This window comes from Ictidomys tridecemlineatus, chromosome 14 (genome assembly GCF_052094955.1).
Source record: "Ictidomys tridecemlineatus isolate mIctTri1 chromosome 14, mIctTri1.hap1, whole genome shotgun sequence".
Lineage (NCBI taxonomy): Eukaryota > Metazoa > Chordata > Mammalia > Rodentia > Sciuridae > Ictidomys > Ictidomys tridecemlineatus.
Window position 1 is genome coordinate 11,336,522 of NC_135490.1, and position 65,625 is coordinate 11,402,146.

The following is a 65,625-nucleotide window of genomic DNA, read 5'->3' on the forward strand; positions in this document are numbered from 1 at the left end:
CCCATGTAAATCAGAAACCTAGAAGACAAGCCACCTCTCCCTCCTCATCCCTGCCCCTCATCCAATCAGGAAAGATCCGCCTGGAACCATCTTCTTCTATGTGTCTACCTCCCCTGGTCTCTGGAAGGTTTGGTATCTTCTAACCAGGACAGCACATTACCTTTCCTCTAATCCACCCTTTAAAATTGAGTTCCTTTCCCCCTTAAACCTCAAAAGTTTGACCACGTTGCTCTTATTTAAGTCATTTAGTAAGTCCTCTGCCTTTACTACAACCTCAGCGTAGAACAGCCACACAGCCCACCTTCAATCTGCTTTCACGCCCTCTGTGGTCCCAAACCACCCACCACAAGCGAGTCTCCAGATTCCTGAACGTTCAGATCCACTCCCTCTCTGGGAATGCCGAGTCTTGGCTTAGGGACCTTTGGCACTTGTGGAGACCCTGATAAGAATCTGCCCATGTGAAGCCTTCTCCATCCCAATTAGCAGTGTATGCCTCCTTTCCTGTCCCCTGGGCCGTTGCACCCGCCTCTGGGCCATTTCCTTCTCTGGGCCGTTCCTCACTGTAAGCACGAATGGCCCCGGAGCAGACAAGTGGACCAGCAAGTTTCCCTTTATCCCACTGGGAAGTCCATCAGTCTCAGGCACTGGGGGGCTCACTTTCTGGGTAGAAAGATGGAGGCCTGTAACAGAGAGCTCTGAGTTTTACAGGTTACAATGAGAGTGACTTAATCATTGGGGACTGAAACAGAGTGGTTGGCTTGGGCAGTCAGGAAAAAAGTTGTAAAAAGTCTGAAACTTACTGTTACTAGAAAGAGAGAAAAGCTCAGAACTCAGCTGGCACCTGCTGCTCATCTTCCTCCTCTGGGACCCCTTGGCACCCAGAGCTTCACTATTCGCTTTTCTCCTTCCAGGACTCATCGGCAATGGGAAAGGGTGAAAGTCCGGGGCCCAGGGTTTCCGTATCCAGCTCCTCCCTTCAGGACCCACTGTGGCTGGGAAGGGTGGAGATTTGCTTCTGGAGGAGATGTCGGGGATGGAACCAGGAGGGCATGAAAGTTTGCTCCCCTCCCCTCCCACCCATTGTTACTGGGACAGGTTTTACTGGGAGAGGATTAGTGATTGTCGTCCTCCTCCCTCTTCCTCCCCGTCAGACGGTGTTGGGGATTGTCATTTCATCCTGGGGGATGTCATTTTCCATATCCTTCACTCCCATCACTTTGTGTCCCTCTCTTTAGAAGCCTGATTTGCTTTCCCAGGAGGCTTGGGTTTCTAGGGTGGAGCTTTATGCACCTGTATATATTCTCCTGTCCCTAGAACAATACCCACATACAACAAGGATTCCGTCTTAAGTGAATTAGTACACAGAACCTAAATGGTGTCAGTGCATTCTTCTCATTATTTTTTTTTCATACCATTTTGTTCTCCTCTAAAATCTACAAGTCTTCTTGGCTTTTGTCCCTACTTTTGTTTGTTTCTTTTTAGAACAGACCCCAGAGCTGCTCGTGGAGCAGTTATCACTGGCTGTTCTGTGACACGGGAGATGCTGTTATCTGATTCTGCCCTTGTGCTTCTGAGCCTCCGTGTTCTCCTGCTTGAAGACTCAAGTGAACTCCGGGGCAGCAGCTGGTTGGGCCTGCACCTGATAATTCATTTCTGAAGGTGGGATATCGAGTGTCCCAGTGTCCAGCTGGTGATATTTTCAGCACCGAAACCTGTCAAACCACCAGGGCAGCTTTAACGAGATGGAAGAAATTGATTTATTTCTCTTCTGAATTGCGTGGCGGCGCCTGGATGTTAAGTCATAAGATTTTGCTCAGTGGGTTGCTTATGAGATTATCCCTCCCTCCTCTCAGCCCACCCCAAACTGGAGCAGGTAATGCTATCTTGAACCCGCTATGTCCTTCTGCAGAGAGAACATCAGAGACACTTCAGAGAAAATCAAATTAGTCCAGGGCCACTTTCTCACTTTTCTGATGAACCTGCAGAGTCGGGACTCTGGGAAAAGAGAGAACAACCTGGAAGCTCAGGTTGTTACTCAAATTGTTATTCCCCATTCTTGGCTTATTGACACAAACTTTAGCAACAAGAGGCCAACGCTGATTATGTGGGATAAAATAGTGGAAATAAGGATGAGCATTGTTTTTAACACTTGGAGACGTGTCTCAGACCATTCATATTTTTCCAAAATGTGAGCAGTGATTTCTCTCTTGAGTCCAATTAAGAATGACAATTGACCTTTTAAATTCTTCTCCCCTCTAGTCATGGCTTTGATGAACCTGGAGAAGACGGGAAAATAGAATTGATAACTTGCTGCTTTGAGGGGAAAGCATGGACTAGGGTCAGAGAGGGCCACTAAGTGTTCTCTGCTGGCCAGCTAGTTTTAAGATCAAGGCTGCCTTTTCCCATATGCACTCAGGTCTCGCAGGTGTTCCCTGTGACTCGGCAGTTACATGGGTCAGCTCAAAACTGGAGAGGGAAATGGTTAAAATCAGGGCCTTGGTCTGGGGTCCATTCAGATTTCTACTACTCCTTTTACCTGCTGTGTGTTTGAGAACCTCTTATCCCCAGTCTCCTCCTCTCTAGAATAATCCTTGCTACAGAGCTCTGCATATTTCACAGATGTGAAATGACTCAGTGGGTCCCAGGGCCACCAATGTGCTATAAAGATGCTCTCCTTTTCCCTAGGTGTCCAAAGTGACCACTCGTAGGCTCCACCTTTTATTTTGTGAAAGCAAGGAAGAAGGTTCTATCAGAGGGCCCTCCTTACTGGCACCTGACGTCCCCTGATCCACTGGCTGCTGAGCATCAATTTTCTGTTGCCTTCCTGTCGCCGCACAGTGGAGCAGAGACAGGTCTGCCCAGGCACAGAGCAGAATCAAGGCACCACCCAGGGCGATGCCTGTCCATTGGAAAAGCATCCTTCAGAACCTGAGGCCTCTGTAAAACAAGATTTCAGGATGGCAAAGTGCCTGCCAGGGAGTGAGTGGATTTTGAGTGTCTCACGTCCCTTCACAAATGCACTCCATCTTCTACAACAGCACCTCAGTTGGGGTTGGCACCTTGGTTGTGGTGACAGCTGTCTGTCTTTGCTTTCTCTTCCTTGCTCTGTGAACCCATATAGCACTGTGACTATGGCTGCGAGAGCTGAGAAGCTTGGTAGATGGAAAGTGGGGGAGAGATACATTAATCTCACTTGCACACGTCTAAATGAGGTGGTGACGGTGGCAGTGGGGGTGGTTGTTTTTGTGAGTTCTTCTTCCCTATCAACACCGACAGCACATAATAATAATTAAAGGCACGACCTTTGCAGGCAGACTTCCTGGTTTGAGATTCTGACTACAAGGCTTAATCAGTTCTCTCTCTCTCTCTCTCTCGCTCTCTCTCTCTCTCTCTCGCTCTCTCTCGCTCTCTCTCTCTCTCTCTCTCTCTCTCTCTCTCTCTCGGCAAATCATTGACCTTTATTTTCTCAAGCTGCAAAATGAGAATAATACTAGTAGTTAGTACATAGATCTGTTTTTCAGTTAAATGAAATGATACAAAGGAAGAGTTTAGAGTGTATGCTCAGTAAGTTGTGTTTGTCCTTGGGTGGCTACAGCAAGTCGTGGTGCCCTCTCTTCTGCATTCACTTATGTGAGATTCCCAACGGCTCTGATACAGTATCTGTCCAGATGGCTTTCCTATAATCCTCAAGAAGACCCCCTTTCTATACCTTTAGGCCCTGGAAACCCCAGAGGTTTAAAGTTATATATATATATCTTTTCTTAGCAATCAATATCCATTACATGTAGCTCATGATTACAGCTTTTCCTGGAGAAAGATGTTAATGGAGTCTGTCAAGCCCACAAGACAGCCACTTCCTTAGACAAAGGCCCTTGAGTTTTCTAAAAGCTGGCCTTCAGTTAGAAAGTGATCGGGAAGCTTCCAATAAGCCTGGGGAATCTCATCACTATTTCTCATTCAATGGCAATGATTGGTAGGTGGGCATCGATGGTCATCCAGGGTCCACCACAAAGTCAGATAATTCACTGCTGCCTTTCCCTGACATTTACTACCCATTACACGTTGCTGGGGAGGGATCTCAGGTTTCCACACATGGCAGCAGTAGGCCATGTCAATTTGCTGGCCTTTGAAGAAAATAAATTAACAAATGATACAGTTAAAACAAAGCAAAACCAAACCAACCAACAAACAACCAAAAAACCAACAAACAAAAACAAGAGCTCCAATTTGGTTTCAAGAGATTAGGTTATTTGGGTCTGTTGGCTTTCCAAAATTAAGAGGATTGGACTCGGGAGCCCAGAGTAAAGGGCATTTGCTTCTCCCATTTAAAATCTCTATTCAAAGGTGTCAGGGCAGCTAATGCCCCCCCACCCCCTTTCATTTAAGCATGTGGTCCCCTGGTGTTTATTTGACCCACACTCCTGGCAGAGAAGGAAGTGGTTTCTAGTCGAATCCACCCATATTTTCATCCTTAATAATCAATAATGCAGTTTAGCAAATTTCTTAGTAAGTTTATTTAAAGTCAAGGTGGTGAAGGCCCAGCGATGTCTGGAAAAGGGAGAGAATCATTGAGCATTTTTGCAGTTAACGTGAAATTTAGTTAGCTGTGTGGCCACCTAGTGGTGGGTCTGTGAACTTCGTTGATGGGCGGTCAGGGACACAGACATTTGCACGGTATTAAGGAAATGAATACCTTTCTTTGGAATGTAACTTTTCCAAATTTAGCATAGCCAATTCGAGTTTTTGAATTCTATAATCATTGTCAAGACAGATGCCTTGAGAAGAAGGTAGAGTGGCTGTCTGAGATGATTGAGATGAGAGAATGCAGGATGCTGAACTGTGAAGGCCGGTGATCACCACAGGGAGGTGAAGGTCTTCGTTTCTTTTTGGATCACCAGCGCTGCGTTCCTGGCAGAACTTATGTCAAAATATAGTAGAGATTGTGTCCAGGTCAGCAGAACAGCATTTAATCATTTACCAAAAATGGATTCTGATTTTTCTTTTTTTTAAATGATTTGCCTTGACTTATACTGCAAAATCTATTGCCCCCCAGGTCCCCCTATAGGAATCCCCTTCCTGCAGTGTGTAGCCACTGATATGCCTGCTCAGATTTTGATTCTCATGTTCATATTTTATCTTCTTTTCTACGAATTGCCCTTGGACCTGCTCTGTATAGTGGTAAGTGATTTGGGTAGACGTTTTGCTTAAACCCCAGGAGTGTGTGGAACTTCAGCCTTTGGGATGGTGTAGCTGGTTTTCAGGTCTCTCATGGATTTTATCCTGTGTGCTCCTCTCTTGGGTCCCCAGCCCCATGCACATGCCACCCAGGAGTACGTGGAGAGCTGGGAGCTTTGATTTAGGACACTGTCTCTCAATTCCATCTCTGGCCATCCACTCCTCACCTTAGGGTTTACAAACTCAAGCTAGCAGAGGTGAATCTTTGTCCCCCTCCCCCTTTTTTTGTAATAGGGATGATTGAACCCAGGGGTGCTTTATCCTGTACTACACCCCCAGTCCTGTTTGTTTGTTTTGAGATACAGTCTCATTAAGTCGCCCAGGGGCTCACTAAATTTTTGAGGCTGGTCTTGAACTTTCAATCCTCCTGCTTCAGCCTCCTAAATCATTGGGATTACTGTGTGCCACCACACCCAATTCCATTTGTTTCTTATAAGCTTTGTCACTTTTGCTTATAAAATATTTGGTTTCCTCCTCCTCAACTCAAATCTGTCCCACCGAAGAACATTGAAAAAAAAAAAAGATGTAGTGCTAAAAAAGATTATTAGTTAAAAGATGCTGGAGAGGCCAACAGGTTAAAACCTGCTGGGCCCCAAGTTTAAGCTTTCTTCATTTCTTCCTGATCATTCTGCCTCTGCTCCGGACACAGAAGCCATGACTCACTACAGCCCCAAACCCAGCATCCCAGAAGAGAACCAGCTTGGTTTAGCCAGGTTCCAGCAGCAGAAAGGATTCTAAGTCCATGAGTGGGGCAGGGCAGCAAAAATTCCACGAGGGCAGGTGTGAGGCTTAGCGTCTTAGGCCACAGGTCAAGTGGATTAGTCCATGCAGAGCAGTATTCCTATCAGCAACTCTGGGTTCAAGGGAGAGAACTGAATTCCCCAGAGGCGACAAGAGCCAGAGAGCGTCAGATCATTTATGCATCTGGAGAGCAGGCCTGGGCTGCAGGGCTCTCCTCCTGGGGCTGGATGTAGGAACGCAGCTGTAGTATGTAGGTGACATCCAGTAGAGCCCCCTGGGGCTGGTGTGGAGGTTATGGAGATCTTCAGCCCTTGACTATGGTCAAGGATCTGGTCAGCAGAATAACTTAATTCCAAGTCTTTACACACCCCCCTACCAAAGGATGGAGCAGGGACCCCTGATGCATATTCCTATGACGTCATGACTGGCTCCACCACCAGGGGCAGGACTTCTCTGTCTTAGCTGGACAACTAGTAAGGAGAAGCTGGAAGAACTGCTCCCTAATCTCTCCAAAGTCCTGGAAGGAGAGGACTCCTCAGAAATCAAGCAGGTAGCAGAGGCAGCATTTGAAAGGAGCCTGGTCAAGCCCTGAGACCTGGCTGAGCAGGATGGCAAAGCTCGGGAACATGACCTAAAATCAAAAAGGGGCTGCCCTGTCAGCAGGCCCCTTATCTGAAGAAAAGGGAAGCAGACTAGACATCTAGAGAGAGTCTCTAGTCAGGAAACAGCGGGGCAGGATGACTCACAGGGTACCAGACATTATTAGAGAAACAAGAAGACATTTGAGGGGAAATGGAATCAGAATTTAGTAATTAGTTGAATGTGGAGCCCGAGTTAGAAGAGTAGACAACAGTCACTAAATTTCCTAGAAGACATAAGGGAATAGTAAAAAAAAAAAAAAAAAAATATTGGGAGGGTGGCCCTTTCATGGAGGGCGGAAGATATTCCCCAAATTACAGCCCTTCTGCCTTGGTGATATTCAGGAGAAGGTGAAGACATGGCTGTCCCTTAAATGTGACGTCAGAGGATCACTGTGGGCTTTAATGAGGCTGCTATGCATCTGATACAGAGTTCCCCCCCCAAAAAAAAAATTTATATAAAATATTTAAATTGGCATCTTGCTCTCAGAACACATTCATGGAAATTCCTTTTTGAAGTGGAGGTTCTGATGAGGACAATAAAAGCTCACGGAAAGCTGACAGGGACCAAGTGCTGAGTCACTGTGGTTCCTGATGGAGAAATAAGCCAGTCCGCTCAGCAAGAGACAGCCGGCAGCATCCTCACCCACGGCCTTGTTTCACTGAGTCAGAAAAGTTTCACTTCGCACTTGAGATCTTTATTTTAGCAAATGAACAAAACAACTGCCATAGGTCAAACAGCTCACAAAGAGAAAGTTGAGAACAGAGGAGAACCCAATTCGAGGCATGCACCCTGGAACACTGACTGGCATCTGCAGGTCAGGTACAGAAACTGCACCCTGGGTGCTCCTGTGTCATCCCAAGGACCTGAAGGCCCCTCCCGGGGGGTCTGGGCATGTCCTCCCAGCTGGCCGGAGCTCATTTTCTGAAATGCTGTTTCCTCTCAATTTGTCCATCAGCCTCTTAAGGAATTCTAGAAAGGCACATCTACAAACTTAGAACTGCCAGGAGCCTTCTGTGTCCTTGGTTGCCAGCCCTGTGATTTTGAGGATTATCCTACAGTCAAGGTAACTATTCTTCTGCCTCCTTCACTTAATAAACTATTGGAACCAGCCACCCTGCTGTGCCCTCCTAGGCATTTCCCCAGGCCACAGTTTCATTTAGATCAGATTTAGTGATAAGGATGTCAGGACACCAGTTCCAATTAAAGTACTTTTATGCCCCCAAAGAACTAACCACTTATGAGCAATTTTGCTTCTTAGACTCAGGATTGTAATTTAGCATCCTCCAAATTTTGGCTTTTTAAAAAAGTAACCAGACTGACATTTTGCAGGCTAATGCTGGAGCATAGAGACTCTCCTTTTCATATTAAGCTAAAGAGCATTCAAAAAGCCATAGACATTTTTTTTTTCTGTAGCATATGCCTATGCTGTACGTTGTGAATTCTACGAGTAAATTTTAACAGAAAGAAATTCTCTTAAAACGTTTTCTGGGTTGACAAAGAACATTTGAAAAAAGTACTGAAATACTTTTAACAAATACGGAGCGATGGTGGTGAAGATCTTAGATTCCGGATCCTCCGCCCAGGCTGGCACAGCCATTCTGGATGTCAAGTTTCAAGGTCTAAACAGAAACAGATGGTCAGAGATAAGTTGCTTTCCAGGAGATCCACAGACACGTACTTCAGTTAGTCATTTCTATCTACTAACTAGGAGAGCCTTCCTGGGTTCTGTTGTACTACATTGATTCACACTTTTTTCAATCTCCTCAGCCATGGCTAACTGTTCACTTGTAAAATGAACAAGCCAATCGAGAAAAGAAAGAAAACAATGTGTTCTCCAGTGCAAGATGTCAAACAGTTTGCTTGCCCTAAGGACCATGTCCACTCTTCTCTCTAGGCTACAGACCTGTCATTGTGGAGTGAAATGATCATTAGAAAATGTTCTGCTGTATCTCTCTCAGCAGGGACAGGGTCTCTGTATTGGGCGGAATTCCTTCTAAGAACACTGTGTGGAGGAAAACAGTTCTCAAACAAGAGTCATTTCCTCTCTCTTTGACCAAAATCATACTTTTTTTCACAATTTTTTCCTAAACAGTAGTAATTCAAATGTGCAATCACCCTTCACCTACAGCCAATATTTTATTTAGTAAGAAAAAAAAAACAACTTTAGTCAAGCAATCATCAGAACAACAAGCCTTTTCTCTTATTATTCCTTAATGGACTTGGAGAACCTGTAGGTATGTACACTCTGGCCCACAAGAGTCTGAGAGAGAAACATTGTTGTTGTTATTTGTAATATGTGTCAAGACCCTGGCACTCTTGAATTTTAGCTTGCTCCTGTGGTCAAGTTTAATAGCCTTGGACAAAATATGTGTGGCAGAATTCTACATTAGAAATTTCAGCATACTGATGAAAAGAACCATCCTGTTCTTTTGGTAAGTTCAGAGGGCATCCCTAATCCAAAGTAGATAAAAAGCACAAAAGAATCCCAGCATTTGAAAAATAAAAGGGGAGGTGCTCCATTAAAGGAACCTACCACTTTGGCACTTTGATTGGAATCTGCAACTCCTTTGGGATCTTTATTTGTAGATTTCTGCAATCAATAAATTACGTTGTATCAGGAACTGCACCAGATATGAGCACACAGGCACACACACATATGAGCATATACACAAACGTACAGAACACTTCCTCTTGCTCCATGAAAAATCTAAGACTGTTTGTAAATTGCTATGGAATGGAGAGGGAGTGGATAGTACTAGTTAGATAAAGTCTTATTGGAACCATTAGTCCTTGTAAAAACTTGCAGCTTTTTCCTAGAATATGTTAGGTAAGAGATTTTCCCCCATGTGAGTGGATAGGCAGAATTAATATTGTCAAAGTGGCCGCACTACCAAAAGTGCTACCCAGATTAATGCATTTCCTACTAAAATTCCAGTGACATTCTTCATAGAAATAAAAAAAAGCAATCATGAAATAAATTTGGAAAAAATAAGAGGCCCAGAATATCTGTTTTTCTCTTTAGTGAGAAAAGTAAGGCAAGAGGCATCATAATACCAGATCTTAAATTATTCTATAGAGCTACGGTAACCAAAATGAAATGGTATTGGCATAAAAACAGCCATGTAGACCAATGGAACAGAATAGAAGACACAGAGATAAATCCACATAAATACAGTTATCTCATACTAGACAAAGGCACCATAAACACACATTAGAGAAAATATAGCCTCTTCAACAAATGGTGCCGGGAAAACTAGAAATCCATATGTAGCAATTGAACCCCTAACTCTCACCCTGCACAAAACTCAAAGTGGATCAAGATGTAAGCCTTAGCCAGAAACCCCGTGCCTACTGGAAGAAAATTTAGGCCCAACTTTCCATCATGTTGGTTTAGGAACCAACTATTCAGGAAGTAAAATCAAGTATCAATAAATGGGATGGAATCAAACTAAAAATCTTCATAGTAAGAAAACAAAACAAGGGGCTGGGGATGTGGCTCAAGCGGTAGCGCGCTCGCCTAGCATGCGAGCGGCCCGGGTTCGATCCTCAGCAGCACCACATACCAACAAAGATGTTGTGTCCACCAAGAACTAAGAAAAAATAAATAAATGTTAAAAATTCTCTCTCTCTCTCTGTCCCCCTCTCTCTCACTCTCTCTTAAAAAAAAAAAAAAAGAAAACAAAACAATTAAAAACATGAACAGAAAGCCTATAGAACAGGAGAAAATCTTTGCCACCTGCACTTTAGACAGAGCGTTAATCTCCAGGATATATAAAAATCTCAAGAAACTTAACTCTAGAAACCAAATATCTCAGTCAATAAATGGGTAAAAGAACTGAATAGACACTTCAAAGAAGAGAAATATGATTGGCCAACAAATATATTAAAAATGTTCAACATTCTAGCAATTAAAGAAACACAAATTAAAACTATACTGAGATTTCATCTCACTCCAGTCAGAATGACAATTTTCAAGAATACAAGTAATGTTACATGTTGGCGAGGATGTGGGAAAAAGGTCCACTGATACATTGCTGGTGGGATTGCAGATTGTGCAAGCACTCTGGAAAGCAGTATGGATATTCCTTAGAAAACTAGCAATGGAACTACCATTTGAATCAGTTACCCCACTCCTAAGGACTTAAAATATCCAGAGGACTTAAAATCTGCATACTACAGTGATGCAGCCCTATCAATGTTTATGGCAGCTCAATTCACAATGACCAATCTAGGAGCCTCCACAGATGAAAGGGTAAAGAAAATGAGGTGCATATACACAATGGAATGTTACTCAGCCGTAGAGAAGAACTAAATTGTGGCATTCCCTGATAAATGGATGAAACTGGAGACTATCATGCTAAGTGAAAAAAGCCAATCTTCCCCAAAACAAAGGCCAAATGTTCTCTCTGATATGCAGATGCTCACAATAAGGGGCAGGGAGGGAAGAATAGGAGCTCACTGGATTAAACAAAAGGGAATAAAGGGAAAAGGAGAGAGTATGGGAATGGGGAATCGAGTAGAATGAATCAGACATCACTTTCCCATGTTCATATAGGAATACACACAGTGTCACTCCACATCATGTACAACCACAGCAATGGGAAGTTACACTCCATGTATATATGATATTATCAACATACATGGAGTATACATGTCACACTGTCATGTATAACTAGAAAGAACTAATAAAAATAAAGGAGATTCTCAAACTTTTTTTTTTTTTAAGTTAGAGCCTTCTAACTTAACTTTTGTCACTAGAATCCTAGTCAAACCTTCTTCAAAGACAGGCCTGCTCTGGCTCCACGGGTATTTGGACATCTACAAGGGTATTTGCCCTTTGGCTCCAGAAATACTGTCTAGCCCCCTCTGAGACCCTTTGGCATGGTCTGAGGATCCTGTGAAACCATAGACTGAAAAGTATCCCTAAAGAGACCTCAAGGACCATTGCTCAGTTTGAAATATAGATTTGAGAGTCTTGATGTGTTCAGGCCCAGTTCTGAGAGTTGTTCAGCTAACAATAACAACTTTGCATGCACAAGTTAGCTGTTTGGGTGATTCTCTGAGATTTTTTTTTTCCTAATTTTTAATTTTTTTACCACTTTGGTTAAAGAAGCTTTCTAAAGCCCTCCAGCTGGCCAAGGCCTCATTGAAAACCCTCACTGTGTTTTGTCTCAGGACTAGGGGGAGGTGAGAAAGGCATTCCTCTCTCAGGAGCAGAATTTAAGGGATAAAAACAAAATCAATAATCCCAATAAACAATATGTTAATATGGTAAAAATTAATTGACAAGAATTCATGATGATCTCAATGCCAACATGTTAAACAGAGGCAGGGCTGCCCAGGATTTACCAGCTCCCCTCCTCGCCCTCATCCCCACGCAGCTGAGGAGTCTGCCTCTACACCAGACTGACCTGTTCCACCCTGAATCAGAAAGCCGTGAGACTGGCCTTTTCAAAGATCCAACAGACGATTACCTGGCATCCAAATGATTAGTGAAAGGGACACAGGCTGCCACAACCAGCAGAAAGGGCAGGGACATACCAGGGTGATGTAATGGGGACTTGAGAAAGTGGATGGGAGGCTCTCCAAGGTTTCTGCAGTTCTCCGCTAGAGAAAAGAGAGACCATTTCCCTGCAATTAGTACTCACGAAAGCAGGACTGTTTCCCAAGCCCACGGCCATCCCTGGGATAAATCCCGAGTAAATGTAGGAACACTGAAAGTCAGGGAAACACTATTCTTCCCTGGATGGCTGTCATGCATCCAAGGGCCCAAGACCTGTTACAAAGCCAAGACACACATTAGACTGACTTTCCTTACATGCTGTGTACGGCACCAGGTGGGTCTGCCAGTCTCTAATCTTAGTAGGTCTGCATCCTGAGGCTCCACAGCCAGATACATTCCTTAGCACCTGACGGTCTTTTGGAATCTCCAGAACTTCCTATTAAAAAAGATGGGTGATGGGCTTGGTGGTGTATGCCTATACAGCAACTTGGGAGGCTGAGGAAGGAGGATCACAGGTTCAAAGCCAGCTTCAGCAACCTAGAGAGACCCTGTCTCAAAATTTAAAAAATAATAATAATAAGAGCTTGGAATGCAGCTCTGTGGGTTAAGTGCTCTTGGCTTCAATACCCAGTACCAAAAACATAAAAAAAATAAAATAAAATACAGCGGGGCTTGACTGAGGCCACTCTCTGCAAAGAGCTTTCTGTTAAGTCCCCAGGAGACATTAAAACAACCAGAAGGTGTGGCCCAGGAGAAACAAAACCTGGGAGAGGCACTGGATGCCAGAGGGGAAAATCAAGCCTCAGTAATGTAACAAGGAAGTCATACCAAAGATCCCTCCCCCAAGCACAATTTTGCAGAGGACTGGCCTTTAACGGTGAGCTAAGGTGTCAAACAAGATGAGTTAAATCATCATCATTCAAATAATTTTGTCAAGTACAAATGAACGCCATGAATGTGAGATCTGATGGCCCAAACTCTGGTAAAACCTGTCTATCATCAGTACATCCTTAGTAGTAAATTGAATTTATCCTGATTTTCAACAAATATTTATCAAACTTCTCTTCTTAATGCCTTTCATTTAACCCCAAAACTCTTTAAGGAATTTTTAGTCTTAAAATGTAACAAATATGCCCCCAGATTCTGCTTTGCTTGAATCTCAGGCTGGCTTCTATAGCTATGCATCACGGGGTCACCTGTTCAGGTACCCCAGATTCTGCTTTGCTTGAATCTCAGGCTGGCTTCTATAACTATGCATCACGGATTCCCTTCTCTGGGAGCGTGCCTAACTTACATATGAATTTAAGGAAGCCATAATTAGCAAAGTAATGGTATCAGCGTGTGAGGCATAGAATAATTAATATAATTAACACCCAACACTGTGACATACAGTTTCTCATTTAAACATTTCAACCTGGGGGCAACATATGAGATTGATATTAGCTTCATATAGTTTCAGAACAGAAACTTTCAACATAGGCTTACATTTTTTTTCTAATGTATTTTCTGTACATAACAGAAGAAAACTAAGATTTTTTTGTTATTGTTGTTACCATGATAAAACATACACGTGCATAAAGATGATAGCAAACCTTCATATAACAAAGAAAGCTGTCCCTCTCTGAACACTCCAGGGAAGTTCGACAGAAGCATTTCTGCCAAAATGTGATTTGTGTGCTCACAGGGGTTAAGAGAAGCGTGTTCTTCAATAAAGATACAGGGCTTATAGGTGCCTTGCATCTGGACAAAGCTTCCAAAGCATCTGGATCTGTGTATACAGAGCAACAGCAACCAGGACTGGACAGCAGTTCTAAAGTACTGGTGTGGTATTCTCACTGGCATTTACATGCAGCAACAGTTGGTTGATACTCAGCCCCAAGGTTTGAGGCTTTTCTTCTTTTAAGATGCTTTTCACTGTTTCATCAGTGTGATTTTTGGAAGGATGTTCCTTTTTACATCAGTTACTGTTGTTTTCAAAAAAGGAATGACCACATAGCTTCTTAATCTGTCCACATGATGCTTTCAGTGAGCTAAACACACTGGAAAACACAGCTGTTATGGGCGTGAAACAAGCCGCTACTTGCAGGAACTTCTGCGGGATTTGACAGCTTCTTTCTCAGGTTTTATGCATTGCTAAGGCTGGCATTTTAACAAATGTTCTGCTTTTGTATAAGTATACACAAACAAATGCACAAATACTAAGTGTAAAGGTAGATGAATTTGCACAAATGAACCATCTCTGTGACCAGCCCCACATAGCTCGAAAATTAGAAAATTAAAATCCCCCCCTGCAGATCCTCTCTCCCCTATCGTAACCGCTATGCTGACTTCTAATACCACAGGTTTGCTTTGCCAGTTTTTGAGCTTGATATCATCTGTCATCTAACAGTTTGCTTTTGGATTTGGATTCTTTAGCTTCAGAATCTGGTTGAGAGATTTATTCAAGTGTTACACATCAGTCAATCAACTACTATCCTTTTCCTGAAGTGGCCCATTGATGCATGTATTGCAATTTTGGATTCCTTTTACTGTTGCTAGACCTTTGGGATGTCTTCTCTTTTAATCTTTTGAAAACTATGCTGTTAGAAGATTGCTGTAAATGCTCTCTGAGGTATAAATTTCTGTTGGGTGAATTCATGTCAGAAATTACTGGATCTCAGGCTATGTTTACTGATTTTCATATACTGTTATTCTGTTAATTCATTAATTAGTTTTACAAAAATATGCTGTTGATATTTTTATTGGGCTGTTTTCAAACTATAGATCAATATGGGACAACTGACAGCCCCACAACAGTGAGTGTTCTGATCCATGATCATGTATTTCTGTTTATTTTGGCACTAAATTATTTTTTTTGTTAATATTTTATAGCTTTTCTTGCACATCATTTGTTCATTTTAACTTTATTTTTTTGTATTTTTACACTATTTTGTTATTTCACTTTGTTTTTGGAATTGTTTCTTGCTCATCTATGGAATCACAATAATTTTTTGTACACTAATTGTGGATCTTGAAATCTTACTAAATTCACTGTTATTGAGATTCCACAAATTTTTTCTGTAGAGGACCATGTCTTCTATTTTATTGCAGATTCAATTTTCTTTATTAGATGTAAGAATATTTAGATTATCTCTTTCTTCATAAGGTTTGATAATTTGTATCTTTCAGAACATTTTAAAGTTTCATTACGTCTGCAAATATACTAAAATAATGCTTTTTCATCATCTTTTATAATTATTAATTTAATACATATAGAACCTCCTGATTCTGATTCCTGATATTGATAATCGGTGCTGATTTTTCTTTTTTTTTTTAAACAGTGTGGCAGGAGGTTTATAAAATTATTAATCTTCCCAAAAACAACTCTTAGGGGGCTGGGGTTTTGGCTCAGTGGCAAAACGCTTGCCTACCACATGTGAGGCACTGGGTTCTATCCTCAGCACCACATAAAAATAAATAAATAAAATAAAGGTATTGTGCTCATCTACAACTGAAAAAACATTTTTAAAAAACTCTTGGTTTAATTGATTTTCTTTGTTATTTTTCTGTTTTCTATTTCATTGGTGACTTATCTGAAGTCCTTGTTCTCTACATTTGATGGGCTTATTTGCTTTCCTATTTCCAGTTTCTTAAAATAAAGGCTTAGGTCATTAATCTGACATCTTTCTTCTTTTATAACATAAGCCTTTAGAGCTATAAATTTTCTTCTAATGACTAATTTCAGTGTTCCCCACATATTTTGATATGTGTTTAATATTCATCTAATTTAATATATTTTCTAATTATCTTTTGGTTGATGCATGACCTCTTTAGGGTTTCTTATCTAATTTCTAATTAGGAAATTTTTCAATACTTTCTGTAAGTGATTTCTAATATTTTATTTGAGGACATCTTTTGCATGACTTTGATTCTTCTGTTTATTGAGATTTGTTTTTTGACTTAGAATATAGTTTATGTTCATGGTTAAAACACAAAATAAACATTATATTTAGTCTGCTTATTCTGCTTGGAAATGGTGTCTTGATTATTGCTGTCTACACATGCAGACAGACAGACAGACAGACAGCCTCACTGTATGGACCTTGTTACATGGCTTCCTTGCCTGCCTTGCCTCACTTAGCTTAGGGTCAGCTCCACTTCTCAGTTCATTAACTACTACGGCAGGTGAAAGTGCCTTACATGCAGGGGGTGGATGTCCGGCAGGGCTGACTCGGTCCTCATCTGCTGCTCATCACCGAAGTATCCTTTGTTCTCCACTCCCCGAGTATCTCCAGGTGGGCTGTCAGGAGGGAAATCGAACATTGGCACAGCCATGGGATAAGACTGCTGTAAATATTAAATCATCTAGAAAAAAAATTTAAATGCTATGCTCGGATTGCCCTGTAAAACAATTAAATCACAATATATTGGGAAGGAATCAACATCAGTCATTTTTCCAAGACTCCTAGATGATTTCAGTGTGCAGCAAAACTTAGGGACCACTGGGATAAACATATGGACATGAGATAGCATGTAAAAGTTTCATTTCCTACTAATCTTAAATGTTTTCTTTTTTTTTTTTAAAGAGAGAGTGAGAGAGGAGAGAGAGGGAGAGAGAGAGAGAGAGAGAGAGAGAGAGAGAGAGAGAGAGAGAGAGAGAGAGAGAGAATTTTTTTTTTTAATATTTATTTCTTAGTTCTTGGTGGACACAACATCTTTGTTGGTATGTGGTGCTGAGGATCAAACCCGGGCCGCACGCATGCCAGAGGAGCGCACCACCACCTGAGCCACATTCCCAGCCCCTTAAATGTTTTCAGTAAGAGACAGTTTCCTCCACTGAGTATCTCATGAGACCACAAGGCTTATGTATTCTTGTTAACGGTCCCTTTCTCACAAAAATTGTAGACGTACCTCTGAACTTGCTTCGACTTAATACATTTTTGGTAACGAATAAATAACATGACAATTCCAGCACCAATAATCACCAGGACAAGCACAATGACCATGATCGTGATATCTGCAACGTCAAGAAACATGGGTTTTGATCAGGGCGTTGACCTTAGGGCGAGGAAGTATTAACATTTAATGGAGCAGTTAGAAACCCAACTTCTTCCTTCCTGAGGTACTTTATAATTCCCCTTCCCCCAGGTACTTATACAGAATAAGAAGCCAAAACATTACACAAATAATCATCTGTATTGCCAATTGACACTAACCTAAGATTTCACTACATTTAAGAGAACCACAATGGTAAGAAGAGTTTTGGTCTTTAGTTATTAATTGACCATAGAAAAGGCTTTGTTGTGTTGGGGTTTTCAGAAGAACTGAGTCAGATTAGCTAGAAGAGGACTTATTAATTCTAAAGGGTGACTGTAATAAATTCCATTTGGGTTCCCAAGCATACAAATTAAAAAAAATATACAAATCCAGTAGAAGCTAATAAATATATAGCAAATATGGAAAATAAGGAAACGGCTTTTTCACCACGCAGCTTTTGGTCTATGTAAGAGATTATATTCTAGGATGCTCACTGGTAATGTTTAAGGTTTCTTCCCAGTCGGTGAGAATCTGTCCTTCCTCACACTGGCACTCAAGTTCATTGCTATCCACCTGGAAAATCACAATTTTACCAAATGACTGGCATAAGTTATGTTTTGAACCTCATTTTGGTTCATACTAATTCTGCACCAAACACACTCATGCACACACACTTATTGATCTATGAATTAAACTGAATACCAAAATCAATGTTGCACAAAAGTAAGCAAATATAATACAACTAGCAAACACCTTTGTAGAACATCTTTGCACAAAAGAATTATATCAACATATTCAGACATGTGAACAGGACAGCATGCCATGTCTTTCCAGAAAGCATTCATATCTTTAAAAAATAGTCTCTGCTAGAGCAGATACTAAACTTAGAAATAATGAGATCATACTGACATGGGGAAAAAGTGGTAGCAGAAGGTTAAGGCCATTAAAGAGCACCACGTAATGGTAAAAGAGACCCAGGAGTCATACATTCGGAGTTAAATCTAGGCTTTTCATCTTTCCCTAAAACACATCAGTGTGCCTAGTTCCACTTATAACAAAGGGCATAGGAACACTACTCATCTCCTAAGTTTATTTAAATGTTATTAAACATTTAAGTGGATATACATGTGTATACACATACACACACACCTAACACACCAAGAGGAGCAACTCTAGTCATATGGCAGAGCATGTTCAGCCTGGTCAGAGAATACCTGGTCACTGCTTACCAAGTGGCTGCATGACAGTTCATATATATGTGTGTGTGTGTGTGTGTGTGTGTGTGTGTGTGTGTGTATATATATATATATATATATATATATATATATATATATATCTCCACATAAAATATACAATACTTTAAAGTATGGGATGCATATTCAAATAAATGTTAATAAGTGATTTAATTAACTGGGTTTAGGAAAGCAGTGTCACATAACATGCTAGAATTAAACAGAGTTGAATTTTAAAATAATTTTTGGCTGTTTTTCTCAAAAGCTTTAGGTTAATCCTGAAAATAGAGTCATTTAATTATGTGACATTGTGATAGGTCAGATTTTAAACCTCAGGTTTAAACTTCATATGTATATAAGTTACTGGATTTCTAGATTACCCATCTGATAATAATGCATTTACTCATAATACTAGCAATATCTGTATGTAATAATACCTGGTTTGGCTCTTTGTATTAATTATAATCCATTAAAAAAAGGGATCCCAAATATGTATTTGATTAAAAAAAATAGCACACTCACACACAAGCTCAAGAACAAGGCTTATGTAAATAACTGGCTGATAAGACATTAGCTTAAGAAACAATCTGCTCTTACCGAATTTTCTTCGCATTGAGAGGGGCAGTTGGTTGAATTGTAGGCCTTTTCAGTGTTCACACATTCTCCGTTGCTGCATACCTGGACGTGAAGTAGCAAACACAAATCAGAATGACTTATAATATATGCGACATTGGAACCTCCCATGATCACATGGGAGATTATACATCCCACTATTTGTGATTTGGTTACAATTGGTATGATTGTCTTCTGTTGTGAAATTTCACATGTAGAATCTTTGGTGGATGGAACAATTCTGTATCAATGATTGATGAAAGCATTAGAGATGCAAGTATTGTTATATATAAGCTCATTAATTATTAAAATGTTTACATCCTTATTCCTTGAATGTTAATTTGCCAAAAAATACCACAACTATACTTACAATGATTTCTTATATTTCCATTGAGTTTCTTCTGATTTCTTCTGTAAGGATCTAAACTTGTTAAACCATGTTTATTGGTGGGGCATTTTATCAGTCTCAGTTAATCTTATGTTGAATAGTTTGAATAAATTGAGATTCTAGATTTCTAAAAATAATTATATGGACTGCATATTTTAACTCATACTAAATATGTTAAGTATAAATAACTAGGATTTTCTCAATTGAATAGACTTTTTTGCTTGTAACTATTTTTTAAATATCCTATTTCTCTATTTTTAACTTTTTAATTTAAATTTATTTCCCAGCTTGCTAAAATGGTTTCCTTTTTTTTCCCCTCAGAAACATCAGTGATGTCTGTATGATGTCTATGTTTTCTTACTCATGATGGTGCCTCTCCTGCTGCTAGGAATGCAGTCCCGCAGCCTCTTGGTTGGCCACTTGGTATTCTCTAACCACACTGCACAGTTCTTGCCATATGACCCCACAGTTGCTCTCCTTGGTGTTTACCCTGGAGACATGAAGGCCTGCACCACGCAGAGGTCTGTGCACGGACAGTCACAGCAGCTTTGTTCCTAAGGGCCCAGACCTGGGGAGAGCCAGGGTGTTCTTGAGCAGGGGTCAATGAGTAGACTGTGGGACTTCCAAACAGAGGTGTGTTATGTGGGCCTGGCAAGCTAAGGGACAAGACAGGACCACGAGAGGACACGGAGGAAACTTGACTGATTATTACTAAGTGGGAGAAGGGGCTACATACTGCATGATACCAGCTGTGTGGCATTACGGAAAGACAAAACCGTGGGAACAAGAAAAGAGATCCGGGGTTTCCAGATGCAGGGAGACAGGGAGTTGTGAACAGGCAGAGCACGAGGGATTTAATGTCGTCACTAATTCACTGAAATCCATAGAATGTACAGCATTTTCACCTTCGTTAGAGTGAACTCTAGTAAGCATACGGGGTGATAATTATGTGTTTATCTGGATTTCTCACTTGTAACAAATGTACCTCTCTGGTGGGAGAAGGGCAATCTCTGGACCCTTTGCTTATTTCGACTATTAGCATAAAACTTCTATAAAAGGAAACTATTAACATTTAGCTTTTTAAGAACTTCTTTTCAATATATAGCTCTTTCACAGTGGGGGGTGGTGAGGGGGGCAGCTATCATCTATCATCTCTGCCTTCTCAGATGGGCTTCCTCTGTCCAAGCTTTGGAATTCTTCTGTGTCTCCCGCCACTTCTTCTCGTGGCCTGTCTGTCTACCTGCATGATATAGCCTGGGGACCGAGTGCTTAAAACACAGGCAGAGCTTTCTTAAGTACTTCAAGCCCAACTGAAGATACTGAGATCTGTGCCGTTTTGATTTTGTCCTTTCTGTGGGTCTAATACGGAGACGACTCTGAAGACAGTTTTGCCTTAGCTCATCTGTGCCAGAGAATGGACTACTTAAGTTCCTCCTTCTTTTTTTCTCTCTCTTCCCTCTTTTCTTTTTGTTTCCTTTTCTATGCTCCTGGTACTGTCCTGTAATGAAGAAAAAGACCCTGGGAACATTCCGTGTTTTCCCATCTTCCTGCACCAAATTAAAATTTGCCAGTAAAAATAAATACAAAGAGAATGCAAAGGTTTTTTTCTGCATTTGAAGTTCACTGGGCTTAAAAGCTGTATTCCAGTGTTGGGGGGGGCGGGAATAATAGGAAAAGCTCTTTGATGTCACTGGGATGTCACCATAGACTGGCATTTGCTAGGCCATGAATCTGCCATGGTGAGCTGGTGAAGAACTATCAAGAGCGGGACTGGTGATTTGTCCTCACCTTCTCCTGAAGGGACAGGACTCTGGTGGCATGGACACAGTGCACTTGCAGGATTGAGTGTCCCTATGTCAGTCCCTGCTGCCCTTGGTAAAAGGATGCCAGATATTGGCTTCACACCTCAGCGGATTTTGCACATTTGAAGTGAACTGAAAATTGACATTTTCTTTGACTTGATGCTTCTTATGCACTTTATCTCATTGACTTTCTTAACTTTTCTGGTTTTGGGGTTTGATACACCTACCTTAATTTTCACCATTTTGATATTTATTGAATTGCTTTAGCAGGAAACAGGTCAGCTAAAACACGTGGACTGGGTCAGTCACCATTAAATCATTGCATTTTTGTGCTCTCTTTCTTTCCATCCTGAATTTTTACTGTCCAATTTTTATTTCTCCTTTACCTTTTGCAAATGCCACTGTAGCATTTGTGGGCAATGGTGTCAAGGGGGACAGGAAGCAGGCCCTGGAGAGAAACTATTTAATTTCAAATAGTTGATTTTTTTTTTTTTATAAAAAAGTATTCTGTGCTTTCCACATATTCTGGATGAGCTGGCTGTTGTTTACAGCACAGATTCTAGCATTTTCACCATGGTATGATAAACTCTTTCCGATTTGGCCTCATTTTATTTGTTCAGCTGTTTCTTTGGCCATTGTACCGGAAGCTCAAGCCACGTTGAAATGATCAATTATCTGAATATGCTGTGCACCTTCAACTTTGCATATTATGTGGGCATTTCTTCCTAAAGACTTTTCTGCATTCCCATGTTTATTACAGAATTATTTATAATAGTCAAGGGCTGTGGCAGGCCTCAAGTGGCTGTAGTTAGGCTCCCTCACCAAGACTTCCAGTGGGCTATGTTATGTTTTTTTGTGTGTAGCCAGGGCTGAGAACCAGCCATGTTATGTTTAGTTGAGGCCAGAAACATTGATTCAGTGTGTAGACTCAAGGTCATGAACATTATTAACCTGAGAGCATGCAGCCCCTTATGTAACCTGTTGGCAGTGTGCCTTCTTCATTTGGCCTGCAGAGAAAAGAGGCCATCAGGAAAGACTCCAGGGTCAATGGGATAATGGGACTAAAATGGAACTGGCTGGGGGCTGAAGGTGAGGCTGGAGGCTGGAGGCTGTGGCTACCAACGAATAAAGCATATCTACTATCCTAACTATGTCTTGCATCTTCTTGCACTTGCCATACCATGAATCTCTTTTCTGGGTCAGAGCCCACGCATGACACCAAGATATGGACTCAAGCTACGTGTCCATCAACAGATAAATGGATAAAAAAATGTTTTATGTATACACCAATGGAATATTACTTGGCCATAAGAAAGAATGAAATCCTGTCATCTATGTCAGCACAGATAAACTGGGAGATATTATATTAAATGAAACAAACCAGGTAGAGAAAGAGATTAAATTCTGCATGATCTCATTCCTATGTGGAAGACAAAAAATGTTGATCTCATGTTAAAAATGTTAGTTATGAAAGTAACAAGGAGAATTGTGGTCACCATAGGCTGGGGAGGGAGGGAAGAGGAAGGGGACAGGAAGAGTTTGGCTGATGGGTACAAGTTTACAGTTAGGAGTAATAAGCTCTTGTGTTCTATGGTACAGTATGGTGACAACAGTTCACAGCAATTTACTGTATATTTCAAAACAGAACAAAGATTTTGGATGTCTCTAACACAAAGAAATCACATTTGAAGGGACAGATAACAAACTACTGAGTTTTGATCATCACATGTTGCACCCACGTATCAAAATGTGATGTTGCATCCAACAGACAAGTACAATTATTAAGTATCAATTCAAAATAATGTCAAAGGTGAAAAGTTAAATAATAAATACATAATAAATAAATAAAATGTCCCATTTTCTCTGAGTTAAAAAATGTTCATCCCAACCTATTCAACACATGAATGGATAAAGAAAATGTGAGATATATATGTATATATATATAAAATTAAATAGTACTCAGCCATAAAGAAGAATGAAATTATGGCATTTGCTGGTCAATGGATGGAACTGGAGACTCTCATGCTAAGTGAAATGAGCCAACATCCCCCCAAATCAAAGGCTAATGCTAACATACAAATAAGGTTGGGGGAAGGAAGAATAGAAGTTCATTGGATTAGACAAAGGGAAATGAAGGGAATGGAGGGAGGATGGGAATAGGAAAGACATTAGCATGAACTGGACATCACTTTCCTATGTTCATATATGAATATACCACCAGTCAAACTCCACATCATGTACAACCACAAGAATGGGAAATTATACTCCATATATGTATAATATGTCAAAATACATTCTACTCTCATATATAACTAAAAAGAATAAATTTAAAAAATTCTTTTAAATGTTCATCAAGCCAAAGCTGAAATTCAAGATGCCACATGTGTTCTATGAGCAACCAGCTACTTCTTTTTAGATCCAAGTACATACTGCTGATCCCAATACTAGGAAAGCACTTTTGTTAAATCGAAATGATCTGTTTAAGTGAATGTATAAAATTTTCAAATACACACATCTTTAAACCATCTGTGCCCAGCATAGTTACTGACAACCTAGGCTTCACCAGTAAGCGTGGTTGGACAGATCAAGTAAATGAATGTATGCCTATTTATGGTTACATTAATTAGAAAAATCTTATGTCTAACTTCATTAGATGTCTGCTGAAATATACTAATTAAGCATATTTATAACAATGTCATACCATTTAGTATAACTAAAATTAAATAAAAGAGTATTACTGTATTATTGCTATTCTGTTCCTCAATAATAAAGACAAATTGCCTGCTTTCCCATATATAAGGCTCTCCGGAACCAATTACAGGTCCCAGTGATGCTTTTGAGCAGTTAATCAAAGATGCTTTCATAAACAAAGGGTTTTAATCTTACCATTCCTTCTCCACATTTTGTTCCTGTATTCACCAGGCCAATATCCTCAGAATTGTGGTATAGAAAGATGGTTTTACATTTGACAGTAATGTTCTGCTTTGCAGCCTTAATGTGATAGATCTTGTCTTCTCCAAGAAGAGATGACTTCTGTCCCCCGGTACAGTATATCTTCCCACATCTGACATCTCTGAAGAGAAGGGGTGGGGGGTTATTCTCAAACTTGGGAGCAAAAACAGAGCTTCAGAGATTAGGCTGTCAGCCAAGTGGCCCGGTCACTGTAGGCACACCAGCAGGGCAGAGGGACCAAGACAGGCTGAGAAAACCATTAGACAGCTAAGCCCTGACCCTGGGAACTGAAATGAGTAGAAACAGTGTCAAAAAGCATTTTTAATATTCCTCTGTGATCCTCAGAAATCAGCACTCATTCAAGTTTACAGAAGACTATTCCTTAGTAGTGATTTGAATTAGCATGACTCTAAGGAGCAGAAAGAGGTTTCCTTCTTATTCTTTCTTGCATTGAACACATCAGCCATGAGACTGCAAGGGAGGGGAAGGGAAAGGGGGCAGGTCTGTCCACATAAAAGTAAAATTACAGGGCTGGGGATGTGGCTCAAGCGGTAGCGCGCTTGCCTGGCATGCGTGCGGCCCGGGTTCGATCCTCAGCACCACATACAAAGATATTGTGTCTGCCGAGAACTAAAAAATAAATATTGAAAATTCTCATTCTCTCTCTCTCTCTCTCTCTCTCTCTCTCTCTCTCTCCTCTCTCACTCTCTCTTTAAAAAAAAAGTAAAATTACAAAGGCATGACTATTGGTGAATCCTAAAACCTTAGTTTCTAATGCAACTGTGCTTTCAGTATCATGTCTTATAGTGTCGTGATGCAGGTGGATCATTCCAAATTCTCCCACTCTCCTAATTTCAACTTCCTTCTCCTTGCCTTCACTTCCTTCCTCCTCCCCCCCTTTTTTTTGAATTATGCCCTCTCTCGTCCGGTTTGCCCCATTCCCTTTCTGGGGGCAGCATGCTTTGGTTCCCTTTCCTTCCCCGGCATCTTAATCTCCCTCCGGCCCCTGTTTGTCTTTCCTCTGTGTAATCCATGACTGTCAGGCAGTAGACGGGGTATGTGAATACCAGCCCACACCAGCAACAGTGCACACTCTCTCTTCCACCCGCTCTCTTCCTGATCTCTGAGCACAGGAGATTGACAGCTGTCAGAACAGCAGCCTTCTGAGTTTTCAAAACACTGTTATGAAACACTGCTGCTCCCACCACCACCACCACCGCCACCACCACAGGACACTTACTTCTCTTTACAGGGAACAAATGTGTTGTCCTTGCTTTTGCAATAACCAAATTTATTTCCTTTCTTATTCATCTTGTAGCAGATACTGTGGCTCTCTTTTGCTCCTGGGATACAAAATGATAGGATGAAAGTAAAATTACAAAGGCATGAATATTAGTGAATCATGAAACTGTATTTTCTAATGCAACTGCACTTTCTGTATCATGTCCTATAGTGTCATGGTGTGGGAGAATGAAATAAATAAGTCATTCAAAAACTGTTCTACTGAGTCAGGAGAATATTCTAGGAAGAGGACAGAGATACAAACAGTGACAAACGTGCACCAGCTCAATACTGAGCAGGTCCATTAATACTGGAGGTAAGGTCAGCTAATAATGGAGGTAATAGCTAAAGAGATGCTAGGCGGTATTATCTCCAATCTTGCCCCCAAGACCTACAGGATAGTAACAGGGAGGTGACAAGGCTGTTCTCCTTGTCAGCCTTCACCGTGACCATCTCTTACCATCACTGAACAATTCCAAGCACTGATTGTTGCGAGTGGGACATTCCCCCATGAAGCAGTAGCCTTCGGAATTCTTGCAAGGAAAACCATTGACTTGGAATTGGTCCTTCGGACACTCGGGTGAGTGGCCAGTACATACTTCTGGGTAATCACATTCATCTTTTGCCGGTCTGCATGTGGACCCCGCCTTTTTTAGCTGTTGAAGAAAAACAGAGACTCTCATGTGCAAAAATGCCTTTAAGCGTGGAACCTAACTTCCCTCTTCATCTCACAGAGCATTATTGTAATTTATAAAGGCCTCGATTTTTATGTAATTTAAGCATCACATTATAGTGATTTTGAAATCTGATGTTAGACTCCCCCTGGGTACAGTTGGAATGGACATAAAATAGAGAAACTGGCAGGAGTTCTCTTGTCATTTCTTCCTCTCTTGCTCCAGTAGACCAACTCAGACCCCTGCATAGGAATTGAAATAGTCTGGCTCTTGCAGCTGGAGGACAGCACATCCCGATTCTCTCATTCAGCTGTTCAATCTGCATTTATTTACGCTGATTCTGAAGCCCCTTGCAGGTGGGAGAAAGGCAATTTTCTTTTCATTGTGACAAATTTCTTTTCAATGGAGTTGAAAATTGTCAATAAATCCTTAGGCAGAACCATGTGGATCTCTGGTCCTCTTCCCTAAGACTTTTTCTAACCACTAGCCACTACTGCTTTGCAATCCAAGGATAATCCCTTCCTTTTATAGTTCCCTGCTGTTGGAATACCAGTTTCCCTCCCAGCTGAGGTTAAAGAGCTTGACAATGATTTACAGAGGAGTAAGAACAGGGTTGGGCAGGTGATTTCACTCCTAAAACACCCGTGTCTGCTTACTCGCTTGTCCCTTCCCAGACCCTAGCACTCCAAGATGCTCCCACGTCTGGGCCTTCCTGAACAAGCCCTGGGGGGAATTAGCAAGGCCCAGTCTACAAACAGGTGATGGGGACAGTCATTCCTGGCTGGAGAGCTCTTTGGTCCTACATAGACTTAAAGTGAAAACAGAAACAAACACTGTCTCTCCCGGCACAGGCTTTTACCTGACAGGATTCACAGCAGGGTCCTTCTGAACACGTGAATCCTGACTTCAGTGTACACTTGTGTGCATCACAGCAAGGATTAGTGCACTCCTGGCAAAAACCAAAGTGAAATGTCAGAGGCTGGTTGTGATCCGGTTCCTGGGTGAAAAGAGCATTGGTTGTGCTTCTGTGTGACTCTGTGTGCACCGCCCAGATGTGTCATCCTTAGTCACGTGTGGCACATGAAGAAAGGTTTGGAGCTGCTGCTTGGACTTCATCACACCTCCTTTCCTCCTAGCTGTTATGAACTCTCAGAGTCCCAAGTCTGAGACCTGCCATTCTCCCAGGGACCCTCTTCCTCAAAGGGCCCTATCATTGCCTTATGCTAGATTTGATGTGAGTAGTATAATTTCTAAAGCTCTGATCTTACCTTTTTCTCAAGATGCCAAGTATTTCAGTTCATGCTGACCTACCTTCCTTCCTTCCTTTCTTCCTTCCTTCCTTTCTTTTTTTTTTTTTTTTAACACATCACTATGTAACAACAGCAGGATGATCACCTGGACCCTGTCTGATCAGACCAAATGCAAAGGAAATTGTCTGCATCTAATCAGGTGAAGTGCTTCATGTGTAGGGTGAAGCTGAAAACCCATCCAAAGAATGTGCATGGGCAAGAGGATCCGTTTCCAAAATTAAGAGCCTCTTCACCTTTAATGTGAGCCATTATAAGATTAGTTCATGTCTCTAGACAGGTCACCATCTCCACTCTGATTAAGGGGTCTGTTGCTGCGGTTCTTGAGCATAGACAGCGTAAAAGTAGTCCTCAGTCCAGCTCAAGGGCAGAAGCTTGCAGCTCAGTAAGTTTGCAGAGCTCAGCCCCTCTGCAGACCTGCTAAACCAGACTCCACACCTTAACAACACCCCAAAGTGGTTTATATGCACTTGATAATTTGAGTCTAGGACAAGCACTTATTAGATGTGCTTCTGAAGAAAATAGTTTCTATTTTATCTATCTTGGGAAAAAGCAGATTAAGAATTACTTTAAAATTTGCTCAAAGGCTTTTTCTAAATGCTCCAGACTGAAATAAACATGAAAGGTTTGAAGTTTTCTGCTCTATTAAGAAAGTGTCCTAATAAGGGGAGCTGTCCAGCTGTGATACAGATGAACCTCCCAAGGCCCTGAATAAAACCCGATTGACTCTGTGAGATCTTGTAGGACTTTATGTCCTACTGTGCATGCGAGGTCAGACCTGATGATACACCTTCAGGTCCTTCTCACAGACAAGCCAATTAACACATAAAGCAGACAAGTGTAATGCTGTGTACTCCAGCAAGACCACTATGCACGATGCATGATCTGCCAAGTACCCTTGAGATGAGACGCCCCAACATCTTGTATCCAAATGAAAAATGGAAAAGGCAGAGTCCAGAGCTGGACAAGGAAGATGATGGTTGATGTGATTGGGCTACACCCCTATCTAGATTCTAGCTGAGCATAAACTTGGTAATTTCAGGTCATCATCAATTGCCAATTACCTCAAAAGGGCCACAATCACACTCTTCTCCCTCATCCACCTTCTTGTTTCCACAAGCTGGAAAATCATTTGACGGGCCAGGAAATGGAATATTGAGCATGCACGTTGGGTTATGATCCTTCAGGAATTGCTGATACTCGTTCTGGTTGCATTTACTGAATTTTAGTGCAGGAATGCTAGAAATAGGGTAGGGTAAAAATAAAGATTTGTCATATCATTGTGGCACAGCACCTGTGAAAGTTTTACGGAGAATTTAGAACAAATACATATAAATGTTAAGTTTGAGAGCAGAGCAGGAATTGGGATCATTATTACCAAAAATGCTTTCTTGAAGCATTGCTAACACATGTTATTTCAAGAAAGTACTTGGCTATATATTCCCTCCAAAGCAAATCCTACCTGAAGCTACCGTTTGGACTGGTTGTATGTGATGCTCCCATAGTCCCTCTAATGTGTCCTTGAAACAATCTTATAATAACTGTATATTCATGTTAACATCCCTGAAAGACTAGAAACTTCTCAAGGCTACATCACATTCATTAAAAAGAAAATAACCACTAGTTAATACAGAGCCTGGTGCAGAGTAGTTTCCTCTAAATGTTTGTTGAAACAAACTATTTAAAAATATCATACACATCCTTTGGAGTCTAACACACTCTCTTCAAAACTGAAATTCACCTCCATTCTATCTTCCTTTTTTCTGATTTCCTTGACAGTAATATTGACACAATGATTGAACACAGAAGGATTTCTAGAATCTTGATTACATGAGACGGGGATGTCAGGACCCTGCAAATATTGCTAAATGTCCAGATAATTATGTAAAATTAGATGCTCAGTTACTGAATTCTTGCACCATGCCTGCCACTGTGCTTGGGTGCTTTAGCCATTTCACATCATTTAACCAATGCATGGAGTGGCTGGTCATTTTAATGCTTTTTTATTGAACACCGTGCATTACTATGAAGGGGCTCTAGAACACCTAACCACAAAGTGATTCAAGAATAATGAGGGGACGCTGGACATTCTTTCTGTGACTATTTAAGGTGATCTTAACATGTGTGTGGGACTTCTCCAGACAACAGTAATGAAACAATGACCAAACCAGTCAAAACCTCTGACTTCACAGAGTTTGGATTTAGTTCAGGAGTAACCTAGAAAATGAGCTAAATATGCAAGGGGTAGAATGCCTTAGACAGTGGTAAGTACCAAGGAAAAAACTAAATAAAACAATAAGGAAGAGGGTGTAAATGCAAGACCATGAAAGTGATGGAGAAGGACTAAAAGTTGAAGCAGATGGCCAGGAAGGGCTTTTCTGCGAATGACACCTGAGGAAAGATGTAAAGGAGGAAACTCTAGTTTTTAGCAGGGAAAGCAAACCAAGGTGTGTGGAACTATTTCTCCACTAAGACCTTGGTAGAGATTGGTACTAGTTGACCATGACATATGTTTGCAATGTGCAATAAAATGTCACATTTTTTTTTCTGGTGTATCACTAGAAAGAGTCTCAGTTGATTAGATTTAACTCCAAAAGGGAAATTCTTCCCTGTGCATGATTTTGAAAGATCTCCCAGAAAATTACACCAAAAAGCCTATATATATATATATATATATATATATATATATATATATATTTTCCTAAAGTGATGGAATTAACCCCAAACTACTCTCAAAATATTTAAATGTGTTCTCTACATTATTTGAGCCTCACCTTCCACTAGTATCCATCACACATTTTCCCAAGGAACAGGTGCACGGGAACTCATCATGTTGCAAGCCAAGGTTATGCCCCAACTGATGGGCTATTCTGCTGGCAATTGTGTTTATGTCAGGTAAGAGATCCTGATGGGGGGAAAAAACGTTCATTAGAAATTTCCAACAGAAAGCACCCTGAATAGTACGTAGCACTTTGAAATGGTTGTTGGAAAAACCTGATTTCTAGCTACTAGTTAATGAGCATGTCTTTGAGAGATCTTGGACTTAATTACTTCCCTCCCCTCTGCCCCAGTTTCTTTAATTATATGAAAAAAAAAGTTGGGAAAATGAGTTTTTAAGTATCTCTAGCTCTAAATTTTGGCATTCTTTTTTTTATATGTGTGTGTGTGTGGGGGGGAGGCACAGTAATATTCACTAATGGATTTACACGCCGCTATTCTGACAAAGAGCTAGAAACTATTGACTCATATCATTATGGCCTAATGCTTGTGTCCCTCCAAAATCCATACTTTAAAAAGACCGCACCCCAGAGGCTGGAGGCGACTAGGTCATACAGCAGAGTCCTCGGGAATGAGATCAGTGCCCTTATAAAAGAGGCTCAGGAGAGTCCTCTTGTCCTTTCCACCATGTGACAACACAGAGAGAAAGTGCCAATTCTGAGGCAGAAAGTGGACCCTCCCTGGATACCATATCTGCTGGTGCCTTGATCTTGGGTGTCTCATCTTCCAGAAACGTGAGAAATACATTTCCATGTTTATTAGCCAGCCTGTTTGTGGGGTTTGCCATCTCCAGCAGCCTGTATGGATTACAACAAGTGTCCTATACAATAAGCTAAATGTTACTGCTCATCTGCTCTATACCAGATTTTTAAAAAGGATACAAATAAAAACAAATGTGATGTTCTTGCTTTTAATTGGTAGTCTTTCATTGTTCAATAACTGCTATGCAACATTGCAGATGGAGATTGTGTTACAAGGAAAACCTGAAGGTCAGAAATAGACTCCACGTGGCAGAACTGTCCGTCACCGAGGCTCATAGTTCTAGTTCATGTTTTAATCCCTGTATTAGTGAAAAAATTATCTTTCCAAGAGAGCTAGGCTATTATTTTATGATAAAGCTAATGGAGCACCTTAAATTTGCTCATTTTATTCATATGGAATTTTAAATGTTCCCGGATTTGTAAAAATGTAGTTGAAAGAGTAACATTCTCCGTCAGAGCCTCATGTAATACTCACAGGAATGAAATACCAAAGGCAAATCTACAGGCATCACAATTAATATGTAGTTACGAATTACAATATAAATCCATTATATAGTCTTTTTAATAAGTACTAGCTTCAAAGTTTGAGGTCTAAAGACCATCATGGGCACAGCAATAAGGAGGTAAAGGAATGCAGGAAATAAAATAAAACCTCATGTTTGTGATGTAATCTCTCAGAAAAAAGTCACGTGAACAGCACTAACTAGACTCTGTGAGACTTGGGAAAAGATCAGATAAATGAGGGAGACACCCTTCAGAGGTCTTGTGCCTGCTGAACATGCAAGGCAAGACTGTCATCGTATGACATTAAGTGCTCCATGTGCTTCCTTGTCATGCAGGATCAACTATCCTCACTTGCTGAATCAGCCATCCAGTTTTGTGAACGTTTCCTGTCTTTGTAAATAATGGTATTTAACATGCGGACGAGCTTTACTAATCCCTGTATGTTAACCTGCACATGATGGTCCTTTGAACTCCCAACTCCACTTCATTATTACCCTTATCATTCATTAATAGGTTTTTTTTAATAAAACATTTCTTTTCTCATTTAATAAAGAAGTATGAGTCTCATCATGTCAAGTCTTGGTGGGAATATATGACAAATGCACACGTGGTCTCTTTCAAGGGGACACAGAACATTACAGAAATGTAATCTGAACATTTTGATTAGGTAACATAACATAGATAAAACACAGCCCACCTTCACGATACTGCAGGAATAGTAGGGCTGGCACATGCCCTCTGGATAAGAAATTCCTTGCTCGTGTGCATACAGCCACTTCCCACTGCAAACAGAAGACAAAAAAATTCTTCAATCTAAATTTGTAATTAAAACAGAGCAGATTGCACTGAACCAGCACAATGTCCAGGCCTTTACACATGAATGAGCCCTCTTATTTCTGTAGTTCTGGCATTGAGATTGACCTTAGTTGATACTGAGCTCATTTGAAGCATACGGTATATGAGAGGCATTGAAAAAGCCAATTTTAGGTTGAAATTGTTATTTTAAAAAAATAGGTTATTTTCAATAAAAAAGACAATAAGGTCAGAGTCTTTCTTGATTCTAGTCTACTGTGCATTCAGTTATGGACAAAACCACTTAAATTACAAAACATAAAAATAAATTAATGAGTTAAATTTAAAACAGTTCATGGAGAGAAATCTAATGTGGTGAACTCACGTAGCACCTTGGACAATTAGCTGTGATTGAAAAATCTTAAAACTTTCAATCAACCATGAAACTCAGAAAGGATTTGGTAGATATAATCAAACATTTAGAAGAGCAGTCATGTAAAAAGAGGTCTATTCCTAGCTGGGCACAGTGGCGCATGCCTGTAATCCCAGCAGCTTGGGAGGCTGAGGAAGGAGGATCAAGAGTTCAAAGCCAGCCTCAGCCACAGCAAGGTGCTAAGCAACTCATGGAAACCCTGTCTCTAAATAAAATACAAAATAGAAATAGGGTGGCTCAGTGGCTGAGTGTCCCTGAGTTCAATCCCTGGTTATCCCTGTCACCCCCCCCCCCAAAAAAAAGTGTTCTATTCCTGAATTGCTTAATAAATAATGTCAGATGTGTATATTATATGAATTCTGCCTCAATTTTATTTAGGAACAGTTTTTAAAGTGGGAAAATTTTAAAGAGAGCTACCATGGGTTGGAAGACAACACTTAGATTATCACAGGATCAAATCCAAGGAATGTGGCCAGGTGAGGTGACCCCCTGGGGACTTTAATTCTTTTTGGTCAAGTAGATGCACCGTTTCTTTCTGTCCTAATGAAATGCTTCTGCACCTCCATTCCAAGTATCAGTACTTGGGCATCTTGGAGGACCTTAGAATTCTGGCTTTCCTGAACTCTGGAGATCTTGGGAGAATTCCATGAATGAGATGAAGCACCAGAGAAGGACCCTATAGAGACTGACCTCTCTCATGGTCCCTGAGAGAAAAGTGACACTGTGACAATGCCACACAGGCTGTCTGGCCACCTCTAAATCTAGGCGAAGGTAGAAGGGAAGACACACGAGAAACTCAACATGCTAAGTCCCCCTTCTACACACTTCCTGTTGATATGAGAAGCTACTGGAGAAACAAGAAATTCTGTGAAAGTAAAAGTTTACTTACTTATCACCATTTAAATATTTCTGGACTTATTTATTAATTATTTTTAAATACATGTACAAACAGGGAGCTAAGGGACTTCTCTTGCCCACTATGAAGTTTATGGTGATATTTTACTATTCTTCAACTTTCATAATTTGGGGCACAATAGTGCATGAATATTCAAGCCCAAGCCAGGCACAGCTATGCCCCTGGATCTATATGCTATAGACCATCCAAGTATGAACACCGAGCATGATATGACCTTGGAGGTCTGACTCATGCCCATCAATCTACCAAAGAACTAGACCTGACCCCTCCTTGTAGGCTCTAGAAGCTTTGTGTTTCTGAATTCAGCCTGCAAGCTAATATCTGAATAACACTAGAAAGAAGATCAGCAGGCTGTTTGCAGAACGTTAGAGAAATACTGACTTTACAGTTAGATAAAGTAAGGTAAAATGGGTACTGTTTGAACATTGTAACTGGAGGGCCATCCAAAGATATGCTGAAAGATGCCATCACTTCAAATCATTTTTCTCACAATTTAACATTTCTTAGTATATCAGCACTATGCTAAACATAAGGTTGCATTAAGTTCCATTTCATAACTCCTTATCATTTCCCTCTGGGACAAGTATCATACTAGATATTTTGAATAACAGTAATGACAAAATATTCCCATCATAAAGGGAATTTATGACTGAGTAGTCTAGAGGAATGCAAACTTCAACTTAGATATATTGAAGCTGTGGCTGGTTTAACATATCAGATTATTTGTCTGTCAATTTATATAGTACAGAAGATGGTCTTGCCGAATGGCCACTGGCTGGATGCCCGCCCTTTGATGAGAAGTGTCCAGAGACCAAGGAGTTTTCCAGAAGGGTATGTTTTGATGTAATACTGGGTTTTCAAAGCATGAGAGGGTGAGAAGGAGTTGGTGCTGGATTTTTGTAAATAATATACACAGATTCTCAAAGCAATTTGCTCACCTAATGATATTTTCAACTCTTTCCAGGAAATATATCAGATTTTTCTTCTGTAGTATTGATCAATATCAAAAATAAGGATTATTAAAGAATCTGCTTAGAAATTTTCTATATAGCAAGAAATGGTATTTTTCCCTTCATCTTACCCAAAGTCAATTAATCTAAAAGATTTCTTTGTTGATTATTTTTTCTTAAATGATCTACCTAAGGTAGGTAGGAAAAGAAGGGTCACATACCTTAGTAACAGAACATGATCAAAATTCTCCCTTTTTCTAAGGATTGTTTCTTGCCAAACGGAAAAACGCGTTAAGGTAGTTTCAATGTTTGAATCTATTTCTATTTTGTCTCCAGCTGTCCACATTTCAATGCCAGCCAACGTTACATGAATATTCAAGGTTTTATAAATCTGTTCAAAGAAGAAATCATTTTTCACATATTCAAATTGCTACAAGAATCCTTCATCAACTGTATTCCTTTATACTTTTAAAAAAAAGCAATGTAAACTTGTCAGATACCTAAGAAAATAAGACAACTCTTATTTTACAAATTGATACATTGAAACAGAATGAATATTTGATTGTTCAAGATACTGGGGAAATTTCCATTCTCAACAAGGAATCTTGACCAACAAGGTCTGATTTTCCTTGAAGTATCATAAGCCTCACAGGCACCGTTCTCCAAATGCATCTAGAAGAAGGAGGTTATTAAAGTTCTAAGGTATACATCCCCTGAAAACGTATGGTCAGTACAAGTGGCACAGGGCGGTATGAGCACTCTTTGCTTCTCTCTGTACTTTAGGCCCAGGATTGGCTCTGCAGCAGGTCTGAATGTCGGCACTGGTATTCAGAAACTTAGCTGGGACATGCTTGATCTTCATGCTTGATTTTTATAACTACCTCTTCTTTTGTCTGAGAAATCTTATTGGGGATTTCTCAAAGCATGCAGAGATAGTCTCAGACCCTGAGCCCTCACGCCCCTCTTCCAAACTGCTTTGTAAACACCTAGCTGACAGATGTCTCATGGCAGGACAAAAGTCGACACAGAGAGGCAATAATTATGGAGATTTTTCAGAAAAAGGAACATGCGTTCTATCAGCCTGATCTTCCAGGACCACCAGTTCACTCTTGAAGGAGAGAATGAGAGATGAACGAGGAACAGTAAATAAAAAACCGAAATAGAAAGGTCCCTCATGCAGTGTTACTGGAACTAGTCATTAAAACACTTCAGAGTCATATCATGACGGTGACAATAGCCCTGCAGGATTTTCTGCTTTTCTTAACCTGTAGGATATGAATACGCTGAATTTCACGTCTCCATGATGACCTATAATAACCATGAGAACCAGGCTTCTTTTAAACTCACATGAGCTTAGACATCTAGTCAGGACCTCAAATTTGACACTCGTGCCTGTGACCCCCCAATTTTCCTCTTGACTGTGGGATGAATGTTTTGACCTGGGTCCTGCAGAGGGAGAATCTTCTACTCTGAGCTTTGTGGAGGGTTTCCCTTCCCAGGGGTGCTTAATGTCATAAAACCGCATGCAAGGACAGGTGGAAAACACTTGTGCATCCTGTTGGGTGAGGACAGAACCTACACAAGAAAAGCCTGTTTTCTCTCTTAGATGTTTGGGTGGGTTTGAAATAATATCTGGAAGGTTCTAGAAAGTTGAATTTCTCTTCATGATCTAGAAAGAACCTTGGAACTTCTAAAAGAGGTGAAGGCATGGAGAAAGATAAAATGAGAGAGATCCTATGAGATAATGTAATTATCAGAAGTGAAATGGTGGAAGCTGGGCGGGGTGATGTAACCCCAGTAACCTCCTGTAACTCCAGTGGCTCAGGAGGCTGAAGCAAGAGGATCCCAAGTTCAAAGCCAGCCTCAGTAATTTAGTGAGTCCCTAAGCAACTTAGCAAGATCCTGTCACAAAATAAAAAATAAAAAGGGCTGGGGATGTGGCTTGGTGGTTAATTGCCCCTGGGTTCAATCCCCCGGTACACCCTCCCCCCCCCAAAAAAAGAAGTGATATGATAGGAAAGCTCAAGGGCTTTTAAGACTCCTGGCTTTATTTGTAACATAATATGTGACCCCTACCCCCGCCTCATATATAAAATGTGAAACTTTAGTAAGAATTCAGCAATGATTTTGTGGTATGCTTACTTGTAAGGTCGAAAACCAAGGAGAGAATTAAAGTCTTGAATTGGGGTCAATGCCAGAGCCGTGATAATTCCTACCAATTATAAAAAGTCATGGGGAGGATTCTCAGTTGATAGCCACAGTTAAGATGTGGAAGGAGTTCTCCTGCCTGAGAAGTACAACGCCGGAAAGAATGTTGCTTCTGCCCCGAGAACTTACCAATTGTACATTTCTCTTGAAGTCATCACAGAGCTGAGGTAACAGGGCCTACAGCTAGGCTGGAATCCAGGGCAAGACAGTGTCCTTCAAGGACAGATGGCAGAATATGAGGGGAAAAGAGGCTGAGGACCTTATGGGCAGGTCAGAGTAATTCACAAGGTTTTTATGGAACTGCTAAGGTACCAGCAGGGGACAGAATATGGACACAGACACAAGGGACTCCACATCCATGAACAGACTCCCCACAGGCCTCCTCTGGGTGGTCACAGGAGTCACACTCATACACTGCTGATGGGACTGCAAATTGGGGCAACCAATCTGCAAAGCAGCATGGAGATTCCTTAGGAAACTTGGAATGGAGTCACCATTTGACCCAGCTATCCCACTCCTTGGCCTATACCCAAAGAACTTGAAATCAGCATACTACAGGGACACAGCCACATCAATGTTTATAGCAGCTCAATTCACAATAGCTAAACTATAGAACCAACCTAGATGCCCTTCGATAGATGAATGGATCAAGAAACTGTGGTATAGATACACAATGGAATATTAATCATCATTAAAAGAGGATAAAATTATGGCAGTTACAGGTAAATGGATGGGGTTGGAGAATATCATGCAAAGTGAAGTAAGCCAATCCCCACAAACCAAAGGCTGAATGTTCTCTCTGATAAGTGGATGCTGATTCAGAATGGGGGGGACATGGGAAAAAATTGAGGAACTTTGATGGGGCAAAGAGGAGGAGGAGTTGGGGAGGGGCCATGGGGGCAGGAAAGATGGTGCAATGAGATGGACATCAGTAGCCTAGGTACATGTGTGACTGCACATACGATGCCATGCTACATCATGTACAACCGGAGAAATGAAAAGTTGTGCTGCAATCGTGTACAATGAGCCAAAATACATTCTGCTGTTACATGTACCTAATTAAAATTGATTAATCAGTTAATTTAAAAATATTTTTAAAAAGAGAGAGGGCCAGGAGGGAGAATGGAGACACCCTCAGAGGAAGAGGCCTGATGGGTACCAGCAGCTGCTACTTTACAAAATTTAACCAAATCTATCAGACTCTTTCTCCCAAGGAGCAAAAGCCTTAAGCTTCAAGGGAACCATAGCAATTTTTTTTTTTTTATGCCTAGAACGAAGGACGAAGGCTGATGTGACTGAAGAAAGGGTAAATAGAAAAACCTTCTGCCCCTGGAGGAGAGCAGGAAATGTCCTGAGCCCAGCTGAGTCTCCCGTCTGTGAGGAGGAGAATGGTCATTAGAACTGCCCACCCAGTGACCCTGGCACAGTGCTTTTCTAAGGGTGAAGACAGAACAGGATAAGGGAATGCTCTGAGGCCACAGCCAGGCTTGCAGCATCAAGTATCCATCAACAGATCACCACCAAAGAACAGAAGGGAGCCTGAGGAGGGATCTGGGTACTGGCCACCAATGTGCAAAGTGAACTTGGAGCAAGAACATGGACCAACACCTTCCAACAACCCCGGCCCCAGGCTAAGCACGAGGTGAGCCAGTGGGATTTGAAATGTTGGTGCACCGCAATTAAGAGTAGCAACAAAAGGATTTCTAACAAGATGGATTCCACTGAACAGTGAAGGACCTAGTGAAGAAGAAGTGCATCATGAATAGGTGTAAAGACCATTTCCTTATTTTTACCCATCTTCACGTAGTGCCCACTATCCAATGGAACACGGAAGAATACACCAGAAGGTGAGGAAATCCCACCCACTGTTCAAGAGCAAAGCATTGACAGAACTGGACGCACAGATGACCTGCGTATTGAAATGGACAGGAATTTAACTTTATCACCAGGAATATGTAAAGGATCTAGTGGAAAAGATGGAAGTGGTTTCAGAATCTTAAGAGGGCCCCAAGGACTCCTGTCTTCTGATACAAACACCCCAGTACCTTCAATGTCGGTGGGACTGTGAATGTTTCACTACTGTGATCAGGCTATAACATGACAAAGGTAAAAGGATTTTGCAGATGTAGTTTGAATTCTCAAATCAGGGCAATTAAACCAAAGAGAGTTTCTGTGGGTATACCTGACTTAATCCTTTATAAAAGACCACCAAATTCCCTCACTGGCTTAAAGAAGCTGCCACACTGTGAAAGGGTCCACGGGAGCACTGGGCAGCAAGGAATGACCAGGATCTCTAGAAACAAGTACAGCCCAGGTGACACTTGCATGAGATGCAGGGACTTCAATTCTACCACTGAGCAAGTTAAACTCCGCCAACAAGATACGTGAGCTGAACCCCCATTCCCCACCCTGATTTGAGCATTATGAGATGTGAGCAGAGAACCAAGTTATGTTGTACCTAGACTGGCCTAAAATAAAGTAAGAAGTGGATGTTGTTTTATGATGCTAAATTTGTAGTAATTTGTTATTCAGAAATTTAAAAAAAAACAAGTGAAAAACATTCTTGAACAGATTTGAATTTCAGCATAGAGATGGAAATTATAAGAAAGAATGAACAGAAATGATAGAAAAATTATAGTAGTGAAGATAAAGAATACCTTTGATAAGCACTTGAAAAGGCAAGACACAATTAAGGAAAGCATTCTATTGACTGTATAGAAATGACCCAAATTGAAAGACAAGAAGTGAAACAAACAGAAGAGAAAAATCACAGGTTCTAATACATGAATAACTGAAATATCAGAAGAAGAAGAGAGAGAGAACAAAGCAGAAGTATTTGAAGAGAACATGGTCAAGAACTTTCAAAAATAATAGGAAACCCTGAGTCATAGATCCAAGAAGCTCAGAGAACTCAAGCAGTATTCAAACAGTATAAACTAACACATTCCCCATCTCTCTCCCTCTCTCTCTCTCTCTCTCTCTCTCATACACACACACACACACACACACACACACACACACACACACACACACTCACACACTTTGATAGTGCCATGCCAAAGGGACACACAGATCAACTAGCGCATTGCCGCATGGCCCTTATTGATATTCAACAACAATTGAAGAATAACTTCATGGGTTGAAAGAGAATACCTCTTGTGTGGATTTCCCAGTAATTGATGTAGATTCTCTACTCTGAAGGAAAGGAAGCATGACTCCCCTCTCCAGAAGTGTGAACTGTGCATGGTAACTTTCTTCCAGAGACAAGAGTGTGGTGGTGAGAAATGAGAGAACTTGACAAACACTGTCAATCAACTTGACATAACTAGTATTTATAGAGAACTCTAACCACCAATGGCAGAATATTTTTTTCAAATTCTCTTGAATATTAACTATGCTAGACCCAATGTTATGGTTTAGATCTGGAATGTTCCCCCCAAAATCTTATGCTGAAGACGTTGTCCCCAAGGCAGCAATGTCCAGAGGCAGGACTCTGGGAAGGTTTTGGATCATGAAGATTCTGACTTCATCAGTAGATTAATACATTTAATCAGTGGGTTAATCCATTCTGATGAAGCCATCAAGTGGATTATTTCATTGATAGATGAACGGACTCTACTGGGGGATGCAACCTAGTTGGAAGTGGTAGGTAGGTCTCTGGGGATGAACCCTCAAAGTCCTTGGCCCCTTGTGAGTACTTTCTCTTAATTTTTTTCTCTCTCTCCTTCTTGCTACCATGAGCCGAGCAACTTTCTAAACTATACTCTTCTGCCATGATGTTCTGCCTCACCTCAGGCCCCCCAACATGGAGCCAGCTGAGAGAGAATAAAGCAGAAGTATTTGAAGAGAACTTTCAATAAAAATAGGAAACACTGAATCATAGATCCAAGAAGCTCAGAGAATTCAAGCAGTATTCAAGCAGTATAAACTTGAATCCTGAGCCAAATAAATCTTTCCTTCTCTAAGTTATTCTTTTCAGGTATTTTGGTCAGAGTGGTAAAAAAATATCTGACTAACACAATCAGATTCTGGGTCAAGAAAAAACAAACAACTCAACAAATGTAAAAGAATTGAAATTGACAAAATAGTCTCTAATTCTAATGGAATGAAAATTAGAAATCAGTAACAAAAACCATAAACATCCCCAAATATTGGCAAATGAAGCAACTTCCTAGCTATAAGCACTGAAACAAAAAGAATCCATAAAGAACATCAAACATTTTCAACTAAATGAAAATTTAAAATAAAATATAAATCCATGGGAAACAATTAAGGAAGCATACACATGACATATAATTCAGCATTCCCACCTCTCAGTTATCTGCATAAAATAAATGAAGTTCTATGTTCACCTACACTGATACATTCAAATGTTTGCAGCAGTTGTTTTCATAGCAGTCAAAAACTATAACTAAATTAAGGTTTTCTCAACTGTTGAATAAACAGCCACTATCTATTCCTTCCAGCATCTTCCCATAGTTCCTCTCTATCCTAGTAATAGGGCTGGGGTGTCTGAGGAGGCAGCAATGAGAGATGTATAAAATTCACAATTTGTTTAAGAGTTATAATTGATTTAAATCTACCAAAAGCAGTCATCTTAATATATTTTATTGAAATAGTTACCCTAATTTCTGTGCCAAACCTTGGGCAATAAGTTTTAGCTTGAAGAGACATTTTTTCATACAAGGTCATACAACACGTGAGACTCAGTTTATATGTGATTGGCTTTCAAACTTTTTGTATATTGCTTCATCAATTTTGTTAGAGATAAATATTAAAACTTATTTGAATATTAAATGTTATTGATGTAGAAAACCAAAAACTCAGAGCTGTCATTGGTTGCTACAATTTTTTCAATAGATTTTTGTCAGTCATTTTACTTGATGAATTTTTGTGATGTGGACTCCCACTGTATCAAGGTTACTATAAGAATCCAATGGAGACAGACCCCAGAATGTTCTTTGTATGTTCAGCTTGACTCAAACTACAGCAAAACTTACCATGTTGACAAAATTGACCATGCCCCAAATTCGGTTCCTTAGTTTATAGTGAGGTTGACCATTCCTACGATACTGGAAATAAAAACATCATATCAACATGCTTTCATAGTAGGAGCTTCATAAAAGCTAAATAAAAGTGCTTCATCCATCATGAGCTGTTATAAAGAAAAAAAATCTTAAGTTTTCTTTTTTTGCTTAAATAGTGTGCAAATCCCTCTCTTTGGTCTAGTTAATATTTAAGTGTTTATTTTGTTATAGTTTCCCCCTCATATTCACTATTCTGTATTTTTTCTACATTGTTAACTAGTTATTTAGCCCTATTTATTTCTGGAACATTTTCAAGAATTGCCTCTCAAAGAGTGTCTGTCATCCAGAAACCCACACTCAGTCTCTGAAATCTTTTATTATGCATTAATGTCTCCTATTTTCTCATAGTTTTCAACTGTACTTATCTGTGCTCAATAAGTGGTTGTTTCCCTGTCACCTCCATCCTCCAGTGTACTGATTCTCTCTTCACCTGTGTCTAATCTACTGTTTCATTCATTCAAGGATATATGCATTTTCCTTTTATCAATGTGGAATACTTTTACAAGGAAGCTGGCCATTTTTTACCATCTCATCTAATTCTTGTTTTGTAATTTCTATTCTATTCACTTTCTTTATTCTCTGATAACTGTAAACCTATACTTTTGTGATGAAGAATGATTTGAAGATATCACTGGATAACTGATAGTTCTTGGTAGTCTTAGTCTCCTCTTCACTCTGCTGGCTGACCCTTCCTCATGGGATTCATTTCGTCTTGGATTATTAAAGTGTCTTTATAGGACATTTTTTACTTCAGTTCAAGTTGTTTACCAGATAGATATCTAGTTAGTTTTTATGCTGAAAGCTTTGTGTGGTATGTCTGCAGCTGAAGAAAAACAAAACAAAACAAAATCACCAACCACCATGCTCCCTCTCTGTGCATGGTGCAGGCTTAGAATTTCTGGTTTCTCTTGGGTGATATTTTCCTTTCCCATGCCTATGGGCAAACCAAACTTCCTTTATCTTTTACGGTTTCAGTGGAGCTTTTCTAGTTTCTTTTTCAGGGATGGGGCAGCCCTTTCTAGCTCTGAGAATTATGTGGAGGATTCTTTTCCAAAGGCCAGGCTTTTGCTTGTAAGGAGGTTAATTCCTCACTCATTACAACTGTATTCTCTATGTCACGGGTCATCAAGGCTTTGGGTTTTACTTCCTTTTCTGATGGAGATTTTCTTCTTAATTTTTATTATCTGGAAATGTTCAATGTTTTCTTTTGAGATCAACAACAGAGTGTTGCCAAGTCTGCGACTTTTCATATGCTGCTCAGCATCTCCATATGTTCACAGTTGGGAGGAGGGTTCTAGTTTGGATTAGTCCCCTGCAATATCAAAAGACCTAAACCATCTCTTATATGCATGTTATTTTGAAGAAGTTAAAAACAGAAGTTTGAGACCAGAATAGCACTCTGATTAGAGCACCACTACTCTGGGCTCCATCACATCCGCGGTTTCATGAGGATGAATGAAAAGCGAAAACGTTCCTCTGGAAACTTACCACGAAATCATCAGCCACAACGAACAGCTCCATATACTTTTGTTCATGGACGCTCTGGAAATTGATGAACAATTCAATGAAGTATGCTAACATTTTTAACCTTAACAGTGAATTTCTGAAAAGCTGACATTTTTAAGATAAGAAAATTAATCTTGCTGACACTGGAAGGTGAATTAAATGAGTATATCTAATAATCCTGAAGCAACATTCCATATTTGACTGCCCCTCCTAATTTTTTCCTGCCTCCCAAACTCCTAATTGGCAGTGGTCTCAGTTCCAAGGAAACAGATGAATATTGCTAAATCTAGGTCTCTTATTTCTAGAAAACACCAATACCAGGAAGTTCTTCTATGATTTCAGCATAAATGAGGAGTGGGCATGTTCTCTGAGGACAAATGAAAGGGACTTGTTCAGAGATTTAAGTCAGTCATTCTTTCATGAGCTAAGGAATTGTCTCTTCCCTGAGTGATTCTATCAGGAGACTCTTGTTAGTCATCCAGTAAGTTTCAGACACTGGACCTTGGACCTGAGAAGATGATAAACAAACATGGAGCTTTCAAGTTCATATAACTAAAGTGCCATGGTATAGAGGGAACTCAGAACTAGCATTCGAGAGAATTGGACTTTGGATTCAGTTCTACTCTAGCGAATGTTCAGGAGCAAGTGTCTGATGTAGTGTCCTGTCCTCTAACATAAGAGCACAAACTAAAAGATTTCCAGGGCCACCCCCAACTCTGAATCCTCTGGTCATATGTTGCAAATATCTTCTTGCAAATATCTTCTTGGTTCTTTTGGGATAAGAACTAGTTTTCTACACAACTAGTTATATGTAAGTCTAAAACCCAAGGACTCTGCCACCATCCCATCGGAAACAGACCTGTTATTGTTCTTAGTTATCCTTCACCATCAGGACATCTGGCCTGAGGGAAGGGACAATAGGGCTTGTCATCCACAGTCCCCAGGTGGCAGGGGAGGCAAGGAGAGAGACATTGTCTAAGACAGGTTTCAAGACACTGAAAATTTCCGTCTTCGATATAGAGGGTTGTAGACACCCCCTTTCTGGACACTGATGAAACAGATTGCGATGTGCTCACTGGCTTGACTCATAACCTCCAGAGCCTACAGGAAACCAGGAAACGTGGGGGTGGGTGTGTTTCCCCTGGGGTAAGAGGACTTAAGCACAGCACTCACTTCCATCTTGTAGTTTCCCTTGTGTGAGGCGTCCGTTGGAGCAGCGTTCTTGGTAAAATTGAGCTCCGCACAAGTAAAGTTGGTAGCATACGGCCCCTTGGCATTGTATTTGAACACCAAATGCTCCCCCTCATCTGAGTATTTCACTGGTTCAATGAGGTACCTTTGATCACGAACCCTGAAGAATCCCCTGTGGGAATGGGAACACCACATGCATTCAAGATCCATAACTATCCTATTCTATTGACTTTTTTCTTTTGAAAAATGAGAAATTACAAAGCCAAGACTTCATGAACAGGAAGCCAGGTTTCCTGGTGGTAAAGAAGCAAGATAGCATGTGGGCTTTGGTAGAATTAAGAACATTTTCTAAAAGTCAGTTGACATGGATTTTCAGAAGTTTGACAATCCAATTTCTAGGTACGATAATAATTCCCACCCTGGTGGCTTCAAGTTTTGCAGAAATTTTGTTCATTCTTTTGTCTGTGCATTAAGTACAGAATAAATATATGAAGATACAGAACTACTTTGGGGAAATTTTGTCACTAAAGGGGTTCTCCTTCTTAAAAAGGCTGGAACGTGGGGGACGACTCAAGGAAAAGCTCCTTGTTCTACCCTCTATGACCCTTCATCTTCCTTCTTTTCCTTGAGCCTTTCTTTGTCCTTGAGTCCAACATCTATAGAGAATTACCTCTGACATTTTACTCTTTAGAGATCATAGACAGCTGAGCGTGATGGCGCCCACCTGTAATCCCAGAGACTTGGGAGGCTGAGGCAGAAGGATCAAGAGTTCAAAGCCAGCCTCAGCAAAAGTGAGGTGCTAAGCAGCTCAGTGAGACCCTGTCTCTAAATAAAATACAAAATAGGGCTGGGCTGTGGCTCAGTGGTCGAGTTCCCAATTCCCAATACCCACCCCGCAACCCTCTAGAGATGGTAAACACAGTTGAGTCAATGCTAACTCACTAAAGTGCCATGGTATAGTGGGAACTCAGAACTAGCATTCAAGAGAACTGGACTTTGGATTCAGTTCTAGGGCTAGCAAATGTTCAGGAGTAAGTGTCTGATGTAGTGTCCTGTCCTCTAACATAAGAGCACAAACTGAAAGATTTTCAGGGCCACCCCCAGCTCTGAATCCTCTGGTCATATGTTGCAAATCTCTTCTTGCGAAGGTTGTGTGTTAGACATCTTTTTGTCAAAATGAACATAAATCACAGGAGCTCACACTCACTGCTAAGAATATACTATAGCCCTTCATCCATTATGTTTTCTATTTAGAGAGTTAGTAAAAAGAAACAAGTAAAAAAGATGTCTTTAAACATTTATAGGAAAAGTTATAAAAGAAATAGGAAGCTGTGAGGGGTGGTGCATGCCTGTAGTGACTTGGGAAGCTGAGGCAGGAGGATCACAAGTTTGAATCCAGCCTGAGCAACTTAGTGAGCCCCATAGCAACTTAATGAGACCCAGTCTCAAAATAAAAAATAAAAAGGGTTGGGGGTGTAGCTCAGGGGGTGTAGAGCACTGCTAGGTTCAAAAAAAAGAAACAAAAAAAGGGGGGGGGGCGGGGGAGAAAGAGGAAAATACTCTGCCTTACCTTAGACCTTTACACGTGCTGATGCTGGCTGCAGAATCAAATTCATGTATAATGGATCCTTGGTAAAAGCAGTGCTCCTAACGTAGAAGAAGAGGGTATTAATGTAAGTATGAATATCAACATTGTGTAAACATTACTATCTCATCATTTTCCTTTCAGACACTTAGTATTTCATTCCTAGGTTGTGCATTCTGAATTATGCTCTTTTTCTTGGAAACATTTGAGTCTGCTTTAGAAATCTTGTACCTTAATTACATCATTACTTTGTGTAAAACCAAGTATGGATTCTTTCCTCACACATTTAATAGTCTGCTAGGTAATGACACCAGTTGCAGATATGCAACCCTTTTCTATATAAATGTTATCCTCTTAATTCATCCTAAAATCTTTGCCATGCTGACCCTCTTGTGTGAATATCACAATTTCCCAGCTGCCTATGAAATCAAGCCAAGCTCTTGATGCTTCCCGTAAGAAGACCCTGCCTTCCTCCCAGTCCCCCTCATGCCCTTCTTTCCCGCCGCTCTGCCTCAATCCTGCTGGCAACCCCAACTCCTCATGGTGGTTTGCTCATGGTGAGCCTGTCCGGTGCTACTCTTCCCATCATTTCCACGGTTCAGCTCCTGCCTGTGGATAACGTGCATAGCCTTCTAGGGACCTCACACCCTCACAGGATGACCACCAGCCCCTGCATAAAGGAACATCACCCAGTTTTCCTCTGGTTCTGTGTCTTAAGACGATATGATGACTGAGATCTCCCAGAGGTTGGCATTTGCTTCAAATAGAGGAAATAAGTTTTTTAAAACATATTTTTGGTAAGAAGGACTTATATTGTTCTTGGCTAGAGGGTGGCAGACAGTATGTTCTGGAAGGAGAGTGAAGTAAAAAATATAATCTATATCCACTAGAATAATAGTGATTAAAACAAAGTTTCATTTGGAAAATAAGAAGAGACCACCATCTCTAGCTTAAGTAGATCCCACCAGGATGCTCTAGCCTTCTTTGGGGTCCTGCTTTGCCCTTCCTCCAGGCTTAGCACAATATTGACTCTAGAAGAGCCCATTTATTAAAGAAAGACACATTTTGGGGATCATTTTTTAGAGAAAGGTGCATGTTTTCTATTCGGGCCTCATTCAGTGAGATGAGGCGATTCAGGGTTTGCTCCTTTTGGAGCAATTGGTAAGGCTTGAATTGAGTTTTGAAATCACATCAGGAAATATTAGTTTCAGAAAAGTGATGCGGAAAGGTTCTGTAAGCTACCGTGATTAGAGGATGATGGACGAGCATTTTCTTTTTCAAGGTGTAGAAGGTCTCACTGTAATTTGAGGACAGGAACTCCCTAAAAAAGAGAGCAGAGAGGAAGTGAGGACGATTCACTCTAAAACTCTAAGCGATAAAGGCAACCATGTGATGAGCGGCCTCCAGACCACGATCAAATATTAGCAAAACAAACAAAACTTAAAATCCAACCCTACCCATGACAACGTGCAACATGAATGGACTAAACATCCCAATTAAAAATCAGAGGTTTTTTTTCAGAATTCATTAAATATCAAGAGCCGACTGCCATCTTACAAAATGCACATTTTAAATGTAAAGACAAAAGCATAATGAAAAGTGAATGAAAAATAGTGTATTTTGCAAATAGTAAACACAGGAAGTCTACACATAATATCAGGTAACAAAATGAAAAACTTGTGAGTACTATCAAACATTTTAAAAGAATAATATCTTTAGAAAATGTAAGATAAGAGAACACTACCCAAATCATTTTATTTATTAAAACGAGTAGATTAAACTGTGGATTAAACCCTGGTGTGCTTTACTGGTAAAAGCCACATCCCCAGCTCTCATTTTAATTTTTTTTTTTTTTTTGAGAGAGGGTATCCTATCAGATCTGGGATTCTTCTGATTCAGCTCACCCAGCCACTGGAATTACAGGCAAGCTCCACAGTGCTGGGCTCCTACTAATTTTATATGACCAATGTCATCTAATGTCAACTTCAACACAGTTTAAAACACCATAAACAAGTTGTAAGTTGAATACCACAATATAATTTAAAATAATGAATAATAGGCAAATAAAATTTTATCTCAGGAATGCAAGCATAGTTTAACAGGTACAATCAATCAGTGTAAATCCCAGTATTGATGTTTAGGTGAATGCAAACAAAACACTTGGAACAAACTTCTTAATAGTTCACATCAATGGCATATCTATAAAGTAATGTCATATTAATTACTTAATATTTAACATTTTCAATAATTGATAAACTCTCTTAGAGGAAAAAACACTCAAATTACTGGTATCAGAAAAAAGAAGATTATCACTGAAGATACTATAAACATTAAAAAAGAGCAAGAGAATATTATGAAACATATAAAGTGTGGCAACTTAGGCAAAACCCATATTTCCATGAAAGTTTCAGTTTAAAACTGACACAAAGGGAAATAGAGAATCTGAATGACCCTCAGTCAATTGATAATGTGACTCTAAATCTAACATAAAGCCCCCTTCATTGTGACCCTGGGTAAGCTATTATTTTTCCATATTTTTATTGGTGTGTTATAATAATACCTAATAGTGGGATTCAGTGCTATATATTATAAGCTATTGTTTTAATGTACTTACTTCATATAGATATTGTAAGACTCAAGAAATAACTTTGATAAAAATACACAGAAATCACTTAATAAATATTAGCTCCCTTCATGTGGAGAATATGCAATCTGAAAATATTATCAATATGATCATGCTATTAGATTTGCATTTTCTGCATGTTTATCTAGTGGAAGATTCAGGATGGGGGGGCAGTTTTTTCTGTATTTTTTGTTTGTTTTAGCCAACAGACCCGAGTCTCCATTCTCTAATAGTGGCACCATTCCAAGTGACTGAAAAATCAACAACAACCTGTGCTTTTATAGTTTGGGTCTCTGAGATACAGCTATCCCATGTAGGAAGGGTTCAGAGAAAAACTGTGAAAATTAACAACAAAGGAAAGGACTCAAGAAGAGATTTCGAGGTTGGTTCAACTATGTAAGATGTCAGGATGAAGCAAATTCTTCCCAGTTCTTAGCTTACTCTCCAAAACACTTGGTTTTTTATTTATTTTAAAGAACTTAGAAGTCAATTTCAAAACCATGGGTTTCAAAATTCTTTTGTTCTACTGATTCAAAAAGCACTAGTGTGTCAACTCTTTTCCTAAAGTGTCTCTATGAAGCTCAGGAACTCCAAGTGCCCCAAAGAGTTATTTAGAAACCACAGAAGAGTGTCGATAGCTGTCTCTAAGTTGTTGAAAGGCAATGACTTTATATCTGAAGAGGAAGAATTCACATAATACAGTGACTTGAAGAATTAACTTCACTGGCAGTTTTAGAAAAACTGGGATATCAGAGATGACTAAATCTATAAGTGATGGAATCACACTAGAACTTACCTTGATCTTAGAAGGTGGAGGATTAAGGTTTTTCTATTGAGTTTTATTTCATACAACAGTTCTTCTTCATAGGCTTCCTGAAAAAACAAGATCTGTCATGTGACTTCCACACATGCTGGTCAGGAGCCTGCTGCTAGTGGGTGGTGTGGGGCAGGAGTGGCCACCGATCCCCAGTTCATAGCCGTCCTTACAGGGAGCAAACACTGGGCATGCTTGACTTAAAGAGAGCTAGTATTAGAAGGAAGATTTCACCCAAGTTATTCTTAACTAAAATTTTCAAAGGACATTTTTCTCTAGAAATGAAATAATAATAAAATACAATAAATATTCTCCCCTCATCCAGCCATACACAAATTCCTGTATGTCCATACAGAGTGCCTCCAAAACACACAGATCTTCTGTTTTCTGGTTTTGTTTTTAGCAGTTTTGTATATGCTGTTTTATAGTTTCCATTTTCAATTAAGAAATCATGACCATTCCCTTACAAATGTTCTCTTGCAAGAATGTGTTTTAAGGCTGCCCCTCCCCCAAATGTGAGTGAAACATCATGCATCATTTATTTAATCTGAATCAATTATCAGAAATTTGTTTTGGGATGTTCACTGTACTTAGAGTCGCATTGTTGACAACTTGGAAAAAAAAATGTAGGGCTTTTGATAAATACTGATAAATATCCTAAAGAAAGGAAATCTAAATGTAGAACTTCACCAAAAATTAATACTGGTTTCATGTGATTATTTGCAGCAGTCATATCTATTACTGGTATGTTGACTGCTTTCCAGTAACAGATGGTAGGCAACGTTCCAGTCATAGATATTACTACTAATAATTTTTTTAAACAATATAACTTGTTGTGATGGTCTGTTTGATAGCCATTGGCATTGGTAATTTTCTTTTGTGTGTTTCATTATTTGTAGTTTTTTTTTAAATATGAATTTCTGCTTCATGACCATTTACCATTCTCTTTGGTAGTATTTTATTATCTTATGATTGATAATAATTTTTTCATAATTTAAGTTGTCGGTCTTTATTTTACAAATTTCTTTGAGCTCAATATCCATTTATTTGACAGTTGCAGCTTCAAGTACAGTGATAATAGTGAAGACAGAGTGGTGTACAAGATGGAGGCCGCTGGCCTAACAGAAGCTGTAGATTGGCAAAGAAGGTGACCAGATAGCCACAGAATCAGGTGTGATAAGCATCGTAACAGGAGAACCACAGCAGTATTCCAGCATCACAGGCAAGAAAAAGCATCTGTGAAGGTCCTGAGGTAGGAAGGAACCCGGCTGGTTGGAGGAACACGGAGGGAGAAGTTCAAGGTTGCTAGAAAAATCAAGGACACGTTTAGCACAAGTGGGAGGGAGAGGTATAGGAAGAAGATTAGCAAGAACAGCCCACAGAGGTGAAGGCCTGAGACTCCTCCTAAGAGCAGACAAGCAAAGGGTTTAAGGGGAGGCCAGCATGGAATTTCATGGGTCTGAGAAATCAGCACTGAGGAGGGGGAAGCCCCTGGAAGGCGGCTGGTGCAGAGCAGGTGCCTTGGCAGGGGAATAAAGAGGAGTAGGTAACCTCAAAGATATGCACCTGCTAGACTCCAGATGCACCAGTCATTGATTGTCAGGGTGGGCAATCTAGAGGGGTCAGGAAGAGCCCAGGGTTTGGGGTATCCTGTTTAACTCTGTCATGACCAGGTGAGGATCTGATGAGGGACGGCTCTGAGGTGTTGGAGACCTTAGTTTTGTATTGGTTGGAAGTGAAGTGTGCACAGTTCAGGCTTTTTTGATTGCAAGTTTAACCAAAAAAATAAATAAATAAATAAAATAGGACTTATAATAAAGACACGACGGAATTCACAGGTGGCAGGCAAGAAGCAATGTGCTCCATCCAGAACGGTCAGGTCACATATTTCAACATATGTGCGCGTGTGTGAGCATAACAACTGGTCAATGGGGCTTTTTGTATCATTTGAATATTTGAATGTGAAATTTTATTAATTAAGAAATTAATGAGATTTTCATTTTAGGGTTTTTTTTTTTTGAGACTTATAAGTACCTGGGAAGACATTACCTCATACTTAGATACATTCTGCACTAAGGCTTCCCTACTGTTAACATCCTGCATTACTGTGGTATTTCCGTCACAACCGAGGAACCAGGAGTGATGTGTTATTATTAATTTAAATCCACACTTATTCGGATTCCCTTAGTTTTTACGAAATGACATTTTGCTCTTCCAGAATCCCTTTCCAGGCACCGCATTGTTTATCTGTCATGGCTCCTCAGCCTCCTCAACCCTCAGATTTTCCTAATTTCCCATGACTGACCGCTCTGAGGTGTACTCAACAGGTACTTTGTAGAATGCCTCTCAGTTTTTTGATGTTTTTTTCCCCCTATGGTTAGACTGTAGTTATGGATATGAGGGTGAAAGCCACAAGAGAAAGTGCCATTTTGTCACATCCAGAGTCCTTGCTATGAGGAGGACTCTGCATTCACAAGGTTGGCCTTCGTCACCGGGCTGAGGTGGCGGTTGCTACCTCTCCCCTCTGTGAAGTGGCTCGTTTCTTTCCCTCCATATTGTACTCTTTGTGAGGAAATCATAGTGCACAGCCCGTACTTAAGGGTGGGGACTTATGCTCCGCCTCCTGGAAACAGAAATGTCTCCATAAATTATTTAATTCTTCTAGATGAGAGATTTGACTATTCTTCCACCTTGGTTTATCTATGTCTGTACGGGCTCACGGATCTTAGTCTATTCTTCAGGTTATAGTACAAGGCCATAGTATTTATTTGTTCAAATTATCCTACCTTTGGCCCTTGAGCGTTTTTTAAGTGATTTCCTGAGTTCATCAATGTGAGTTTGGAGCTTTGTGTGTTTTTTTTTTGGGGGGGGGGAAAGGGGGTTGTTTATTTGTTTGGGCATTTTCTAGTACTACAAAATGCTCCAGGCTCATCTTGAATCTTTCCCACCTGTATTCAGGCTATATATTCATAATGGAAATTTTAATATTAATGTTGAAGGCTTAAGACAATAGCTTCCAGGAGAGCTCACTGTGGTAGAAAACTGGTTGTGCATCCTTGATTGGATACCAGCCTTTGACCAGTACAAAAGACGGGAAGGTGAAAAAGGAGTTGGGAATCAAGAGAAAAATTATTTATAAAGATAATTATTGGAGAAAAATAGACATCATTACCAAATGAGATTGGAGGGAGAGTTACTTTTTGTCTCAAGCCCTGAGACAGAGGTATCAATGGGACAGTTTGGAAAGTTGAAAATTATCTTCCTTTGACTGAGAAATCTAATAAGTGAGAGCCTGGGAAACAGGCTGTTGTAGTGGTGGAGAGAAACAATTCAATGCCTTGGGATAGTTGTGAGAGTGCCATGCCTGTCCATATTTCCCATGCACCAAATTTAAAACCTAAAATGTAAACTGCAAGTGTTTAATGATACACATCAAGAACATTCATCTAAGACTTTTCATAACAGTGGGGTTGAAAAGAAACTAATTGTGAATCTTGCTCCCTTTTATTATCCGTTTTCCATGATAAATATTCATTTCTTTTGACAATAATATTTTAAATATTTTTAAAGTTCAAGACTTGCACAGACATCCTTCTAAGTACAGGGCAAGAAGGACATTTTGTTCTTAAGAAAATTGTCCAATTCTGCTTCAGAATATATTGGCTGTAAGGCAAATAAACCTGCCTGCTAGGTCTCAGGGAAAACAAAATCAATTCTCGGATGACATTCCATGGGCACCCACCCAGAACAAGTGAGGTGGCTCTAGACCAACTTGGAGAAGTGTGGCTGGAACACCTCGCTTAATGGCGCCCCCTAAAACCTGATGTTTGTTTCCTAACCCATTGAGGGGTTGTGCACCCCTGAGCACAGGCTGTAAGCTGAATGGGAGTCCTCCCAAGAACTGAGACTCCTCTCTTTCTATTTGCTTCTGGCTGGACCCAGAGGAAGCTTTCCATATTCCTCTGAAAGCAATAAACTGTATTTACTGAATGGCACTCATACCGGCACGTCATGGTGATCATGGGCATAGTCAAGGTCTCGCTTCTGCATCAGAGAAAGCCGTTTCACATGGACCAGTTGGTACAGATCTGCTCCAAGGATCACTTTTTCAGGGAAAAAAAAAAAACATGAGGAGGGAAATCCAACTGATATCAACATTCATCCACACAGAGACTGAATGTGCATATTTCTCATTTTATACCCAACAACATTGAGATGGATATTTACAAACTAGGAAAATATAAGTAAAATTGGAAAGGGGTCTAAGACATAAACGTCCCTCGTCTTCTTAAACAGTTTCACCCTGTTCTGTACTGGCCATCTTTGTCTCCCCAGACCTGTCTCTGGTTCTGCCTCTTATCAAAGTCTGAACTGGAAGGTCCTGTTGCTATGTAAATTACCAGATTTTGTCTTTGAGAAACATTTACACTTGAGGTCTTAACTCCCATAGTGAAGGGTAAGGCTTTCACTTGCTAGTGAACTGTAGGTAGCCCCACGTCAGGATAAACACAATCTTCTCTACTCAGGTCCCATCACATTGATAGTCACCTGGGAGGTGATCTGGGACCTTAAAGAGCTATAAAGAGGAGAAGGCATGCACGTTTTGGAACATGCTCTGATTCAAATCAAGTTTTCACCAGTTTAACAGCTGTGTGATCATGAGTAGCTCTCTGATTTGTAAACACTACTCGCATGTCCCTTATCTGTAAAGTGGAGAAGATATTATTGAATCTAAACATTCTAATGTACAATGTGACTAACGGCTAGCACAGTCCCGCACTATTGTAGGTATTTGGTGAATGTCCACTATGGGTCAGAGTGCTTAAGAGTGATATGGAATTTCATAGAATCATCAAACCTCAGGATTAGCCATAACCTAGTCCAAGTTCCACACTAACGGTGCTCAGCAAAATCACCTGTGCATAGCGACTGTTCTTATTATTTACAATAAACTTTGTGGCTAAAGAGATATTGCCTCATAGTACAACCAGAAAACCCTGACAAAAAGAGTAAGACATACCTTTGACCTGATAAATGAGTAAAATCATCAAAAATATAGACCTGGGGAGCATTCTGAACGGTCCTGGTGGAAGAGGGGCACCGTGGCACCTGAGAAGAGCCGCGCCCTGCTCCTCGTCCTTGGTCTACCGCAAGGATGCAGAGCCTAACGGCTAGATGGGCAGTTTTGATCTGGCACAAGGAAGTGTTCCCGACCAAGTTGCACAAGTTGCTAGAATGCTTGAGGCCAAAACCTGAGGGCTGGACAGCGTGTGCTAATTAAAGAACCCCTGAGGTGGTGGTGGAGGTGGCTTGGCATAGATTCCTGCTTCATGCCTAACAGAATATGATTCTAGATCTACTAAAACTTCAAAAGTGAAAAGATCAGGAATGTTTTAGAAAAAAAAAACAACAACATATATTGAAGGATGATATCGAGTTTGGTTGAAGAAGGTGAAGCCTGGCCATGTTGATGACCACAGGTAAAAGCCATAAGGGGACATTTACGAAATAAGATAAAAACATTGAAAATTATATATGTCATGAATCATATAAAAGACAGAAACTCCAGATGTGTATGCAAAATATATAACAAAAGGTGTGAATTGCCTTTCAATATAGCGTAGTTTCAAATTAATACAAAAAAGAAAATACGGACAGCCAAGTGTACAGAGGACTGGGGTGAAGCTCTTTATAAGGTCTGGCTTCCCTGAGATGTTAGAGGGGAACTTCCCCTGCCAGTACCAGCCCTTGGTCTGCATTTAGGATTCTGTCCCTCCTGCAACTCGCAACGTCTCCCCAGTATTCCCACCAACTGAAGCAATCCATGCCAACTGCAAGTGTCCTTTTGAGATTTAAACAAGCTTGAAACTCCCCTTTTGGAAAAATCCTATCCTTAATTCTCAATCCTGCTATTATGTCTTACCAGGACTTTCTGAGTCACTTTTTTTTTTGGTGGAGGTAGTACTGGGAATTGAACTCCAGGGCACTCGACCACTGAGCCACATCCCCAGCCCTATTTTATGTTTTATTTACACACAGAGTCTCATTGAGTTGCTTAGCCCCGCGCCCAACTTGAGGCACTTTTCTTATATCCAACTCCTGCTGCTACATTTCAGGATGGCATCTACCTTTATTATGATCTGAATGAGTGGCTTGATGTCTCTAGTGGTTTCATTGTGTCTATATCCAGTGGGCATTTTAGTTCCTCATCTTTCTTGTCCTTACACTACCCTTTATATTAAAATATTATATTTAGCTCCTTTGACATAGCAGACTTCTTACCTTTTTCCTAGTTTTCCGGCAACTGGTAAACATACCCATTCTATCTAGCTTTTAAGTTTGGAGTTCCTCCAGGTATTATCCTATACCCTCTTTTCCTCTAATTATGCTCATTCCAAAACCATCTCAGGTTCAGATATGGTTTGGTTATCTTTCTGCTCTATGCCTCAGATTTTATGTTTCTAGCCATCTAAACAACAAACTTTTACAGCCAACTTTCTATTCCACTTTCTTATTTGGGAGACACATGAGCAGGACTTAAAGTTCTACCCCCCACCCCCATCACTGAATCTCTGTCTCAGCTACTGATCCCCCTCCATTTAGCATGACAATTCTCAAAGTCATTACCATCTTTGTATCTCTCACAATCCTTCCATCACTAAGACTGTTTATTTGACCTACAAAAAAAATCCCATCTCCTTCTCTCTATCTTTTCTGTCTTTGTCTTAGTCTAAGACAAAGTCTAGCAAGTGAGATCTTCTCAAAGGACCAACTTGATTATGTCAAGTCCCTGTTAAAAAATGCTTCAATAATTTTTTTCATTGATGCTAGCAGAAAGACCCAGTAGACTTTAAAGTTCCCAAAGCTGTATTGTATGTCACTAAGTTTGTGGTTTCAGGCAAGACGTGAAATATTTCTATACTTCTGTTCTCTCCTTTATAAAATGGGCATAATAATATTTATCTCATGGGGCTGATATGAGAAGTAAATTAATCTGTGCGACAAACAATCTTCTATTTCCTGGTTCATTCACTGTCCACTCTTTCAGTTGGCTATTTTACACTCTTTCTTCTGTCCTCAAATCTCTCAACCTTCTCTTCTTTGCTCTTATCTCGTTGCCTTGCTCGTTCACTGAGAAACAAGCCATCAGAAGAGCTCTCACTTTCTCCATTACCACCCCTACCTTGCTGTCAATCAATACCTGTGCCCTGATGGTCTGTGTGCCTCCTGTTTTCTATGGATGTGCCATCCCTTATTTGAAGGTTTATGCACCACTTAAGTATTCACTTCTATTCCTTCCTCCAGCCCCAAATCAATGGTTATTCCCTGACTCATCTGTATTTCAATTAATATATGCATACCTCACTGTGAACATTTTTCTATCCTTTAATAAAATTATTTACTTATTTTTAATGTCACTCTCCCTTTTACCCAGCTACTATCCATTCTTGGCTTCTTTTAACAACTATTAAACTTCTCAATGAATGAGCCCACAGTTTTTCTCCAGTCCCTGTCAGTTTATCTTACTCAACAAATCAGATCTTGTGGGTGTTACCAGTGATCTGAGCCATGCAAAATTTGGTGGTCCATTCTCCATACTCACTCACTTTACCTTTTAGCAGGATTTGATAGAACTGATATTTGTATCTTTTTTTGTTTGTTTGTGTTTGAGGTTCTGGGGTTTGAGGCAAGTGCTCTGCCGTTGAACTGTGTATCCAGCCCTTTATTTTATTTTATTTTATTTTATTTTATTTTATTTTATTTTATATCTCACTCATTCTCCTTGGCTGGCCTGGCATTTGTGATTCTCCTACCTCAGCCTCCTAATTAGCTGAGATTACAGGTGAGCACCACGTCTGTCTCCTAGCCCATTTCCATCTTTTGGAAAGAGCTTAGCTCCTTGTAAGCAGTGCATCTCTTCCATGCTATTTCCTGCCTCTTCTTAGTCTTCTTTCTTTGACTCGCCTCCTCATGACAGTGTCTAAAGGCTCCAGATTCCCAGGGCCCAAGTCTTGAAACTTTTCTCTCTCACCAAAGGAGATGGTTCTCTTGCCATCTTTTGGCTTTAGACATTCATGTATAAAATGATGACCTCCAAATTCTCCGTCTAACCTGGCCTCTGAATTTCAGACTCGGAACCTCTCCACTTGAAGGTCTAGTCGAGATCTCAAACACAAGCACAAAGTCTGAGTTCTGCTCTCATCCTCCAAACCTGGTATTTTCACAGACTTTCCTATCTGGGATATTGCAACTCCACACTTGGTTATTCAGGAATCATCCTTGATCCCTTCTTTTCCTGACTGTTGGCAGCACCCTCGACAGCAAATCTAGTTGCTTCTATTCTGAAATGGCATCAAGGTTCTCACCACCTCCCACACTTAACTTCTACTGTGCCGATCCAAGACACCATCATCTCTACCCTAGTTCATTGAAATCACCTCTTCACTTATCTCACAGTTTTACTCTTGTCCCTCGCCATGTGTTCTCTGTGCCTCTTCCAGATGCACCACTTATGTGATTCTTCTGACCCTTTCAATGGCTTCCCCTCTCAGAGTGCTAGCCACGGTCCTGCGATAGCCTCCAGGACCTACATGGTTTATCTTGATGTTCTCTGGCTTCACATCTTACCATCCCCCTCCCTCTCCACTCAGAGCCAGTTACTGTGTGCCCACGCGTATTTATGGAGCATGCCAGGCACATTCCGCTTCAAGGGTCTTGGCTTGCTGTACCTTCTGCCAGGGACACTCTCCTGGAAGATAGTCACGTGCTTGCTTCCTCTTTCCTTTCAGGTCTCTGCGCAAACATCATCTCATAACTGAGGTCCACTCCAAGCACATTGTGCCCAACAGACCTTTCCATGTCCGTGCTGGCACTGCAGGGCCCTTGGTTGCTTGGCGTTAGTCACCTTCAGAAATGTACATTTACTTATTTTTTTTTGATTTATTTTTGATTTTTTTATATTATTTTATTGTTTTTTTCCCACCCATTTTTATTGGTGCCCTGTAGTTGCACATACTGATGGGACTTACTGTTAGATACTCAGGTATGCACACAGTATCACTCCCCAGCACTTTCCCCCTTCCTCCCCAAACCCCTCCACTCCTTAAAACATAAGGAGTCTCTGGGAGGACAATATGGTGTCTGTTTTGTGTTTTGTTTACCACCATATCATCAGTGCCTGGAACAACAGGTTGCCAATAGATTTTTATTCAGTAAAGACATTAAGACATTTTCAAACTTGGAAAGATATCTGGTATGGAGAAAGCACTTCATCAAAATAAACTATTATTATTTTAATTATGAGGGAAATTATAAAGTAGATAAAAATAGCCACTCAGAGCCCCTTCACCTGGGTTCAATTCCCAGCACTTAACCTTCCTACCTCTAGATTTTAGACAATATCCGATTTTTCTGCACCTAAGATTTTTTTTTTCTTCCCAAAATGAGGAAAACAATAGTATCTAATTTGTAGCGGTTGTAAAGAATAAATGAAGTAATTTATGTGCATCACTTAAAAGCAATGTCTCCTGCATATTAAAAGTCGATGAATGTTGAATATTTTAAGGAGTATTTAAATATGAATCTTCAGTGTGGGTACTTTCATGTTTTCAACTGTTATTATTCTTTTTTTCTCTGTCTGAGCTCCAGCCTCTCTGGATATCTGTCTTTACTCCAAAATTCAATCCTTTCTCCCATTAAAGGGACGGACACATTTGTCTCTCTGTAGTCTTTTCCTCTCCTCCTTGTGGCCAAATTAACTCCCCATCCTTCAGTTCTCAGTTCTAGGGTCACTATCTCAAGAAAGTTCTCCCTAACCCCCAAGTCTACAGCCATATTTCTTTGTGAAACAAGATACTTTTCCTTCTGGAAACTTAGTTTGGTTTGTAAACCACTGATTTGTCCAATTATTCGAGCATTTGTCTGCTCTAGAAAACCCAAGCTCCAGGAAACACTTGTGTTTGGGTATTGCACCACCAAGAAGCTATCAGGGTCTTGCATATAGACACTTGCTATGAATTAAGGAAAAGGATTACTAAACTAATTTGCATCATGATTATTATCTGACTATATCCCCTCTTCCCAGAAGTTTAGAATATACCAGTGAAACCACTTTAACCTAATGATCATTTCTACCACTAGAATTTTTGACCATCTATCAGCTCAGTTGATGGCCAATGGGCCTACCCCGGTATTTGTCCCTTCACTATCCCTCCTTAGAAATTAGCAACTTCATGCACAGTGACAGTTGAACATTTTAAGTTGTATGATGGGAAGTACATTTGGGTTCTCCCTTATTACACTCAAACCGTGGAAAACAGAATAAATCAATTTTTAGAATACTAGCCATGGCATCTTAATTATTCATAGTTCATGTTAACCGATATGGCTTTCAGCCATTTGTCTGACATCATTGAGCAAGTTATGGTCAACTCTTCAGCGAATCATAACTTTAACAGAATTCACAAAAAGTTCTGCAACTTATTTGAGCCACATAATAAGTGAGAATCAGAAAAGTTCTGCCTTGCTCCATATTCTTTTAAGTTACATATCAGGACATCTCTTTATTGATGGAGGCAGAGAACTCTTCTTTCTCGAAATCGCTGCATGATCAATCTTTTGAAAAAACATTATCCCTCAATTCTGAACTCCACTGGGTCATTGGCCTGGGATGGTGGAAAACATTTTATAAAAGTCTATAATTTATTCTCATTCTCAGGTCCCTGCTTTCTGTATTTAAATTAATGGGCTCACTAAAGCATACAAAGCTTTTTAAATAAAACAATGAACCCTGAAACAGATTTCCATATCAAAGGAACTCCCTGGAGTCTAAATGTCAGACAAAAGCAGATTTCAGAGAAGATTAAGCAACATATGAGAGTATGTTGTTCCCTTCCCATCCGCTCAGCCCCACTCCACCCCCCTGCTGTGAATTAGCAAAGCAACCTCTCCCAGAAGGTGCTCAGTGGCCTCCTATCCTGGTGTCCACCAGGAGGGAGACTTTAACTTGTGCAGATCCTCATTGCCATTGATGTGAACCCTTTACAGAATCCTCAACAGCACGTGTCCGGAGGCTTCCTGTCGTGCCCAGATTCTGCCCTCTTTCTTCCTCCCTCTCTCACCACCCAGATACCTCTTCAGTCCTGCCCTCCTGAGGTTTCTCCTCTCTGTTCCTCACCCCACTCCACTCTCCTAGCTGGCAACTTGAAGAGCAAGCTCTTGAAACCTTCTTTTCTTTCCCTTTTTTATTCATTCTTTTTAGTTCTGCGTGACAATAGAATAGAGTATGGCATAATTATGAAAGTATGGAATAGAATTTGTTCTAACTCAGTCCCCAGTATTTCCCCTTCCCCTCCCTTCCTCCCACCCCCTGTTCCCCTTCTCTCTACTGTACTGATCTTTCTGTTATTAACTTATGGTTGCTTTTTACAAATTAGTGTCTTGGGGCTGTACATGATGTTGAGACTCACTGTGGTATATTCATATATGCACACAGGTCAGAGTCATTCCACTGTCTTTCCCTATCCCATTCCTCCTCTCTTCCTTTTCATCCCCTTTGTTGACTCATCTAATCTTACTTTTATCCTTTTTTTTTTTTTAATCAGCACCCTTATTTTGGATTAGCTTCTGCAAATCAGAGAAAACATTCAACCTTTGACTTTTGAGAATTGACTTATTTCACTTAGCTTGATTGTCTCCAGATCCATCCATTTACCAGCAAATGCCATGAAGTCATTCTTCTTTATGGTTGAGGAACACTCCATTGCGTCTACATGTGCCACATTTTCTTTATCCATTCACCTGTTGAAGGGCACCTAGGTTGACTCCATAGCTTAGCTATTGCGAATTGAGCTGCTGTGAACATTGATGTGGCTGCATCACTGTAGTATGCTGATTTTAAGCCCTTCGGGTATGCACTGAGGAGTCGAGTAGCTGGGTCATATCATGGTTCCATTCCTAGTTTTTAGAAGAATCTCCATACTGCTTTCCAGAGTGTTTGCACTTATTTCTTGCAGGCTTATTAATGAGTCAATGGATGGGTTCACAGTGGTGGAGGTTCAGGAAGAACAAGAGACAAAGAATGTGTTCTAATGCAAAGCAGCCCACTTCATAGACCTGAAAAGCTATCTTCCAACCAACCACCTTTGTAGAGAAACATGAAGAAGAGCTGCAATGTGTTTAAGTGAATGAAGAGAGGGAAACAGATGAAGGAAAAGTACCTTCTGCAAATTCTAACAGTAATGGTGAAGTCTTCCCACAGAAATACTAGAATAAAAGTCAAGAAGACAATTTTATTTATAATAGCTCTCAAAAAAGTACCTGGGAATAAATTTAACCAAAGACGTGAAAGAGTTTTGTTATGCTCGACCCCCAAAGACCACCAGAGACCAAGATCGATGTAAACAGCAAAGAGGTGTTTATTATGAGCTAGCTCGGTCCTCTGTGCACACACAGCAACTGGTGACGCTAAGAGGCCCTGAGCCCAGGGTTTGCAGCAGTTTTATACATTCTTTGGAGAAGGCAGGGACCCCCACATACATCATAGCATCTCTTAGCAAATCATCACACACGGAAGGAAAATCAAATAACAACTCTAAAACATGATTAGTGTATCAAGTGGTGGGAAAGAATCTGGAAAGAATTATTGGTTAGTTCAAGGGGTTGATGCACTTAAAATTGATTGGTTTAAATCTTGAGGATGTCGCAAGGGGGGTATGTGCCAAACTGCAGGGCTTCTAGTTTAGATACTGGTCACACACCTAGGTGGGGGCCTGGAATTGCAGATATGTGGATATCTTGGCTTATCTTAGGTGATCACCATCTGGGCTTTTCCAAGAACTGTTTCCACAGAGCTTTTCTGTAGTATTTTCCTGACTTTAGGACTACAATAGGTCAGAGGTTAAGTTTCAGAGTAAAATGAGGTCCCAGGTAGAATGAGATTGCTTAGGTCTTTCAGTTCTCTAGTGAAAACTACAAGCATTGTTGAAAGAAGTTAAAGAGAAGTTTTTTAGAAGTAGAAAGACCTCCCGTATTTATGTTAGGAAGAATCAATCACGAGAAAAGGTCCACATGGCCCAAATGGACCTACAGATTTAGTGTGTTCCCTATCAAAACACCCAAGATAGTGTTCACAGACTAGAATAAGTAATTCAAAAATTCATATGGAAACAAAAAAATAGCCAAAGCAATCATAAAAAAAATAAAATAAAATAAAGCAGGAGGCATTGCACTACTGACTTCAAAACATACCAGAAAGCTACAGCAGTGTTAACATCCTAGCATTGGCATAAGATAGGTAGACCATTTTATGTAGGTGGACCAAGGCAACAGAACAGAAAGCTGGGAAGTGAACGCCTGTACCTCTGTGCAGATGCACATCTGTATGTAGAGAATGAAACTAGACCCTCTCACCAGATAAAAAAAAAAATCAACTGAAAAAAAAAAAAAAGACATAACTTGTAAGACCTGAAACTACTAGAAGAAAAATGGGGAATATTCCAGAATGTTTAGGCCTTTTTAGATAAGACCCTAAAACAGAAGCAAAGAGAGACTAATGGGATGATGTGAATCTAAAACCTCTGCACAGCAAAGGAAGTAATCACCAGAGTGGAGAGAGAAGCTACAGAATGGAGGAAATATTTGCAAAGTGCACATCTAACATGGGGTTAAAAATTAGATATTTCTGTCTGACTTTAAAGAAATAGTTCAAAGCCACATTAGTTGAGGTCAACCTGTAATTCTCTTTGTAGGTTCAGAAGTCAATCGCAGCCTACTAATTACATTTTAAGTGCACTGAAAAGAACACCACATTCAAAACCAGGAGCTCTGTGTTCTCCTGTAAGTAATTCAGCTTCCTTTGGCAAGTTACTGATTTCTTTGGGCCCCGATGCCTTATTTGTAAGATGGGATTATTGTCATGTTTGATGTCTAAGTCTTTTTTAATATTAAGGTGTTCGGTTCCATGTTTTTACCTCTTCCCCCCACTCCTTTTCTTAGACTTTCTCTATTATAAGCAAAAACTTTCACTTGAAAAAAATAAAAGATAGAATATGATTATGAAAAATCAAGGGCATTTTATCACTATCACAGTTTCCAGTTTGCAAATGGAATATCATGAATTTATTAATTAGCCTGCATAGTAAATCTCATGTAATAAATGCAACAAGAAGTTTTTTTAAAAAACCGAGTCAGGCTGTTACATGAAGGGATGATCTTATTCCTGGGGAGTGGCAGACCCAGCATTAGCAGAGTGTACAATTTCACCCTTAAATCCCAGTAATCGCATTCCTTAGCAAAGGACATTAAACGAATTAGTATTTCGAGAGTTTTGGTGGCCTCATTGTAAAGTGGGAACAATAGTGATTTCTACACAGGATCGGTATGTAAATTAAGTCAGATAATGAACAAAAAAGAATTCACAGCATATGTCTGACTCTCAATTTCGTCAGAGAGTGGATGTTATTTCTCACTTTCAAGTTGATTCGGTTTCACTACAGCCTTGAGGAAGGAGTCCCCTGGCTTCAGAGAGAGCAAAGTGGCTTACACAGTGGAGTCTGAAGTCCTCACGGTGACAGCACGTGAGACGCAGTCTGATCAGATATCCCCCGAGTGGATGAGCAGGCCCCAGGAGATGGCGTTCACATTTCCCTAAGTCCCCCCTTCCTGCAGAACAGCGTCCCATCCTCCCCTCACCCCTGCGCCCTCCCACTCCCCTCCTGGTATCTAGTATCAGTGATGAACTCCTCTTTCTGATCCACTGAAGAAACATACCATCAGAAGAGCAAGCTCCCCGACTCTGTCTGCCACCTTCCTGTGCCCAGATCCTCTGACTGCTTCAGTGACCGTGGCTGACGGGCCATGCTCTCAGCGAGCAGCAACATCTCTACCACGACACGAGGCCCAGCCTCTCCCCTCTTCAAGGACCTCACAGCAGCAGGCAGGGTCCCTCCTTCATCTTCCCTCCCCTCCGTCCTAGAGAATGTCCACAGGCGAAGAATCCAGGTCTAACTTCCTTCATCTACAAACATGTCGTATTAACTCTCTGAAGTTCAAATCCCGCTCCAGCAACCTCAGTGGTTTTCAGAATGTTCTCCAAGAGTTAACACGGACCACCATCCTTGTCCTTCTCATCATTCTCTCTAAGCCACGCCTTCAGGGTGACAACACATGGCTCATATATTCGTGGTGATGCTGGTGTATAAAAGCCTACTGCACTGCCACTCACATCAAAGTATAGCCATACAATTAATGTACAGTATTAATGCTTGATAATGATAATAGGTGGCTATTCCACTCTCACATTTACTCTGTAATGACTGCAAGGAGCTATTTCTGGGTTCCTTGAACTTGGCAAGGCATATATTTGTATCATTATTTTAGAGCGTGCTAATAAAATAATGATACAGAGTCTTCTGTGACCCAGTACACTGAGTCACGCCAGCAGCAACCTCACCCACCTCTGGTTTGTGGAAGGTCACCCTACGATGTTTGCACCCTGACCAAGTCACCCAGGGTGCCTTCCTCGGGTTCCCCATTGTGGGGGGATGATCCATCTACTGGTATTGGAATGCTATGCAGAGATTATTGTCTACTATCAAGTCATCATCTCCAGTGCCCAGAACCATCCCTCACACATGGTAGACTCTCCGTAGCTACTTGTAGTGAAAGCTATTCATGGAACCATATTGTCCTTTTAGTTTATATTTTATTTTCAAGAACCCTAGTCTCCTAAACGAGTTTCTGAGACTCTAGACTCCTCTGACTTCCTGGGGAGGATTTCCTAGCAGCACGTTGAGACCAACTTAAGACATGTCCAGTTGCGATCTGCAAACTATTTTATAGCCATCCACGGAAAGGGAGAGAGGACCTCACCATTAGTCAAACGACCTTTTGGTGATCAGCCCGGTTCTTGGCACCCTTGACCCCTTGATCGTCACACTGGGTGGGTTCTCCCACACGAAACGACTCGCCTTTCATCTGCCTACGGTGTCAGCTGGAGCAACGTTTTCAAAGCTGACTGAGCGGAACTCAGAAAGCCCTCGTTATTCCATGGTGGCTTTGGGGTAGTCTCGCTCCATGCCCTTCTCCTTCAGC

The 65,625-nt window shown here is 40.5% G+C and overlaps 1 protein-coding gene across 1 annotated transcript; it reads right to left on the reverse strand.

The window, feature by feature from the left end:
* Positions 1-7,304: 7,304 nt before the first annotated feature.
* Positions 7,305-54,605, reverse strand: Adam7 (ADAM metallopeptidase domain 7). Its single transcript, XM_078031353.1, has 22 exons — positions 54,555-54,605; positions 53,536-53,643; positions 49,516-49,592; positions 47,339-47,417; positions 46,082-46,158; positions 44,494-44,683; positions 43,303-43,356; positions 41,728-41,799; positions 34,741-34,910; positions 32,126-32,210; positions 30,160-30,290; positions 28,450-28,624; positions 26,938-27,027; positions 25,865-26,060; positions 25,364-25,466; positions 24,058-24,244; positions 18,967-19,047; positions 17,632-17,710; positions 17,012-17,117; positions 16,301-16,400; positions 9,152-9,208; positions 7,305-8,237 (listed from the first exon to the last, which is right to left on the reverse strand). The coding sequence occupies exons 1-22, from the start codon at positions 54,603-54,605 to the stop codon at positions 8,178-8,180; spliced, it is 2,328 nt and encodes a 775-aa protein (XP_077887479.1). The 3' UTR covers positions 7,305-8,177.
* Between the last annotated feature and the right edge of the window lie 11,020 nt (positions 54,606-65,625).

What these genes read in the sequence shown, in the direction of transcription:
- Adam7 (XM_078031353.1), bottom strand. Translation starts at nt 54,605, where the DNA reads ATGCTCCCCAGGTCTATATTTTTGATGATTTTACTCATTTATCAGGTC. An exon ending in CTCCACCTTCTAAGATCAAG is followed by an intron (nt 47,418 to 49,515) that starts GTAAGTTCTAGT and finishes TCTCTTTTTTAG; the next exon opens with GGAGTTCCTGTCCTCAAATT. An exon ending in AAGTCGAAGCAAGTTCAGAG is followed by an intron (nt 16,401 to 17,011) that starts GTACGTCTACAA and finishes CCCTCCTGACAG; the next exon opens with CCCACCTGGAGATACTCGGG.